Source organism: Natator depressus, chromosome 20 (assembly GCF_965152275.1).
Source record: "Natator depressus isolate rNatDep1 chromosome 20, rNatDep2.hap1, whole genome shotgun sequence".
NCBI classification, from domain to species: domain Eukaryota; kingdom Metazoa; phylum Chordata; order Testudines; family Cheloniidae; genus Natator; species Natator depressus.
Genome location: NC_134253.1, coordinates 1,867,182 through 1,929,163, shown reverse-complemented (window position 1 = coordinate 1,929,163; position 61,982 = coordinate 1,867,182). Strand labels below are relative to the sequence as shown.

Below are 61,982 nucleotides of genomic sequence, written 5' to 3'. Positions count from 1 at the left end.
GACACAGGGGCCCTGCTGGTGCCCCCGGGGGGGGGGGCAGAGGAGGGGCGCTGTTTGGAGCAGCCCAGGTGCTGCCCATAGAGGAGAAGATGCCCAGATCCCTTGGGGGGGTGGGAGGGGGCACGGGCTGGGGACCTTCAGGGGGGCGCAGACATGCTGGTGGGAGAATGTGCTGGGGGGAGGCAGAGCTGAGCTGTGTAATAATCCCCCCCTCCCTGCACTTTACAGTGTCATTATCCCCATTGTGCAGATGGGGAAACTGAGGCACGGGGCAGGGAAAAGGCTTGGGCAAGGTCACCCTGCGGCAGAGGTGGGAGCAGAACCCAGGGCTCCCTGGGCCCAGTGCTGTGCTCTATCCGCTAGGGCCCGCTGAGCTCTGTACAGGTGGCATGGCTGGTGATGCAGGAGCAATGGACAGCGGCCATGTCAGCGCTTTGCGGTCCTCAGCCTGGCAGTGCCCCGCTCTGGCCCTCTCTGCCCGGCCCCACTGGGCTCTCACTGGGTGCAGGGACAGAGCTGCCTGGGGCAAGGGACGCAGGCGGCTCCCAGCTGGGCCAGTGTGTGCCCTGCTGCCGAGGGAGCCTGCGGAGGGTTAAAGGAAGCCCTGATGAATATTAATGAAGCTGTGGGCTCTGCTCAGAATCATTAATGGGCCATTTAGGTGAGGGGCCCAGACTCTGGGAGCTGCCCTGGGCCCAAATCCCCGGGTCCCACCCCCTGTGAATTATTCAGCAGGGATTGGAGCCTGAGCTGGGAGAAGAAATCGATAGCGCTGACCCCGGGCTGGCTGGATCCATGGGGGTGGGAGGCTGAGATTCCCCCTGGGCCTGCCCCACTGCTCCACGGGGGTGGGGATATGGTGCTTCTCTAGCCCCTTTGCAAACTCGCCCTGCTGGGATGGTGCCACCTCTGGGTTGGGGCACATCGAGTGCACAGAGCAACTGCGGAAGGTGGGGCGAGAAGTGAGGGTGAGGCTTGTGGTCTTATAATGCCCCCCAGGGGCTCTTCAGTGCCCTCCCTTGAGACACCTGGGGGGGGGTGAACTGGGGGCTCCTGGCAGCTGCTTGAAGCCGGGTGAGTCATGGCTGGTGGTGATGCAGGGCTGGCGTGGGCACAGCGGCAGCCAGGGGAATGTGCTGTCCTCTATCACGCCTCCGGCCCGATCTTTGTTGGCTCCTGGCCTGTCGTGGTGCCTGCCAACTCTCTCTGGGATTCGGGGGCAGCGGCTGTGGGCTCCGGGAGCAGTGTGAGCTCCTGGGGCTGGGCCCCTGGCAGCGGGAGCCCCACTTGGAGCCCTGGCTGCTGTGAGCGTCCTCAGAGCAGTGCCCTCGCTGGCACCGCGCACTTAGACCCGATCTGTCCCTGGGGGTCTATGGAGGGGAGGTCGCTGCCCAGAGAAGATAAAAACTCCCATAAAACCAAGTCCCTTTGGGCTGAGCTAGTGCGATGCCAGCCCCTCTCCCAGCAGGGCAGGGCGCAGGCCGGTCAGTTGGCTAATGAACAGGTGCTGGGGCAGCTCGGATCTCACGCCCTGGTTGGCGCAGGAAGGGCTCCTACGTGTGACTGTCTTTTTGCTGGGCATGGGGACGGGGGGCTTTGGTCATGTTCCTTGTTCTCCAGGGTGAAGCCCCGTCAAACGTTCCTGGAATTCCTCCCCGCGGGGGGATTTGCTCTCACTCGGAGCCACCCGGGCGTTTGCATGGACAAAGTGCAGGATTAGTGTAAATAGGGGCTGGGCCGTCGCACGCTGCCGAGGGGGGAGGCTCCGCACCAAGGGCTTTGGATTGGGGAGTTGGGTCCATCCCATCCCTGGCACTGGGTATTTCTGGGGTCCACCTGGCTTGTTTCTTCGCCCTTTGGGAACTCGGCGTCAGCTGTGTGTCTGGCCAATTCCCAGTGCCTTGCGCAGTCACTTCCACAGCGCACAGGGAGCACGAAGCGTTGTGTGCTGGTCTGGCAGCAAGGTGCAAGGGGTAGGGCTTATAGGGCCGCAGTGCCCAGGGGCCCCCACCTGGGATCGGGGCCCCGTCGTGCTAGGCGCTGCACCAGCAGAACTGGAGACCATCTGTGCTCTGAGGAGCTCAGTCTAACTAGATAAGACAGCCAAGAGGCAGGAGGGGAAACTGAGTCGCACAGAGAGGCTGGGCTCACCCAAGGTCACTCAGTGGGTCAGTGGCAGAACTGGGAATAGAACCCAGGTGTCCTGCTGCCCAGGCCAGAGGGAGAAGGAAAGATCCTGCCCAGTCCTGGGCCCCGATTCTGCTGCCTGAGGGCATTAGCCGGGCGTGACTCGGGTTCTTTATCTTGACTGACGCCAGCACGAAGCCGGCCTGTGGCACCAGCCCAGGATGATGCGCCTGGCATGCCTCGCATTGGGATCAGCAGTGATGCAAAGGGAAACTAAATCTCCATGGGATGCAGGGGCCCTGGGGGCTTAGCTGGGGAGCTAAGTGGGGATGGCAGCAGGGTGGGGCGCTGGGGAAACCGAGGCAGCATTGGTGCGTTCCCAGTGGGGAGTTGGGGTGGGGGCATAGGGAAGGTGCGGGGTGGCACCGTGCCAAGCCCCTGGGACCCCCGAGGTGGCTGCCATGGTGTCCTGGGCCAGCACAGACGCTCATGGGATCTCTCTGGCCCTGTCCTTTTTTGGGCATGTTGCTGCCGAGTTATTTGGAGTGAATTCCAGTTTATTTTTACCGGCTCCGGCTCTATCTCCTCTCGTGAGCTGCCCTGCTGCTTTGGCTTCTCTTTCCCTGGGGGAGCAGGCAGAAGCACTGGCGGGGGGGGGGGGGCCGGGGCTCCCAGCAGGGGGTGCTGTGGGGGATGGGCAGACGTGCTGGCCGGGGAGGGGGCTCCCAGTGGGGGATGGGACAGGAGCACTGGCTGCGGGGGCTCCCAGCAGGGGGTGCTGTTCAGGGGGCAGGGCTGGGGGCAGCTCCCAGCAGGGGATGCTGTGGGGAGCAGGGCAGGAGCGCTGGCTGGGGGGCGGGTTCCCAGCGGGGGTGCTATGGGGATGGGGCAGATGTGCTGGCCGGGGGAGGGGGCTCCCAGTGGGGGATGGGACAGGAGCGCAGGCTGCGGGGGGGGGGCTCCCAGCAGGGGGTGCTGTGGGGAGCGGGGCAGGAGCGCTGGCTGGGGGCAGCTCCCAGCAGGGGGTGCTGTGGGGGGCGGGGCAGGAGCGCTGGCTGGGGGCAGCTCCCAGCAGGGGGTGCTGTGGGGGGCGGGGCAGGAGCGCTGGCTGGGGGGGCAGGTTCCCAGCGGGGGGTGCTATGGGGGATGGGGCAGATGTGCTGGCCGGGGGAGGGGGCTCCCAGTGGGGGATGGGACAGGAGCGCAGGCTGCGGGGGGGGGGGCTCCCAGCAGGGGGTGCTGTGGGGAGCGGGGCAGGAGCGCTGGCTGGGGGCAGCTCCCAGCGGGGGGTGCTGTGGGGGGCGGGGCAGGAGCGCTGGCTGGGGGCAGCTCCCAGCAGGGGTGCTGTGGGGGGCGGGGCAGGAGCGCTGGCTGGGGGGGGCAGGTTCCCAGCGGGGGTGCTATGGGGGATGGGGCAGATGTGCTGGCCGGGGAGGGGGCTCCCAGTGGGGGATGGGACAGGAGCGCAGGCTGCGGGGGGAGGCTCCCAGCAGGGGGTGCTGTGGGGGGCGGGGCAGGAGCGCTGGCTGGGGGCAGCTCCAGCGGGGGGTGCTGTGGGGGGCGGGGCAGGAGCGCTGGCTGGGGGCAGCTCCCAGCGGGGGGTGCTGTGGGGGCGGGGCAGGAGCGCCGGCTGCGGGGGCTCCATAATCTGCTGTTGCTGGCCTGGTGCTAGTCAGCGAACGGGCCGACTGGCAAGGACAACGGGACTAAGCCAAGCCCCAGGTCCCGGCCCCTGGGGCCCTTTCCCAGCCCAGCTCCCCTGGCAGGGCTGCAGGGCCCCTGGCCCCACTCGCTGCCGGGTCTGGGCTGGGCCAGCGGCTGTGGGGTGCTCCAGACTCGGCCCAGGCCTGGCTGGGGGTCTCCGCCCCGGGAGGTCCCAGGCAGAGCCGGGTCCTGCTGCGGCTTTGGGGCAGGATTCTCCACCTCCCTCCCCTTTGGGGCTGCGGGGGACTCCTCACCGCCTGCTGCCGGGGCCTGCGTCATGGGCTCCTTGGCCTCTCCTGGGCGCCCTGGCCCCTGTCCTGCTGCCCCCGGGGTCCCTGTGCGTGGCAGGGTCTGTGCAGCCCAGCCTGGGGCTGGTGGCCACCCAGAGTTGCTGGCTGCAGGAACCCCCTGCTTTGAAGCTGTGGCCAGTCCTGGCTGCTTGGCCCCAGGCACATCCCTGCCCCCTCTTGTCACCGGGGCCCGGTGTCCCGGCCAGTCGTGGGCCAGAGCGAGTCCATGCGCCAGGGCACAGGGCACAGATCTGGGCGCGTGCCCAGCTGCCAGCATGTCAGGAGGTTGCACGTGCAGTGCCGAGGGGAGGAGCGTGGCTGGGGCCGCCAGGAAACAGGAGTTCGCCCATCGCTGTGCCAGGGCCCGTGCCCGGGGGGTGTGCACGGGGCGGGACAGGCGCGGGGCAGGCTGCCATCCTGGTGCACGAGGGAGCAGTGTGCGTGCGGCGCGATCCAATGCTGCCATCGCCCCAGGCTTGGGCAAACCCTTCCCATGGGGGGCTGGGGGCTCCTCCCCCGGTGCTGGGCGCGTGCCGGTGGGTGTGGGGCCTGATCCCCGCTCCTGGCTCCGGGTCAGTCCGGTGTGGTGGCCCTGAGACTGGGGCGTGACCCCCGCAGCTGAGTCCTGATCCCAGCCAAGAGCAGAGACCCCCCTGCTCCGTCGCACTCTCCCCCAGTCCTGCATCTCTGCCTCTGGGGGCTCCCCGGGTATTAATTACCTGGTGATTAACTCCCTGACTACGCGGCAGCTTCTGGTCCTGGTTATTTATCGCATGTGGTGATTGGCTCCTGGCCGGTGCTCCAGGCTGTTCCCATCAGAATCTGCCCTCCCCTGCCTCCCCCCAACCGCCCAGGATCCAGCCCCCCATCCCCATCCCTCCCGCTCCCAGTCTGCAGAGGTGGGGTGGCCTTGCCCATTTCCCTGGTCAGTTTCACCTTGTCTGTCTCCCTGCTCTGGGTGCAGCCTGGGGTGGGGTGGGGTCACTGCTCCCCCCCATCCCACCAGCCAGCTCTGTGGGTGTGAGAGTCCCCTCTTCTCCCAGCCCTGCCCCCCCCAGGTGTTAGATCACACCTTGGGTTTCACCTCAGTCAAGGGCAAACGCAGTGGTTTGCTCTGGGGGGGAGGGGCAGGCACTGTGTGTGTGTGTGTGTGTGTGCGCGTGTGTAACCGCCTGGGGGTTGTGAGCACCAGGGGAGCGTGGCCCATTCCATTGTGCAGGGCTGTGGGGGTGGTTTTGCGGGGTGTTTTGTGTGTGTGTCAGTGGGTGGTTGTGCGGGGCTGTGTGTGTGTGAGGTTGTGCGGGGCGTTGCGTGGGGCTCTGGGTGTGTGTGTCGGTGGGGGGTTGTGCGGGGCGTTGCGTGGGGCTCTGGGTGTGGGGTCGGTGGGCTGTTGTGCGGGGCTGTGTGTGTGTGAGGTTGTGCGGGGCGTTGCGTGGGGCTCTGGGTGTGTGTGTCGGTGGGGGGTTGTGCGGGGCGTTGCGTGGGGCTCTGGGTGTGTGGGTCGGTGGGCGGTTGTGCGGGGCTGTGTGTGTGTGAGGTTGTGCGGGGCGTTGCGTGGGGCTCTGGGTGTGTGTGTCGGTGGGGGGTTGTGCGGGGCGTTGCGTGGGGCTCTGGGTGTGTGGGTCGGTGGGCGGTTGTGCGGGGCTGTGTGTGTGTGAGGTTGTGCGGGGCGTTGCGTGGGGCTCTGGGTGTGCGTCTCGGTGGGGGGTTGCGCAGGGCTGAGGGTTGTGTACACGCCCATCACCTGCAGTCTCCGCTGTGCCTGGCTCTCTGCCCCACTTGGCTGGCGCCAGCCTGGCCTGGCCCCGTCTCTCTCTGTCTCGGGCAGGCTGCAGTCGCTGGCGCTGGGCGAGTGCCCTGCCCCCCGGCCCCTTGGCTGTGACCCTGCAGCTGGTACCGGGGGCGTGAGGCAGGTGTGCTAGGGACAGGCTAAAATCTGGGGGCGGGGGGATCCAGCTGTTCTTTGCCCCCCTCACAGCGAGCGGCCCGGGCGGTTGAGAACAGCTGGCACCGGGGCTGGCTCCCCTCCGAGGCTGCAGCTGTTGGGCACGGCTGATCCGTGTGGGGCGCCCTGCGGGGAGCCCCTCGTCCTGCGTGGGCAGAGGCCTCGGGAGCCCTCCCCCCGTCCTGAGCCACGGGTCCCCTCCCGACTGTTCAGCCAGGTGCCAGTCACCACCCCAGCCCCATCATGCCCACTTCTCCTCCCCACAGCAGGGCCCCCTGGCCCGGTCCCTGGCTGGGGCTGGGCGCCCCGATCCCAGAGCACTGGACCCTTGTGTCCTGCCCCCGGGAGAGCTGCCTGCCCCGTTCCCCGCCCCAGCCCGCGGCCTTGGCCACCACAATGGAAAAATCCCCATCCAGATTTCGTGATAGTCCTGGGACAGGGATTGGCGGGGGGGGGGGGTTCAAATTGGTGAGAGGGGTGGGGCCTATCCAAGCCCCTCCCCCTGGCTCCTACACCCAGGCGTTTGATTGTTTAGTTGTTTGATTTTGGAAGGCGGGGGGCGGGGGGGAGGAGGCAGGGAATGGGCCGTGGGGCTGCTCCCCTCTAGGGGTGCCAGCTTGGACCCCGCCCCGGGGCAGGAGTGACCCCAAGGTTGCTCCCATCTGCCGACTGGGCACCAGCTCGTGGATTGACTTTGTTGGGCCCATCGCTCTCCCCCAAATCCCCAGCACATCTGGCCATGGGAGCCCGAGACCCACAGGCAGTGGGGAGCTGGAGCCGGTTGTTAAATTTAGAAGCCCTTTTAGAACCGGTTGATCCGCGGGGGAGAGCTGGTTCTAAAAGGGCTTCTAAATTTAACCGGCCAAAAGTGGCACCTTAGGCACCGACTCCACAGGTGCTCCGGGGCTGGAGCCCCCACGGGGGAAATATGATGGGTGCAGAGCCCCCACCGGCAGCTCCCTGCCCCACCCCCAGCCCACCTCCGGCTCCTCCCCTGAACACGCCGAACAGCTGATTGGCGGGAAGCTGGGGGGCGCTGGAGAAGCAGAGCGGGGCGGTGGGTTCAGGGGAGGAGCCGGGGGGCGCGGAGGGTTCATGGGAGGAGCCGGGGGGGGGCGTGGAGAAGCAGAGCGGGGCGGTGGGTTCAGGGGAGGAGCCGGGGGGGGTGTGGAGAAGCAGAGCAGGGCGGTGGGTTCAGGTGAGGGGGCGGGGGGGTGTGTGGAGAAGCAGAGCGGGGCGGTGGGTTGAGGGGAGGGGGCGGGGGGCGCGGAGAAGCAGAGGGGGTGGTGGGTTCAGGGGAGGAGAAGCAGAGGGGGGGTGGGTTCAGGGGAGGGGGCGGAGCAGAGGTGAGCTGGGGCTGGGCATGGGGCGGGCAGCTGCCAGTGGGGGCTCTGCACCGATCAAATTTTCCCCGTGGGGGCTCCAGCCCCGGAGCACGCACGGAGTCGGTGCCTAAGGCGCCACTTTTGATGGGATCAGTGGGGGGAGCGGCCGCTCCCCCTGCTCCCCCCCAGCTACGCTCCCCCGCCCCTTGGAGCCGGAGGGACCTGCCAGATGCTTCCTGGGAGCTGCCCCAGGTAAGCACCGCCGGGACTCCCCACCTCGCCCCCCAGCAGGTCCCTCTGGCTCTTAGGGGTGGGGTGGGCACCCGCTACGGTGGCCCACGAGACCCTCCTGCCCGGTTCTGGGGGGGTGTGTGTCAAGGAAAGTGAGGAGTTGGATGGGGCAGGAGTCCCGGGGGGCGGGGGTGGGCAACGACCCGCTCGTGGGGTAAGGAGGGAACCTGTTGTTAAGATTTTGGCAGCTCATCACTGCCCACAGGCCCCCCCGGGACAGGGCTCTGGCACCACCCCACTCGTGGGGGTCACCGCGGCGTGGCTGTCCCAGGGCTGGCAGCTGCTTTCGGCCACGCATTGACCCTCCCCCACAGCGGGCACTGACCCCGGGGGGCAGGGGGGTGTCACCTGGCAATTGTACATGGGCCCCTTGTGCCCCCCAGGCTCAGAGCCCAGCGTCGCTGCAGCCCCGGACCCTGTCCCGAGGGGCGTCCAGCTGCAGCTGCCCCCGTCTCCCACCTTCCACTGACGCTCGCCCGTCTCTCCCCAGGATGCTGGTGGGTGCCCCGCAGGCACCAGCCCTCCCGGGCCAGAGGGCTAACCGGACGGGCGGCCTCTACGCCTGCCCCCTAACCCACGAGATCGACGACTGCTGGCGCGTGCCCATCGACGAGGGAGGTACGGTCGTTCCGGGGCTGGGGGGTGGGAGCCGGGACCTGCTCTCGGTGGCCCCAGGGTAAATCCCCAGTGTGTGTGTGTGTGTGTTGTGTGTGTGGGGGGGGTGACCCTGCCCTCAGTGACACTGGGGTAAATCCAGAGTGACTCCATTGAAATGGGTGGGGACTTACTCCTGATTTACACCGCTGCAGCCAGACGCAGGATCTGGCCCCGTTTCCTTGCGCGTGGCCCATGGCCGAGCTGTCTCTGGGCTGGTGCCCAGCGCTGCCCATGGCGGAGTGGGTGGAAATCCTGGGCCAAGGGTCTGCTGTAAGGGGAGGGGTGGGGGGCTGGCAGTGGGTCTCCGTCAGGGGCCCCGGGGGGCTGTCTGCATGGCGGCTGATTGCGCCTCCCCGCAGTGGACCTGCACAAGGAGAGCAAGGAGAACCAGTGGCTGGGGGTCAGCGTGAAGAGCCAAGGCGCCGGTGGCAAGATCGCGGTGAGTGGCATTGCTGGGGGGGACGGGGGGGGGGCAACGCGGCACCCTCCGCTCCATTAACTCCTTCAGGGCTGCAGAGCCTCTGGGTGGAGCTGGGGATGCTGGGAGCCTGGACTCCTGGGTTCTGTTCTCAGCTGTGGGTGGGGATGGGGGTCTAGTGGGTTAGAGCCAGGGGGTGGGGCTGGGCCAGGACACCTGGGTTCGCTCCCTGGCTGTGAAGGGAGTGGGGGAGCCAGTGGTTAGGCCAGGGGGGCTGGGCCAGGACACCTGGGTTCCATTCCCAGCCCTGCTGCTGACTCGCTGTGTGGCCTGAGGTGAGTCGCTCCCCAGAGCCAGCAGCTGAGGAGCCGGGTCCCCTGTGTCCTGCCTCCCCAAGCAGCGAGGCCCTCGTGTTTCATGAGTGACGGTGTGAGCAGGGGAGAGGCATCAGGCACGTGGGGAAGGGGGGCGGGACTCTCTCTAACCCACCCCCCCGGCTCGATCCCAGACCTGCGCCCACCTCTACGAGTCGCGGAACCGGGTGAACCAGCCGCTGGAGACGCGGGACGTCATCGGGCGCTGCTACGTGCTCAGCCAGGACCTGACGGTGGGCGAGGAGCTGGACGGGGGCGAGTGGAAGTTCTGCGAGGGGCGCCCCCAGGGCCACGACCGCTTCGGCTTCTGCCAGCAGGGGGTGTCGGCCGGCTTCACCGCAGACAACCACTACATCCTCTTCGGGGCGCCCGGCACCTACAACTGGAAGGGTGAGCCGGGGCAGGGGAACGGGGGTGTTCCCTCCTCTCACCCCATGCCCACAGACAGTGGGGACTGGGCGCCCCCCGGATCAGAGCATGGGCCCAGCTATCCTGGGACTGGTGGTAACTCGTCAGGGTGGGGAACAGTGCATGGCAGGGGAGGGGCAGGGTGGGGGAAGGGGCCCGTGGCCGGGGGGGGGGCGGGCGGGGGAAGGGCTGCACCATTTCTCTCCTTAGGGAGTGTGCCCACCTTCAGTTCAGACCCAACGCTGGAAGCTCCAATCTCTGTGCCCGGGCCCCCCATCTCTGTGCCTGGGCCCCCCCCGCCCACCCCCGTGCCACCCTGCCCCCACTAACCCCTCTCTGGTTTGGCAGGGGACCTGCGCGTGGAGCTCGTTAACCAGAGCTCCCTGGAGCTGGGTACCTACGACGACGGGCCCTACGAAGCCGGGGGGGAGAAGGACCAGGACCCCTCCCTCATCCCCGTGCCCGCCAACAGCTACTTCGGTAGGGAGCGCCGCCAGGCGGCGGGCAGGGCCACGGGCAGGGCCGGGCACCAGGGCTAAACCCGCCCCTGGCCGTTGGCAGCGGCCGTTGGAGTCTGTCACCCCCAGGGCTCGCCGGGAACGAAATCCGCGAGGGAAACGGGGTGATCGGAGAGTCTCTGTCAAGCCACTGCTGCTCGGGGGGCCGACCCCTCGGTGCCCTCGCTTGGGGCTCCCCGCTGCCTGGGTGGGGAGGGGTCTCCATCCTTTAACCCTCTATCTCTCTCTCTCTCTCTCCCCCCCCCCCGGCCTGGCGCGGCCCCACAGGGCTGCTGTTTATGACAAACGTGCATAGCGCAGACCCCGATCAGCTGGTGTATAAAACGGCAGAGCCCGGCGAGCGGCTGCCCGGCACCGTCGGCGACGTGGCCCAGAATAGCAACTTAGGTTTGTAACCGCGGCGGCGTGCGAGGTGCCCGCCTGTCAGCGAGCGGCCGGCTGGGCGCCCGGCTCTGTGCCGCCCCCGGGGGCGCCGGCTGCCTCCCCCCAGCCCCCCGAGCTCGGCGTTCTCCTCTTGGCGTTCGGAGCTGAGGGGAAACGAAAACTCCTTTCTGCTCCTGGGCCAGCGGGGGGCGCCACGCCCGGGTCCTGCCGCCCTATAGCTCGGGGTGGGGGGAGGAAGAGGGGTGACTGATGCCCCTCCCTGAACGCAGCCCCACACGCCCGTTCACACTCACCCCTGCCCCTCCCTAGGCAGGTCCCCATGTGCGTGCACAAACTGTCCTTGCCCAGACACGCGCACACGCACCCCGCACACACCCACACGCACACCCCTGCGTGGTTCTCTCCCTGCTGGTGCACTGGCCGTTCCCCCCGGCTCCGCGGCTCCATGTGCCCGGCTGGAGGCCAGTGCCCAGATATTTACCCATCCTGGTGCTCATTGCCCCGGGAACATGGATTCTGCTGCCCTCTGCTGGCCGTGCAAGTCCTGGCACTGGGGAGGGGGCGTGAACCCTTCCCTGCTCAGAGGGGCGTCCCGCTGTCCCCAGGCCCCGAGCGGGGGGGAGGATCCCCCACCCCGCACATCTCCAGGTGCTTGCACCGTCCCTTGCCCCCCTGGGTGCCGGGGGGAGGCCATGAGTCGGGGCAGTCCCAGCGCCGGGGGAGGCCAGCTCCACTGCCGGGCGTGAGCATCTCGTGCCATCAGGGAACGTTCCAGGCTCCGGGGATGGGCACTTGGTCCCATCCGGGCTGGGGTGTCCTGGGTGGGGGGTCAGCAGCCGTGGGGGGCTGGGGATCCCTGGGGGGAGACGGACGCGGAGCCTGGAAGAGTCCCCGAGGTGCCCTGGGCTGTGTGTTGCATGTGGTGTGTCCTGTGGGGTGCGTGGGGGTGTCGCTCTGCTCGGGGGTGCATGGCTCTCCCCAGCGCATGCCAGCAGGATGTGCCCCCCTTCGCTGAGCCCCAGCTGCTGCCCCCCTTTGCCTCCACTCCTGCCTGCAGGGAGCTCCCACGCGCTGACCCGCTGCCGGCCTGGGCCCCAGAGACGGCCGCCACGGAGCAGTGCTTGGGGGGTTCGGCCGTGGCATGGGCACACCCTGCCTGGCATCATCCCGGGGGGGCCCTCAGCAACCAGCCGGGGGAGCCGCATCCCTGGAGCTGCTGGAATAGAACCCAGGAGTCCTGACTCTCACCCCCACCTCCTTCAGCTCTAACCCTCGGACACCCTCCACCAAGGTTCCCTCTAATTTTTGACAGGCCGGTCCAATGGGCTGGGTGGTCCAATGGGCTATTAGAGAGCACCGCAGGGAAACTGAGGCACGGCGAGGGGCAGCCGGAGGCCCGGGGAGAGCAGAGACATGTTAGTGTCGGGGGGGGGGAAGGAAGGCTCACCCAGCTGCTGTTTTTGTGCAATCCTCCCCCGCACCCATTGAGCATTGTAGGGGAACCCCCCCCTTGCGGAACTGTCACCCCTCCCCCACCCTGCCGGGTGTTCGCCAGCTGGGCCTTGCCCCCGCCCCCCCAAGCTGGGACCTGGGGACCAGGTGGGGACTCTGGTATCTGAAATATGAGGCGTGTCCCGCGGCCCCCGCATCGTCCCGCCCCCATGGCTGTATCCCGGGTCCTCAGGCCAAATGTCTGGGGGGGCCGAGCAGAGAGAGACAGACAGACAGACACATGGAGCAGCAGAGGGGCCGGGCGCTGGGGATCACTGTGATCTGGGCCACCCCGATATGGAGGAGGGGGCAGGGGGCCTGGCTTTAGGCCATGTGGTGGGGTTGAGGATGAGTGGGTGGAGTCCACATCTGGTGCCCCATAGCCACCCCCCGCCCCCGAACTTTGTCCAGCCCCCAGGAGCCTGTGAGCTTGGTATGTGTTAGCCAAACCTCTCATCTCCCCGGGGGGCGGGGGGTGTCAGTGGCCGGAGGAGACTCTATCCAGCCTCAAAGAGCCCCAGGCGTGACCACATGGGGTCCTGCCCCGGCTCATGACCTGGCCTCCTGCGGCCACGTGCGGGCTCAGCGGGGGGCAGGTTAGGTGCCAGGTCCTTCCAGCCTAGCCCGTGCTACTGCAGCTACGGGGAATCCCCACTAGCTCTGCGCAGTACAGAGCCTCTGCCACATGCAGGCGCCCTGCTGCTTCCATCCAGCAGGGGGCAGCGGTCTTGGTGCATCTGGCTGGTACGGGGCCCACGTACGCCCGGGCTGCGCTGGCCGACGGCGCGGCATTGGACAGAGCCCGTGTATCCCCCCCGGGATGCAGCAGCAGGGGGCTCAGCCAGTGTTGGGGGGGCCGATTGGGCTGGCCTCTCCCCACCCGAGCTGAGTAGGGCCAGGGCAGTCCCTGGCCTGCTGCTCCTGAGGAGCCCTGGGGCCTGCAGCTCTGGGGAACCCCCCCCCCAACTCCGCCTGTCTCTCTGCCCCCCTCTGCAGGCTTCTCCGTGGACTCGGGGAAGGGCCTGACCCAGCAGAACCAGCTCAGCTTCGTCACGGGGGCCCCCCGGGCCAACCACACGGGGGCCGTGGTGATCCTGCGACGGGACAACGTCAACCGCCTGGTGCCCGAGGTCATCCTGCCCGGGGAGCAGCTCACCTCCTCCTTCGGCTACGCCGTGGCCGTGGTGGATCTGAACAGCGACGGGTGAGCCGGGGGCGTCTCGGGCTCCCTGGGGCTGGGGGGTCGGGACCTGAGCCCCGCAGCGCCGGGGCGGGCTGGGCTGGTGGGCGCTGGGCATGGGGCGGGAGCTGGCAGGGGCCGGGCCTGACCCTGCTGCCCTCTGCCCCTGCCCAGCTGGATGGACCTGGTGGTGGGGGCGCCCCACTTCTTCGACCGGCAGGAGGAGATCGGCGGGGCGGCCTACGTCTACATCAACCAAGCGGGGCGCTGGGCGGGCACCCGCCCCGTCCGCCTCAACGGCACGTCCCACTCCATGTTCGGCATCAGCCTCACCGCCCTCGGGGACCTCAACCAGGACGGCTTCCAGGGTGAGGGGCTGGGGAGTCGGCGGGAGGGGGTCTGCTCGGGGGGGGGAGAGGGGGGATCGGGGGAGCCGTGTGCCAGCAAAGGCAGCCTGGCTGGGTCTGATCTGGGGTCCTGGGTTCTGGGGAGACAGCGCCGTCCCTTGGGGGGCTCCCCCTGTGGGTGTGGGCTGGGGTCTGGGGAATGGAGCCGCCCCTGCAGGAGGGGAGGGACCCCCCACGTGGCAAGTATCCAGCTCTGGGCAGGGGAACTGCCCTAGCTCTGGCCCAAGTGCCCGGGTGGTGCAGACCCCCCTTTTGGCCTCCTCCAGCCATAACCCTGCCCCCCGTCCCCAGACATCGCCGTGGGAGCCCCATTTGATGGAGCCGGCAAGGTCTATATCTACCACGGCAGCAGCCTGGGCATCGTCACCAAACCGGCCCAGGTGAGAGGGTGCAAGCGGGGCACCGGGGGGAGGGGGGGGGTGTCACTGAACTGCGGGGTCCACGGGCTCCTCCCCAAGCCCCTCCCCCACCGGCCCGCTGGGGTCCAGGGTCCCTCTTCACTTCCTGTCCTAAATGCTGGCGGCTCCGCCCCCAAGAGGCAGCTGCTGCGTCCCCGGCTCTCCGTCCGTCCCTCTGTCCCCCTCCAGGTCCTGGACGGGGAAGGCGTCGGGGTGAGGACCTTCGGCTACTCCCTGTCCGGGGGCCTGGACGTCGACGGGAATCTCTACCCGGACCTGCTCGTCGGCTCGCTCTCGGACAGCGTGGTGCTGTACAGGTGGGCGCCGGCCGCCCCCAGGCCTGCGGGAGGGAGCCGTGTGCTGGGCAGGGCCTGGTGGGACGCCCCCCCCGCCCCGGCCCCGGGCATCGCACTGCGGCCGGCTGGATCAGCACGTGGGCGACGCTGGTGCAGCCGACGGCTCCAACCGTGCCCGGCGGGCGGGAGGGGCTGGGCCGCCCGGTGCACTGGGCAGAGCTGGAGGCCTGGTGCAGACGGGGCGCGGTCCGGCTGGGCACCTTTGTCAGCGGTTTCCCCTCTTGCTTTGCAGAGCCCGGCCCGTCATCCACGTCTCCAAGAACGTCTCCCTCTCCCCCCAGAACATCGACCTGGAGAGCAGGAACTGCCCCCGCCACCTGGGCATCTGGTGAGAGCGGCCCTCCGGTCCTGGGGAGGGAGCTGCCCGTCCTCACCCCCACCCCCAGGCTCCCTGGGATCCAGAGGTGTGCCTGTATCACCCCCGTGCCTAGAAACCCCCCGACCCCTGCCAGCCACGTACACATTCCACACCCGGGGAGAGAGGGAGGTCTAGTGGTTAGAGCCGGTAGGGAGTGGGGGCAGGGACCAAGGAGTCCTGGGTTCTATCCCCAGCTTTGGAAGGGCAGTGGGGTCTGGTGGTTAGCGTAGGGGGGCTGGGAGCCAGGATTCCTGGGTTCTGTGCCCAGCTGTGCTACTGACCTGTTGTTGAGCCTTGGGCCAATCCCTGCCTCAGTTTCCCCAGGGGTACAATGGGGTTAGTGCCGCCTGTCTCAAGGGCAGCGGCACACTCTGACCCCGACGAAAGGGGCAAATTCCTGTTCCCAGAGGCTGCTCAGAGCCGGGTTATGCAGAGAACCAACTGGCCCTGCTCTTCCTCCTCCTCCTCCCCGGAGGATGGGGTGCCGAGTCCCCCTAGCCGGGGATGGGGGGCAAGGGTCTCAGCTCTGCTGTTGGCAGGGGGGACGGCTGGTTTGAGTCCGAGCCTTTCTGTGTTTTCCCTGTGCAGCGTGGAAGTACGAGCCTGCTTCAGCTACACGGCCAGTCCTGCCAGCTACAGCCCCCGCATCAGTGAGTACCGCCGCACTCCCCAGGCCTGGACGTGCTGCGCTGGTGGGGATGGGGGGATACCCCTCGAGAATACCCCCCTCTGCATCGCCCTACTCCCGGACCCGGCACAGGGAGACACCCAGAGCACGCTGCCCCATGGCTGTTCTCTGTGTCCCAGAGCCCAGAGGATGCTAAGGGAAGCAGGACATAACCCAGAGCAACCCTGAGGGTGCTCTAACCTACCTGGGGAGCCCTAACCCAGAGGTGGCTGCATCTCAGCAGTGGGTGACAGATCCCTGTATAAACAACTGCCGTGCCCACCCCAGAGGTGGCTGCATTTGGCTGATGGGTGAGCAATCCCCCCACAGCAGAGCCCATGCCCTCCGTCCCTGCTCCCCCAGTGCTCGCGTACACCTTTGACGCTGACGTGGACCGGCGGAAGCGGGGCCAGGCCCCCAGAGTCGCCTTCCTGGACCGGAAGCCCACGGACCCCGAACACCAGTTCTCGGACGTGGTGGAGCTGCCCCACCAGCGCGCCCCTGCCTGTGTCAAGGCCACCTTCCAGCTCCAGGTGCGTCCTGCTGCCCCCGCCCCGCCCCTCCCTGCCCCTGCCCCCCAGCGTGCCATGGGCTCAGCCCCCTCCTCCCTCTCCTTGCAGGACAGCATCCGGGACAAGCTCCGCCCCATCGTCGTGGTGCTGACGTACAGCATCGAGCACGCCCGGAGCAAGCGCCAGGTCCAGGACACCGCCCTGCCCCCGCTGATACCCGTGCTGAACGCCCAGCTGCCCAGCAGCCAGAGGGAAGAGGTGAGGGGGGTTCCTGGGAGACGGCCCCCGGGGACCTGGGCTCCCGCTCAGCGGGGTCAGGCCTGCTCAGCACTCGGACGGGAGACCTGCAAGGAACAGGCTCCCGCAGGAGGCGCTGTCCCCTCCATCAGCGCTACCCCCGGCCCGTTGCCCTGTGAGCAGCTCGTCCTGTGGGATCAGAGCTCCTGGCAGTGCCGATCCCCTGGTGCCTTCCGCCAGGGTGCCCTGGCCAGCGCCCGGCGCCGGGGACTGTTCTGCCCCTCCTGGCGGTTTCAGCCTTTGCGGGGGTTGCTGTGTCCTGGTGACCAGCTGCCGGGCCCCACCCCAGAGGGGGCTGCATGTCAGTGCTGGATGAGTGAGCCCTGTGCAGAGTTGCTGCTGCCGGGCCCCACCCCAGAGCGGGCGTCGTTTGTCGGGGCTGTGAGCATAGCTGGGCTCCGGGCGGGAATATTCTGGGGCAGGGCTCTGAGCCGGCGGGAGAGCCCTGCAGAGCCCTTGCTGGGGGGCGGGCGCTGTGCAGAGGGGGAGGAGCGCTGCCTGGGGGCCGTCACAGCTCACCCGCCCCCATCGGGGCGTTTGTCCCCAGGTGAACTTTTTGAAGCAGGGCTGCGGGGAGGACAAGATCTGCCAGAGCAACCTCCAGCTGCAATACCAGTTCTGCTCCCGCGTGGGCGACTCCGACTTCCTGCCCCTGCCCAGGTGAGGGGGGCTGGGGCTGAGCCCCGGGGGTCGCAGGATTGGGGGAGGAGTAATAGACATGGACTGGCCCCTCTCAGACCTGCTGGCCCACCCCAGCTGGCCCAGTGGGGCCGGTCACTCCCAGTGGGGGGGGCTGGGGATCTATCCAAGGGGAGGGTCTGGGGGCAGATCCCACCCTCCGGGGCAGTAGCTCCCTGCATGGTGCCCCCCTGCTGTCTCCAGGATGAGGTGGGGAGCCGGGGGAGGTCTCTGGGCTGCTGCCCGCGGGGGCCCCTCACCGTGGCACTGGGCCTGCCTCTCTCCGCCGCAGGGGCGCCGATGGCACCGCCGTCTTTGCCATGAGCGACCAGAAGGACGTGGCCTTGGAGATCCAGGTCACCAACCTGCCCTCGGACCCAGCGGCCCCGCAGCGGGACGGGGACGACGCCCACGAGGCCCTGCTCACGGCCACCTTCCCCGAGGCCCTGCCCTACTCCGGCATCCGGGGCCACGACGCGTGGGCCGGGCCCGGCCTGGTACGGGAGGGGGGCGCGGGTGGGGGGCAGGGGCAGGGGCAGGGGTTGTAGGCCCCGGTCTCTGATTTCTCAACCTTTCCAGGAGAAGCAGCCCTGCCTGCCCAACCCGAACGCCTCGCAAGTGCAATGTGAGCTGGGGAGCCCCATGAAGCGCGGAGCTCAGGTGGGGATCAGCCCCCCAAATTCCTGCCCCCTAGTCCCCGCAGTCCCTCCAGTGCCCCTCTCCAGTGTGCCCAGACCTCGCCCCCCCCCCGCACTGCGCCCAGACCTCGCTCCCCTCCGGTGCCCCCGCGCTGCGCCCAGACCTCGCTCCCCCTCCGGTGCCCCCGCACTGCGCCCAGACCTCGCTCCCCTCCCGCACTGCGCCCAGACCTCGCTCCCCTCCGGTGCCCCCGCACTGCGCCCAGACCTCGCTCCCCCTCCGGTGCCCCCGCACTGCGCCCAGACCTCGCTCCCCCCCCCCGCACTGCGCCCAGACCTCGCTCCCCCTCCGGTGCCCCCGCACTGCGCCCAGACCTCGCTCCCCCCCCCCGCGCTGCGCCCAGAACTCGCTCCCCCCCCGCACTGCGCCCAGACCTCACCACCTCCCTCTTGCTCCCCCTGGCCTCTGCCCCCCCATGGCTCTGATCCCTCTGCCCCCCAGGTGCGGTTCTATCTCATCGTCAGCACCTCGGGCATCACCATCGAGACCCAGGAGCTGGAGCTGGAGCTGGAGCTGAGCACGTGAGCGCCCCCTGCTGGGCTGGGTGGGGGTAGGGGACGCCCCGGGGAGAGTCTAGGGGCGGGGGGTCGGAGGGAGCAAACAGGTGATGGGGGGTACTGGGCAGCAGTGGGGCCAGGTGGGGGCTGGGTGATGTTCAGGGGCTGGGCAGGGGCGGAGGAATTGAAGCTGGTCACTGGGGGGTTTGCTGTGGGGGAAGCCCCCATGACTCCCCCCCCCCATCTCTCCCCCCCCAGGATCAGCGAGCAGCCGGGGCTGCGGCCTGTGACGGCGCGGGCCCGTGTGGTCATTGAGCTGCCCCTGTCGGTCACGGGGTGAGTGCCCCCGATGGGGCGTCTGGGGGTGGGGCCCGGGCGGGGGAAGGGACGAGCCATCGAGGGTGGTTTCAGGGGTGAGGCAGCTTGGGGGCAGGGGGAGCTGTCAGGGGCTGGGGTGGGAGCGGGGCGAGCCGTCTGGGCGGGATGGGGTGGGGACGGGGGCGGGGCTCTGCGTGGCTCTCCCCGGCCCCCCTGACCCTGCCCGCCCCCCCGCAGCGTGGCTGTCCCACGGCAGCTGTTCTTCGGCGGCCGGGTGCTGGGCGAGAGCGCCATGCGCAGCGAGGGCCAGGTGGGCAGCGCCGTGCGCTACGAGGTGACGGTGAGTACCCCTGCTCGGGGGAGGGGCGGCTCCCGGGGCATTCCCCCCCGCCCCATGGTTGCAGAAGGGTTGGGGTCTAGAGCTGCGGATCATGGGGGGGCTGGGATCAGGACGCCGGGGTCCATTCCCAGCTGGGGTGGGGGAGCTGGGTCTAGTGGTTAGAGCAGGGGGGCTGGGGGTCAGGATGTCCAGCTCAATCTCTTCCCCCTTCGGTGCCTCAGTTTCCCCATCTGGGCGGGTGGACGGACATTTGACCCTACCCCACAGACTCAAGCCGGTGAGTGGCTGGAGGGCACTCAGGGGGCAGAGGGGTCCTGGCTCCAGGGTATCCCCTGCTCATCCCAGAGCCAGGGCTCCTGTCTCCCCCGGCGGCGCCTGGCTCAGGGTCCCTGCCCCCCGCAGGTCTCCAACCGGGGCCAGTCGCTCAGCACCCTGGGCTCGGCCTTCCTCAACCTCATGTGGCCCCACGAGATCGCCAACGGCAAGTGGCTGCTCTACCCGCTGCGGCTGGAGCTGGCGGCCTGGCCCGGGCAGCGTGTGGCCTGCAGCCCGGCAGCCAACCCCCTACGGCTGGCACTGGTACGTGGCATGGGGGCGGGGAGCTGCTGCTCATCTCGGGGTGTCTCTGGCTCTGAGGCCACAGGGGGGGAGAGGACTGGGGTCCCCCGGGGGGAGGGGAACGAGGCACTGGAGCCCCCGGCTGCAGGGACGGAGCTATGGGGATTGGGGCCCTGCCCTAAGCGGTGCCCAGCCGTGCAGGGGCACAGGGCCACGGGCGGGGAGAGCCCAGCCTCCCCAGAGGGTCCTGGCATGGGGGGAGGAGGCATTGGGGGGCACAGCTCGTGCTGCAGCATCCCAGAGGGGCTGGGGGGAGCTATGGGGGGCAGGAGCCCCAGACGGAGCCGCCCGGTGACCTCTCCCACTGCCCCCAGGAGGGTCACGGCCAGGGCAGGAGCAGGAGGGAGGCCGAGCCCCCGGAGGTGCCCAGCACGGGGTCCTGGTGGCACCGCGCCCACGCTGAGAGGAAGAACGTCACATTGGTGAGAGCGGCTCTGTGGGGTGGAGATCCTGGCAGGCGGGGGGGGCTGGGGTAATCCCGACTGGGACTGGGGTGGGGGTTTGGGGGTCACTTGTATGTTTGTATGTGTGTGGGGGGGATGGGAATCTCTCCTCCCCGCACACGGTGAAGCGCGCTCCAGCCTGGATACCCAGGGCTCGCCCCCGCAACCCCCTCTGGGGTGGAGCACGCTGGCCCCTGAACGCTGCACCGCACAGCAGCCACGGATGGTCACATCACCCCCACCCCCCGCTGTCCACCTGGGTCAGGCTCCCCCCGCCCCTCACTGCCCGGAGCCCACTGACCCGCTGTCTCCCCGCTCCAGGACTGCGCCCGGGGCACCGCCCGCTGCCTCGTCTTCCGGTGCCCGCTCTCCAGCTTCAACCGCTCGGCCGTGCTCACTGCCTGGGGGCGCCTGTGGAATAGCACCTTCCTGGAGGTGAGCCGGCGCCCGGCGAGGGGATGCAGGCTCCCCGCACGGCTCTGGCCTGCCCTGCCGCGGCGGTGCAGCCAGCTCTGGGGTGGGACGCGGGGGCCGAGTCGCTGCTGCACCGCACGTTACGAGAGGAAATGGTGCAGAATCCTGCATCCGCCTGGAACGGTTCGGGGGGGCGGGGGGCCGGGTGTGGGCGCCAGGCTGAGCCATGTCCCTGCCCCCAGGAGTACCCGGCCGTGACCTCTGTGGAACTGCTCGTCCACGCCAACATCACCGTCAAATCCACCGTCCGGAGCCTGGTGCTGAAGGACGCCGCCACACAGGTACCTAATTGGCCATTCCCCCCCAGCCCTGCCCCGCCTCCCGGTCCTGATCCTGCTGATCCCTTCCCCCGCAGATCCCTGTCACCATCTACTTGGACCCGAGCGCGGTGGTGGCCCGGGGTGTCCCCTGGTGGATCATCCTGATCGCGGTGCTGGCCGGGGTCTTGGTGCTGGGGCTGCTGGTCTCCATCCTGTGGAAGGTGAGAGCGGGAGGGAGGGGGGACCCGGCTACCCTGGCCCCTGCCTGCGGGTCTCTGCTCCAGGGCAGATGTGCCCCCAGGGATTGGGCCCCTGCCCCTTCCCACCTCCAGCAACACCCCCTCCCCATGCACCCCCTGGGACTCCCCTTCCCCAGGGCCCAAGATTCCCAGCCTCCTCCAGCTCCCCTGCCCACTCGCCCCACCCAGAGAAATTCCTGCCCCGGCTTCCCCTGGGTCCGGCGCTCTGGCCTGGGCCTGACGCTCTCCCCTCGGCCTCGCTTCCTCCCCAGTGCGGCTTCTTCCAGCGGAGCAGCCGAGCCGCCCCGTACGCTGCCAACTATTACCGGGCCCGGCTGGCTGTGCAGCCCTCCGAGGTGGAGAAACAAGCCGGGGAGGACTAGCGGTAACAGTCCCCCCCAGCCCCCCCCGTTCACGGGGGGTGAGGGGCGTGCTCGGGTGTGCAAGAGCATCTGAAGCAACAATGCATGAGTGTGCAGGTGTGCCAGGCCCGTTGGGGGTCGTGCCAGGCCAGAGCCTGGGTGTGCCGGGGCGGGTGCCGATGGGGTGTGTGTGTCTGCCAGCGCCTGGGTGTGGCAGGCTGCATGCCCGTGTGCTGGGTGCCCCGGCCTGGGGCCGTCGGGCTGGGAGTTGCCAGGGGCGTTGAAGGAGCTGGGCCCGTCCCTGCCGCGTGGGGATGAGCCTGGCGCAGACCTGCAGGGGAGGTGACGCTGTCTCTTGCCTTGGCCTCCCATCGCCCCCTCTGATGCACGCGGCAGCCATGTGGGGGCGCCCCTGATCCAGCCCAACGCAGCCTCCGCCTGCCGGGGCCCAGCCCTGCCCCAGGCGCCCCCCCCGTGGGGCGGGGGCCTCTGGGCCTCTGCCAGGGGGGCCGGGCGCTGACTCCATCTCTCTGGCTTCTTTCCAGGTGGGCTTCTTCAGGCGCACCCGGTACCAGCAGGCCGCGGTGCCGCAGTACCACGCCATCAAGATCCCCCGGGAGGAGCGCCAGCTGTTCCGCGAGGAGAAGACGGGCACCATCCAGAGGAAGGACTGGGTGACAAACTGGAGCGAGGGCAGCGACGGCCTTGTGCCCGTCTCGGGCTAGGCACCCCCGTCCTGCCTGGGGCAGCGACCCACGCCCCACGCGGGAGCCTGCTGGCCGGCGCCACTTCAAACCTCGGGGCGGCTCCCCAGGACTCGGGGGGCCTGATGGGGGGTGGGGTTCTGTGGGGGGGGAGGGCGGCGTCTCTGGGGAGCACACACAGATGGGGGTGACTCTGCCTCGTTAGCCGGGGGCTGCTCTTTCAGCAGGAGAGGCGGCTGCCGGAGTCGAGACGTGGGACCTCGTCTCCAGTCTGCCCACGAAGCCCATAGGACAAGGGTGTGTAAGGACGGGTGTAGCGCTGCCCCCTGCTGGATGGGGCTGGAGCTGCTCAAGTCTGTCAAACCCCGCTGCTCCAGGGGGATCCCAGCCCTGCGGGGCCCCAGACTGGTTCAGGTGGTAAACCAAAGTACAGGGGAATGACTCCACCCCTTTCTGCAGTGACCCCGCTTTTCTCCTCGCAGACCCTGCCCCCCTACCCCAGGCTTCCCTTCGTGCCTGACTCCATGGTCCAGCTGTGGGGCTGCTGGTCCCTCTGGCTGGGGGTCTCTGATGTTTGAAAAAGGCTTTATTGTTATTAAAGGGACACTGTCAGGAGAACAATCGCTTATTGCCCGGGTCTGCCCCAACAGGGCCTAACAGACCCGAGACACTAACCAGAAACCCAAGAAGGATTTTTCTGTGTCCAGCCCCTGGCGCACGTGTATGTGCGTGCACGCGCACACACACACACGCACACAGAGAGAGAGAGAGAGAGAGAGAGAGAGAGAGAGAGAGAGAGCGCCTAGCAAAGGATTCCCCAGCCCGGCACCACTGTCAGAACTCATTTATTCCACCACACTGCCCTGGGCACAGAAAAGAGGAGATTTCACGTGGTAGAGCTGCGGGGACGGGGAGCCAGGATGTCTGGGTTCTCTCCCTGGCTCTGGGAGGGGAGTGGGGTCTGGTGGGTTAGAGCAGGAGGGCTGGGAGCCGGGAGCCAGGACCTTTGTATTGTGTTCTAGGTGCTGCCACTGGCTTGCTATGTGACCTGGGGGCATTGCAGCCCCTCTCTGTGCCTCAGTTTCTCCGGCAGTGGAATGTCTCTGTCTGGGCTCACCAACCTCCTGGGGAGGGGGGGCCCTAGTTAATTGGGGTCTACAAAGCACAGTGTGAGTCTGGGCAGGGAGGGTTGGTTTCTCTAGGCCCCAGGGCTGACGCTGTGATGGGCTGGATCACAGAGACCCCCTTGGGACTGCCAACTGATCAGAACCCTGCCTGGTTGTGCCAGACACCTTAGCCTGCTACAGACCCAGGTCTGAACCACGTCCCCCAGAAGCTGCAGGCTTAACTGAAAGCAGCTTAAGAAGCGTTCCTTTCTCCAGCACTCGGACGCCCAGCTCCCAATGGGGTCCAAACCCCAAATAAATCCGTTTTACCCTGTATAAAGCTTATAGAGGGTAAACTCCTAAATTGGTCACCCTCTATAACACTGTAGAGAGAGATGCACAGCTGTTTGCTCCCCCAGGTATTAATACATACTCTGGGTTAATTAATAAGTAAAATGATTTTATTAAATACAAAACATAGGACTTAAGTGGTTCCAAGTAACAGACAGAACAAAGTGAATTACCAAGTAAAATAAAATACGCAAGTCTAAGCCTAACACAGTAAGAAAACTGAATACAGATAAAATCTCACCCTCAGAGATGTTTCAATAAGTTTTTCACAGACTGGATGCCTTCCTCATCTGGGCCCAATCCTTTCCCCTTGTTCCAGCTCAGGTGGTAGCTAGGGGATTTCTCATGACGGCAGCCCCCTTTGTTCTGTTCCAGCCCCTTATATAGCTTTGGCACAAGGCGGGAATCCTTTGTCCCTCTCTGGGTTCCCACCCCTCCTTCTCAGTGGAAAAGCACCAGGTTAAAGATGGATTCCAGGTCAGGTGACATGATCACATGTCACTGCAAGACTCGGTACCCGCTTGCCAGCCCACAGGTAAGCAGGCAGACTTACAAGTAAACAGCCATGTACAGTCAATTGTCCTGGTTGATGGGAGCCATCAAAATTCCAAACCACCATTAATGGCCCACACTTTGCATAATTAGAATAGGCCCTCAGGGTTATATTTCATATTTCTAGTTTCAGATACAAGAGTGTCACAAGAAAAGGAGGACTTGGGGCATCTTAGAGACTAACCAATTTATTTAAGCACAAGCTTTTGTGAGCTACAGCTCACTTCATCGGATGCAAAAAGCTTATGCTCAAATAAATTGGTTGGTCTCTAAGGTGCCCCAAGTCCTCCTTTTCTTTTTACGGATACAGGCTAACACGGCTGCTACTCTGATGAGTGTCACAGACTCATAGGTTGTGCCCACTCTTGGCCCCGTGCGGACCATATGGGGTGCCCCTTTCAGTGAGACAGCCCTTCTCCCCGGGGGGCCACACTCTCTCGGGGTTAAGCCCCTCCACCTCCTGGAGCCGCACCTCTCGGAGCCTTAGCACATCTGTTTCTCGCCGTGGGCTCCCTCAGGGAGTCACCTCACTCTGGACCCCAGGGGCCTCCATCCCCCCGAAGGGGATGATGCAACCCTGTTCTCTAGACCAGAGCGACTCTCAGCCAGCGTAAAATAGGAAGGTTTATTGAGCATTGAACCCAGCACAGGAAACTCTCCGGGCCTCAGGCCTGGCCTCCCTCAGCACAGCACATCCCAGTCTCCCCTGCACCCAGGGGGGCTCTGCCTGCTCCCTCCCTCCAGCCCAGAGCCCCCCTGCTTCCCAGCTGGGTATCTGAAGGCACCAGCCCCAAGCCCGCCTCTGTCCATTGTCTTCTCTCCAGGTAAACAGGGTCGTAAACAGGTTCGCCTGGGCCCCCTCTCCTCTCTTTACAGCCCATTGTCCTCCCACTGGCCAGACCCGGCAGGGACTCCTGAGCTGGGCCTCCGGGTCACCAGTCGCTGGGGTCCCAAGTTCCCTCGCAGGTCCTCTGTGACAACGAACTCCCTCTCCCTCACCTCGTTAAACCCGTAGCACCTAGGGAAACTGAGTCCCACCCCCTCTGCATGCAAACCATAGGAAAACCAAGAAAATCCCCCATAGGAAACAAGGAAAAACAAGTTTCAGAGTAACAGCTGTGTTAGTCTGTATTCGCAAAAAGAAAAGGAGGACTTGTGGCACCTTCGAGACTAACCAATTTATTTGAGCATAAGCTTTCGTGAGCTACAGCTCACTTCATCGGATGCATAAAGTGGAAAATGCAGTGAGGATGTTTTTATAGACACAGACCATGAAAAAATGGGTGTTTATCACTACAAAAGGTTTTCTCTCCCCCCACCCTACTCTCCTGCTGGTAATAGCTTATCTAAAGTGATCACTCGCCTTACAATGTGTATGGATTTGTGCTAAGGGCCACCTCGATTATCATACACATTGTAAGGCGAGTGATCACTTTAGATAAGCTATTACCAGCAGGAGAGTAGGGTGGGGGGAGAGAAAACCTTTTGTAGTGATAAACACCCATTTTTTCATGGTCTGTGTCTATAAAAACATCCTCACTGCATTTTCCACTTTATGCATCCGATGAAGTGAGCTGTAGCTCACGAAAGCTTATGCTCAAATAAATTGGTTAGTCTCGAAGTCTTCCTTTTCTTTAAGGAAAAACAAGAAACTCCCCCACTGCGTCACAAAGAGGGATGCATTTATACAAATAGGATGACCACACTCAGTAGATGATAAGCTTTGGGATGATACCTTTCAAGAGACCTTTTGCATGAAGCATATTCCAGTTACATTATATTCACACTCACTGGCATATTTTCATAAAATCATATAGAGTGCAATGACACAGACCCCCCTCCCCCCTCTACTCGGCCTTCTTCTGGACGAAGAATGTGCGGCAGGCCGCGGTCAGCATGGCGACCAGCGTGGCGTATTCCTGGAAGTCGATCTGGAGGTTGCCGTTGGTGTCCAGGTCCCTGAAGAGCCGCTCCAAGGTCTCGGGGTCGCGGATCTCCTGCAGCTCAGGGAAAGGCAGTTTATGGGCCCCAGGCCTTTCCCCTCTAGGGGGTGCTGGCCCAGGGGCCTGGCTGGCTCGGGGGGCAGGGAATGGGGCACACTTCTCCAGCGGAAAGGCCAGCAGGGCTGTTAGGCTGCCTCTGGGACAGTCTCAGCCCAGGGTCCCAGCCTGGGCGCTGGGAAGCCAGCTCCATCAGCTGCCCCCAGCCAATCCCCCCCACCCATTCCTGCAACAGGCTGGGTGCCCCTCGGTGCCACCCCCCGCCGCTGGTGCTCACCTGCACGAACTGCGGCAGCTCCCGGTTGATCAGCGTTTTGAGATCCACTTTCCTCAGCGAGCCCTGGCAGCCGGAGTAGGTGTGGAAAACTGCCATGGTGGAGATCAGTGCCCGCTCCAGGGCTGTCAGGGCCGGCCTGGGGGATGGGCGCAAGGGGGTAAGGACTGGGCGGAGGTTCCCTGCCCCCCCCATACCTGGGGGTGCAATGGGGTGACCGGGGAGGGGGCACCAGGGGTTGGTATCAAGGACACAGCAGGGTCCCTGCGCACAGCACTGCTGGGCCGTGCACACAGGGCTGGGCCCTTAGCTGGCTGAGAGCACTGCCATGGCAACGGGAGCCGGGCCGCCGGGATTGGGTGCCCGGGTGCTATGGCGACGAGCTTCGGCGCATCGCCACGGGCGTCGGGTGTGCGCTGCCATGGCAACGGGACGCCCCGCTCCCATGGTGCCCTGTGGCGGCCTGTCCGCCGACCTGGGGCCAGGAGTGGGGGGGGGCATTCTCTGGTCCAGCCCCCCAGTAGCCAAGTGCCGGGCGCAGGACTGGCCATGGCCGCTCCCGTCACCAAGATGGCGCCGCCCATTCAACCTCCAGAGCGCGATGGCGGCGCCCACGGGCAGGGTCACGCCGTTTGAACCGGAAGCAATCTCTCTCTTCCGCTTAGGCCCCCGGAAGTGACCGAGCTCTTCCGGAAGTGATCCTCCGCTGTGGATGGGGGCTCGTGGTCGACGGACGCCGTCGCGGAGCCGCCACACCGGGGAATGGTGAGGCCGCGGGGCCGCCGCGTCCCGCCTGGGGGGTGGGGAAACCTCCGCGCCTGGCCGGCCGGGCTGATTGCGCGTGCGCGGCCTGTGGAGGGCGCGGGCAGCCAGACTGAGCGGCCCAGCGCGCATGCGCGTGATCAACGTCTGGGGGAGGATGGGGCTGCTGTGGAGACCCCCCAAGGGATAGACCCCTCCCCCCAGGCCCAGCCAGGAGGCCTGGGTCCCACCCCAGCTGTCATGCGCGATCGGGGGAGGGGGGTGAGCGCCTTGTCTCTTCGTGCCTCAGTTTCCCTACCTGTGAAGGGGGTGATGGCTCGCGACTCCCCGGGGCAGCGGCTGGGCCTGGGGGGAGGGGTCTGTCCCTTGGGGGGGTCTCCATTGCAGCCCCGCCCCGCGCGGGGGTCTCTGCGCCCCGCCGGCTCCGTGGGGGCGGCTGGGGCGGCGTGTCGGGGCTCAGGGTGACGCAGCCTCTTGGCCGGTCCCGTCTGCCTTCCCCTCTCTACTCACCGCCCTCCTACGCGCCCCCCGGGCCATCCCGGGAGCCCCTTCCCCCCTTGGTAGTTCCACCCCTCGGCGTCTCCTGCCGTTCCACTGGGGTCTGGCGCGTCCTGTCCTGGTCGCAAGATCGGTCGTTTTTGCTCCGTTTTTCCAGGGCCCAGGCCGGCGGGGCCCTGATTGAAGTCTCTGGGTGCTGCCACAGTGCAGATAATAAACCGCTGTGCAGTGTTCCTGTGAGCTGTTATCCCGCACCACGTTCCTCCGCGGAGTTGGCTGCATTTGAAGTGGAGCGGGACGTGATCTCTGTATCAGATCCATGCGCTGCAGTCCTGATGTGGGGTCTCCCTCTCTGGAGTTGTGGGGAGGTTTGCATTATGGGGTCTCTAGGGCTTTCTGCCATATAACATGTAAGGTTTGCCCACAGCCACCTGCTTCCTGGCATTGGGCAGGCTGGCGCAAGGGAGCGCAGGTTCTCTGTGGCTGAGCCCAGTGTGATGCCTGGCGTCTGATCTCTTTGATGTGGAGGGGTGTGGCTCTGTCTCCTCTGTCCTGGTGCAGACGTGCTGGACTCCGGACTGATGGCGTCAGGTACGGCGAGCCGCTCTGAAGACGAGGAGTCGCTGGCGGGACAGAAAAGGAGCTCGTCACAGGTCTCGGGCTCCATCCCCAAACGGCGGAGCTCCTCCAGGTACCCAGGAAGGGCCAAGGGCAATGAGGAGGGGGTGGGGTTCCCTGCATCGTGGAGGGGCCCTCCCTAGCGGTAAGGATGGATCAGGCCAGTGCAGTCCCAGAGAGGGGGATGGGAAGGTGGGACATGGGGCTTCCTGATGTCCTGTGATGAACCAGGTGCTGCTAACTCAACACCAGCATCGGGCCTGGAGCCCGGCTCACCAGCCGCAACCCTGAGCTGCAGTGATGGTTGGACTCGGAGCCACCAGAGGGCGCCCCACACCCATCTTGCAGCTGTTTGGGGGGTGGAGAGCTGGCTTCAGGTAGCCAGGTGTGCAGCGGGGGCCCGCACGTGGGGGGAGGGGCCTCACCTGGGGCCTGCGTTTGACCCACTAGGTTCATCAAGAGGAAGAAGTTTGATGATGAGCTGGTAGAGAGCAGCCTCGCCAAGTCGTCCAGCCGGGCCAAGGGGCCCAGTGGGGTGGAGCCAGGCCGCTGTTCGGGCAGCGAGCCCTCCTCCAGCGAGAAGAAGAAGGTGAGGGGGAAAAGAGGGTGGGCAGCGCCCTGCGGGGCCTGGTGCCCTGTCTGGTCTGGAGCAGGCCCCTAGTCCCTCTGTCTCTGACCGCGCCTAAGGCTGGGTGTGCTGGGGAGGAGACACTATGCTGTGGGGAGCGGGTTCTTCCTGACCTCCAGCTGGAGATCAGCCCCGAAGCCTGAGCATGGAGAGCTTGGGTGGCTTTATCCCTGAGGGGGAGGGGAACAGAGAGAGCCGTCGGCCAGTAGATCCTGCAGCTCCCTGAGGGAAGAACACACAGGCCTGGCTCAGCGCAGAGATCTCCCCATGCCAGGACTTGAAAGGGCAGAGGGCAGGAGGCTCCCGCAGCCAGCTTGGGACAGAACTTGGGAGCCACAGAGCCCCTCAGCAACCATGCCGAAGGGACACCGTCACTATGGCAGTTAGCAGCCTTCCTGCTGCGCTGTGACTCGCTGGGCAGAGCCTCGGTTGATTCTCTCCTGTGGGGCCTGGTTCCTCGTGCTGGTGGACGGCGAGCCAGAGCCAGGCAGTTTCATTCGCTGCCTGCAGCCAGTTCGCTTCCTGGCTCCGGCCCGGCTGGCTGGGCTTGGACGGGTAAGCGCGAAGTGTCATTGACGCTCGGACATCCACCTTCCCTGGGCGCGTCCTGCCCCCCGGACGAGGGCTGGCTAGGTTGGGTGGGGGGCTGTGAAGGGCAGCCTCCATCCGCCCGTCATGGCCTCCAGCAGTGGGCCCTGCTGGCCAGGCTCAAGGGCTCTCTGAGCTCCTTTCCCGGCTCGTGCAGGTCTCCAAATCCGTCTCTGCACCCGTCACCCCGAGCCCGGTCCCGAACTCCAGCCTCCCCAAGCGGATGAAGAAAAGCAAACAGCCCCTGCAGGTGACGAAGGACTTGGGCCGCTGGAAGCCTGCGGATGACCTGCTGCTCATCAATGCTGTGCTCCAGGTAATGCTGCCATCCTGCTCGGCGGGGCCGGGCCAGGCTGGCACGCGCCTGGGAAACGTCCCAGCAGGGAGTGGGAAGTCAGCAGAGCTCCCTGGGCGGGGCCCGTGGCTCTGGGGGGACTGTTCTGTCAAGGTCTGGCCACCTGCCACGGCACCTTGTACCGAGACCTGGGGGTGCTAGTCCCGGTGTCCTAAACTCCAGCCCTGGCTGATTACACGCTGCGTCCCAAACGCCCTCGGCCTCCCAGAGCCCTCGGCTCTGTCCTCGCGCCGGTTCAGTCGCGTCCCAGGGGCTGGAGGCTGGGAAGCGTTGCCCGTGATGGCTGTTTGAGCGGCGACGGGCATGCCGGTGGCGTGGCTGTCAGGGCCCCTCTGGCCGCGCTGTGGGTGCGGGGACCCAGCCCTAAGTCTGGCCTCTCTTCGGGCCCCTGCAGACCAACGACCTGACCTCGGTCCACCTGGGCGTCAAGTTCAGCTGCCGCTTTACGCTGCGGGAGATCCAGGAGAGGTGGCACGCGCTGCTCTACGACCCGCTCATCTCCAAGTGAGTGCCAGGCCACCGGGCACGGGCTCGGCCAGGGGCAGGCCACCCGTGGGGCCGCTGCTCCAAGCATGGCTGGTTCCCTGCTGCTGGTCACTCGCCCAGAGGGGTGGCTGGGGGTGGTGTGGGGAGTCTCCCGTCCCCCCAGCTGTGGCTCTGGGGAGCAGTGAGTCCGAGGGGCAGAGCCCTGCCCTCTGCTTGGCGTCAGAGCCGTGAAATCTGAGTTGGTAGCTGACGTGGTCACTGTCCCCTCCCCAGGCTGGCCTGTCAGGCCATGCGACAGCTGCACCCCGAAGCCATCACTGCCATCCAGAGCAAGGTGCTGTTCAGCAAAGCCGAGGAGCAGCTGCTGAGCAAGGTGGGATCGGTAAGGCTCGCTCAGGCCCCCTCTGTGCGCAGGGCGCAGTGACACCCGGAGGCTGAGCCAGGTGGGATTGCTACAGCCTGGGCAGCCAACACCCACTCAACCCACCCTCTGTGTGCAGGGCGTGGTGACACCCGGAGGCTGAGCCGGGTGGGATTGGTACAGCCCGGGCAGCCAACACCCACTCAACCCACCCTCTGTGCGCAGGGCATGGTGACACCGGGAGGCTGAGCCGGGTGGGATTGGTACAGCCCAGGCAGCCAACACCCACTCAACCCACCCTCTGTGTGCAGGGCGTGGTGACACCCGGAGGCTGAGCCGGGTGGGATTGGTACAGCCCGGGCAGCCAACACCCACTCAACCCACCCTCTGTGCGTAGGGCACGGTGACACGCAGACTCGTGCTCCTGGGGAAACGGAATTAACAAGGGACCCTGAAGTCCCCTCCCTGCCAGTGGGGGCGAGAGTCTGGACCTGGAAGGTGCTCGGCTCCCTCTGCCCAGGGGAGGAAGGGCCATCTCCACAGAGCGTCCTGCCGGGTGTCCTTCACCAAAGCGCCCTGCAGCCAAACGGTTCCCGTGCCCCCCAGGGAGTCCTGTCGTATGGGAGCTGCACTGGCCTGGCCCGGGGCCCCCGGCGCATGTGCTGTAGTTCCTGGCTCCTTCCCCGTGGCACAGACACCCCAATTGCCCAACGGTGCTGCTGGCACAGAAATCCCAGGGGGCCAATGCCACAGGAAAGCCTGGGAGAGTCGCCAGGCCATGCCCCATGGCCCCTCACGGACTCTGGCCCAGGAGAGCCCAGCAGGTTCCCTCAGCCCTGCCCAGCGGAGCCCCCTGAGTGGTAGCCCTGGGCCGAGCCATGGGAGCTGGCACGAGATCCATGCAGACACATGTCCCCAGGCTCCCACTGCCGGCTTGGTCCAGCCGGAGCCCGGGGCGGTCCTGCCCCCTAGGGGTGGGTTATGGAAGCCGCAGTGACCCGTCTGTCCTTCCGCAGACCAGCCAGCCCACGCTGGACACCTTCCAGGACCTGCTGCACGAGCACCCCGAGGCGCTGCACCCTTCGCGCACGGCCAAGGCCCTGCAGGTCCACTGGCAGCTGATGAAGCAGTACTACCTCCTGGACGACCAGACAGGTACGGCCCGCCCGCCCCACCGCCAGCCCTTCCCCCGCGGCTGGGCCCGGCACGAGAGCCTGGAACCGGGGCCCGAGTCACCAGGCTGGGCCCCGAGAGCGCGGGGGGCTTGTGCTGATGCTGGGACTGTGCTAACCCCTCCCCCCGCCCTGTGCTTCCGTTCAGTGCAGCCGCTTCCCAAGGGGGACCAGGTGCTGAACTTCTCGGACGCGGAGGACATGATTGACGACAGCAAGCTGAAGTGAGCGTCCGCGGGCAATGTGGGGGCTGGGCGGGGGGTCCTTCCCGCCAGTGCACAGGGGCTGGCATCACATGCAGCTCATGCCACAGGCCATATCCCCTGGGCTGCCTGGAGCCCCTCGGTCCGATTACCTTCTTGTTGCTCCCCAGCTCAAGCTGCTGCAGCCGCTAGCTGGAGCTGCCTGCCCCCTGGAGCCCAGCTCTGCAGCACCAAGCACCAGCTCGCTGGCTGGCTGTAGCTTCGCCCGTGCCCCAGTGTGCGAGGGCCCAGTGCCCAGCAGGCCTGGCTGCCCTTGGCGCCCTGCGGGGCAGACATGGTGGCAGGTGGCTGCAGAGGGCCCGCGCTGGGGCTGCGTCAGGCCCCGAGAGCGCGTGTTAGGGATCCAGCCTGCCAGGCATCCTGTGGGCGTGCGTATGAGGGCAGCTACCTGACTCCTCCCCTGTCCCTTCCCTGCAGGGACGTGCGGGACGAAGTGCTGGAGCACGGTGAGTCTGACGGGACCTTCGCTCCGCTCCCCGCCCCTGGGGCGCTGGGTGGGGGAGCTGAGGGGCGCCCCGGCCCCTTGCGGGTTCGGTTAGCGCTGTGCCTCGGACCCGTCGCCACAGCACCATCCAGCCGGCCGCTGCTGCCCCTGGGCCTGACAGCCCTTCTGCCCTGACACTGGGTCAGCACCCCCTAGAGGGGAAAGATCCTGTACCCCATTCTCACCCCCTGAGCCAGCCAGTCCCTGCCCTGGGGCCAGATCAGAGCCGGTGCCCCCTAGAGGGAAAAGACTCCATGCCCCATTCCCTAGAGGGAAAAGGCCCCATTCCTCAGCCCCCTGAGCCAGCCAGACCCCTGCCCTCAGGCCAGATGGGAGCCAGCGCCCCCCGGAGGGGAGAGGCTGCATATCCCCTCCCCCAAGCCAGCCCGTTCTCCCCAGGGCCCTGTCACCCCTGTGCTGGCCCGAGCTGCCCCCTGCACTTCCCTCCTTGCAGAACTGACCGTGGCCGACAGGCGCCAGAAGCGGGAGATCCGGCAGCTGGAGCAGGAGCTCCACAAGTGGCAGGTGCTGGTGGACAGCATCACGGGTGAGAGCCGCGGGGGGCTTTGCTGGTCTGGCTCAGAGCGCTGAGCTGGCCGGGGGGGTCCTCAGCCTCCGGGCCATGGGGGCGGGGCTGGGTGGGACAAAGTCCCAGCGTCCTCCAGGGCAGTGAGCGGACATCCACGCTGCAGGGTTGCCTGGGACTCCTGGGAACCGTGATGCTCAGGATCAGTCTGTGCCTGGCTGAGACCCGGGGTGGGGGGTCTTTCCACCCAAGACCCGTCGGGGAAGGTGGGGGCGGTTCTCCATGTGTCCCGGGGGGGAGGGGGGGCGGTTCTCTGTGTGTCCCGGGGGGGGGGAAGGTGGGGGCGGTTCTCCGGGTGACCCATGGGGGGAGGTCGGGGCGGTTCTCCGGGTGACCCATGGGGGGAGGTCGGGGCGGTTCTCCGGGTGACCCATGGGGGGCGGTGAGTCTGTCTGAACTCTCCCCTCCCTCGCCCAGGAATGAGCTCCCCGGACTTTGACAACCAGACCCTGGCTGTGCTCCGGGGGAGGATGGTGCGTTACCTCATGCGATCCCGAGAGGTGAGTCCTCGTCGGCCAGCTCCCCGGATCAGCGCGGCTAAAGGCCCCGAGATGCAGGAGTCACTGCAGCACGGCCCCGGGGTGGCCGTGGTACAGGCTCCGAGCCTGCTGCTGCTGGGCACACAGGGAGGGGCTGCGCCCTAGTGGGCGGAGCAGAGGGGACTCGCTGCAGGGAAGGGCTGGCTGATGCTTAGAGCCACCTGGTCCCTGCCCACCCTGGTGGAGCATGCAGGTGGAGGGGGCAGCACCTGGCTAACAGCCCTCCCCCCCCAGATCACGCTGGGCAGAGCCACGAAGGACAATCAGATTGACGTGGACTTGGCGCTGGAGGGCCCTGCCTGGAAAATCTCCCGCAAGCAAGGTAGGGGGGCAGGGCCGACACACCCATCAGGGGCGGGGCTAACAGCACCAGGGGGCGGGGCTGACACATCCATCAGGGGGCAGAGCTGTTGTCAGCCAGGGTGGGCCTCATAGATCTGTCCATGGAGGGGCGGGGCTGTGAGCATCGGGGGCGGGGCTCCCACACGGCGGCACTGCTGGGGTGTGGGGCAAGGGGGCACCTGGTATCTGCAGTGGGGCGCTGCCCAAAGCTCCAGTCCCTGGGTGTGGGGCTCAGGCCTGTGCTCTCCCTGTGGGGCGGGACACTGGCGACGCCCTGCCTAGTAGCTGGGCTGTGGGTGGGGTCCCCAAGGCAGGCGGTAGGTCTCTGTGCCCCCTCACCGCCCCCCCACCCCCACCCCGCTGCGCCTTGCAGGCGTCATCAAGCTGAAGAACAACGGGGATTTCTTCATCGCCAACGAGGGCCGGCGGCCCATCTACGTGGACGGGCGCCCCGTGCTGGGGGGCAGCAAGTGGAAGCTCAACAACAACTCGGTGGTGGAGGTGAGCATCCGGGCCCGCTGCGTGGGCAGGGGATTGGCCTTCCTGCCGCTAGCCCCGCGGGGAGGATGGATCCTGCTCCCCCGGGGTCAGACACCCCCTGACTGGGGGCCCCAGGGGAGCCCCTGGTGGTGGTGCTGCGGGGGCTCCCCCAACTCCAGAGCTGCCCAGGCTGCCAGGAGCTCTGCTGGGCCTTGCCCGGGCCCTGCCCGCGCTGACCTCCCTCTCCCCTGCAGATCGCCAGCCTGCGCTTCGTCTTCCTCATCAACCAGGACCTGATTGCCCTCATCAAAGCCGAAGCTGCCAAGATCCCCCAGCAGTGAGGGGCCCTGCTACCGTCAGGTGACTGCTGTCTTCACCCGCTGCAGGCTCCCGGCCTCCTCCTTTCCCCGGAGGCTGGGCCTGGCCCTGGGGCTGCCCGCTCCCCTCTGGCTGGGGGGCAGAGCACAAAGGTGCCAGCAGCTGCACCTCCTGTGTCACGCGGCGGGGGCCCGACTGCACAGTGTTATCTTCCAAATAAATGCATCCAACCTGCTACTGGTCTCTGGGGCCTGCCGGTGTCAGGGAGGGGCTGGCAGCGAGAGGGCACCAGGCTCTGTCCTGCCGCAGTGAGTTCCCCCTGTTAACAGGGCAGCCACTGCCCCTCTCCCTGCCCACGGGGCCTGCCCTGCCTTGGCCATCGAAGGGGGCCTGCGGCTGGGCCCAGCACGACTGCCCTACCCCACGTCGTAGGGGCAGTGAGTGTATGTGAGGCAGAGGCCTAAATAGACACAAGAGCAGAGATCAAAATGCAGCTGTTTTAATGTAAAAAGGGAGGGGGAGGGGAAGCCCTATGGACTGGAAGCCCTGCTGCCCCCAACTGCCTGGAGGAAAGGGGCCCCCCGCTCCCTTCCCCCAGTTCCACAGGCCAGACGGGACTCTGCCCCTTCTCCGCCGGCTGGGGCCAGCTGTGCCCCTGGGGGCGGGTGGAACCAGGCTCCTGCCACAAGCTCTGGAGAGCAGCTCCTGCACTGGACCCCTTGTGGCCTATCCCGCCGCAGTGCTCATGGGGGCAGCCCCCAGAGGCAGCGGTGTGCTGGGAGCGAGGCCCGAGCCCCGTGGCCGGCGGGGGCTCCCCACGGGGGCTGTGCGGCCAGGCCAGGCCCCCTGGCTCTCCGGGGGGGGGCAGAAAAATCCTGCTGTGTGTAGGGGGGGTGCAGCCTTCACATGCCTGTGCCGTCCTCCCGGGGCCAGCAGGGGGCGCCGGGGGCGCCCAGCAGCATCATCTCCAGGCCAGGCGGGTCCCAGGGCCGAGGGAAAGCGGCCGGAGCTGGAGGCCCCTGGGGGTCCGTCTCAGCGGTTGGCAGTCCATGGGGGGCAGGGGAGGCCGGTGCTGCCGTGGGAGCAGTGGGGTCCCTGGGGCCGGCTGCTGGCCACGTGCTGCCGGGCTCCGCCGGGGCAGGGGCTGCGCTAGCCCCGAGCTCCGCGTCTGTGCCCCCTGCCGCGGTCCGGGGGGCGCCGGGCCAGGGCGAGCTGTGGGAGGCGGGCGGGCCCCAGGCCCACGGGGGCGCAGGCCGGGCGCGGGGGCAGGCCGCGTTGAGGCAGGGGCCGGGCGCGGAGCTGTGCAGGAAGAAGGCCGGGATGCCCGTCTCCACACGCAGCGGCTGCAGCAGGGTGGCGCCGGGGAAGGCCGAGGCCGTGTAGGAGGCGGTGCCCTCGGGGCGGGCGAGCGGAGCTGGCGGCTGGGACAGCAGGAAGAGCTGCAGGGCCTGGCGCAGTGACTGCAGCCCCTCACGCATCTGCAGGACCTGCCCCGACAGCTCGGCCACCTGGGGGCAGGGAGAGGAGTGAGTGCAGAGGGGCGGGCCAGTGCCCCCTCCCTGCCCACCCCAGCCGCTGGGTCCCTCAGTGCGGGGGCAGCACCCCATGCCAGGGAGGGGCCCACGAGTTGGGCGGGAGAGCCACGCCCAGGCAGGGCCCTCTGCCCCCTCCCCTGGGCCAGGGCTCCCTGAATCCACAGCATCCCAGTGCATGGGTACCCAGTACCAGTGCTCTCCCCCACGCCCTGGGCCCCACGCGGGGCACGATGCCAGGGGCTGAGCCCCCACCCCCATGCTTACCGCCTGCCGCAGCTTCTCGATGGCGTCTGCGCCCGTCAGCTCCGCTGGGCCCAGGGGGGTGGCGAGCAGCCCGCTGTCTGGGGCAAGGGGAGACAGCAGGCTAGCACCCAGCCCTCCTGGAGCAGAGGAGAGAACCCTGCAGTCCTAGTCCCCAGCCCCACCCAGAGCAGGGGCGAGAACCCAGGAGGACAGGCCCCCCCCACTCCCAGGGAGAGAACCCAGGAGTCCTAGTGCCCAGCTCCCTCCCAGAGCCTCCCCCGCCCCTGCTCCCATGGGGGTGCTGACAGTACCTGGCCCGGGGGAGGGGCTGCTGCAGTCAGGGCCCGAGGGGCCGACCTGGAAGCTGAACATGGACTTATCCGAGCCGCAGGCATCTTCCTCGATGCCGTCTACCACCCTGCAGTGGAGAGCGGCACCGTCATGGGGGGGTACAGGGGCTCCATCCCCCCTCCCCGGCCATCAGCCCTGGGACCCCAGAGCTACCCAGCAGGGGGGCTCCATCCCCCTCCCATTAGCCCAGGGTTACCCAGCTGGGAATCTCCGAAGGGCTCAGGCCCCCACACCTCCCTGGGGAGCGGGAGGGGTTGTCATTGCCTAAAGCCGCCTGGGCAGATCTGAGCTGCGTGCCCAGCCACCGGGGTAACCACCAGGAAACACCCCGACCCAGGGCAGCTGGGCTGAACCCCTGTTTGCCTCACTCCAGGCCCTGGCACAGCAGGACACCCCCCGGCACCCTCTTACCTGGGGCTGAGGTCAGGAGGCCCCATCCAGGGCAGGCCGTGGAGCTGCAGGGCCTGGGGGCCAGCAGCAGGGGGCAGGCGCCGTGTCTGGGGCAGGATGCCCCTCCTGGGTGACAGCAGCTTGGCTCCCACGGCTGAGGGGGGGCATCCAGGGGGCCGCTGGGGGCTGGACGGTGCCTCCAAGGGCTCCTGGGCTGGGCTGGCTGACGAGCGGGGCGGGGGCACCGGGGCATCCTCGGCCGCCTTGTCCTCCAGCAGGGGGTTGGCGCTGTTCAGCGAGCTGGTGTCGGCCTGGGGGGCAGGAGGGGTCAGCGCGGAGGAGGGGCCTCGCTGCCCCACCTCACTCAGCTTGTGTGGCTCCCTGGCCCTGCATCTGCCCCACACGCCAGGGCCAGGTCACCACCCCCTGCCCCAGGGGTTCTCCAGTGATGCCTGTGCCCAGCCCAAGGGGCCTTTGCTCGCTGACATCAGAACGGCCAGACTGGGTCAGACTCAAGGTCCATCTAGCCCAGTGTCCTGTCTGCCGACAGTGGCCAGGGGCCCGCGAGGGAATGAAAAGAACAGGGAATCCTCAAGTGATCCATCCCATCGCCCATTCCCAGCTTTTGGTAAAACCAAGGCTCGGGACACCATCCCTGCCCATTCTGGCTAATAGTCACTGATGGACTAGCCTCCATGAACTTATCTCATTCTCTTTTGAACCTTGTTTGGAGTCTTGGCCTTCACAACATCCTCTGGCAAGGAGTTCCACAGGTTGACTGTGTGTTGTGTGAAGAAATATTTCCTTTGGTTTGTTTTAAATTTTCTATTAATTTCATTTCCTGACCTCTAGTTCTTGAGGAGGAGTAAATACCACTTCCTTATTTACTTTCTCCCCACCAGTCATGATTTATAGACCTCTATCACATCCCCCCTTAGTCATCTCTTTTCCAAGCTGAAAAGTCCCAGTCTGATTAATCGCTCCTCATACGGAAGCCGTTCCAGATCCCGAATCATTTTTGTTGCCTATTTCTGAACATTTTCCAATTCCAGTATATTTTTTTTGAGCTGGGGCGACCACATCTGCACGCGTATTCAAGATGTGGGTGTCCCATGGATTTATAGAAAGGCAACATGATATTTTCTGCCTTATTATCTGTTCCTTTCCTAATGGTTCCCAGCGTTCTGTTCGCTTTTCTGATGGCCGCTGTGCACGGAGTGGATGTTTTCAGAGAACTCTCCACACTGACGCCAAGATCTCCTTCTTGAGTGGTGACAGCTAATTTAGACCCATCATTGTATGTGTAGAGCTGGGATGATGTTTTCCAATGTGCATTACTTTGCATTTATCAACATTGAATTTCATCTGCCATTTTGTGGCCCCATCACCCAGTTCTGAGAGATCCCTTTGTAGCTCTTCGCAGTCTGCCTGGGACTTAGCTGTCTTGAGTAGGTTTGTATCATCTACAAATTTTGCCACCTCATTGTTTACCCCTTTTTCCAGATCGTTTATGAATATGTTGAATTGGCCTGGGCCCAGTGCAGACCCCTGGGGACACCACTATTTACCTCTCTCCATTCTGAAAACGACCATTTATTCCTACCCTTTGTTTCCTATCTTTTAACCAGTTACCAATCCAAGAGAGGACCTTCCCTCTTATCCCATGACAGCTTACTTTGCTTAAGTGCCTTTGGTGAGGGCCCTTGTCAAAGGCTTTCTGAAAATCTAAGTACACTACGTCCACTGGATCCCCTTTGTCCACATGCTTGTTGACCCCCTCAAAGAATTCTAGTAGATGGGTGAGGCATGAGTTCCCTTGACAAAAACCATGTTGACTATTTCCCAACTAATTATGTTCATCTCTGTGTCTGACAATATTGTTCTTTATTATAGTTTCAACCAGTTTCCCCGGTACTGAAGTCAGGATTACTGGCCTGTAATTGCCAGGATCGCCTCTGGAGCCATTTTTTAAAATTGGCATCACATTAGCTCCCCGCCAGTCATCAGGTACCAAAGCTGATTTCAATGACAGGGTACAGACTGCAGTGAGTAGTCCTGCACTTTCACATTTGAGTTCCTTCAGAACTCTTGGGTGGTACCATCTGGTTCTGGTGACTTATTGCTGTTTAGTTTTATCAATTTGTTCCAAAAACCTCCTTTAATGACACCTCAATCTAGAGCAGTTCTACAGATTTGTCACCTAAAAAGAATGGCTCAGGTTTGGGAATCTCCCGCACGTCCTCAGCCGTGAAAACTGATGCAAAGAATTCATTTAGTTTCTCCGCCATGGCCTTATCATCCTTGAGTGCTCCCTTCGCACCTCGATCGGCCAGGGACCCCCCCTGGCTGTTTAGCAGCTTCCTGCTTCTGATGGACTTAAAAAAACATTGCCATTACTTTGAGTCTTTGGCCACCTGTTCTTCACGCTCTTTTTGGGCCAGTCTCGTTATATTTTTACACTTCACTTGCCGGAGTTTAGGCTCCTTTCATTTTCCGCACTAAGATTTCACTTGCACTGTTTAAAGGAGGCCTTCTTGCCTCTCACTGCTTCTTTTACTTTCTTGTTTCGCCACAGTGGCTCTTTTTTGGTTCTCTGACTATGGTGTTTAATTTGGGGTGTACATTTAAGTTGAGCCTCTATTATGGTGTTTTTAAAAAGTCTCCACGCAGCTTGCGGGGATTTCACTTTGGGCACTGTACCTCTTAATTTCTGTTAAACTAACCTCCTGGTTTTTGTGTAGTCCCCCTTTCTGAAATTAAATGCTACCGTGTTGGGCTGCTGTGGTGTTTTCCCTGCCACAGGGATGTTTAAATTTATTATATTATGGTCACTATGACTGTGACGAAGTGGGACTGTGCTTAATGTTTCCTCTGAATATTGTCGGGGTGCCTCAGTTTCCCCTAGGCATTTCTTAAGTCTCTAGGTGGTGGGATAAGGCAGGGGTGTAATTGTTGCAGAGCACAGGGCCAGGGTACATAAATGGTGACACTTTGTCTCCTGGCAACTGATGGCCTGGGCTCTTCCCCCCTGCAAGCTGAGAGCTAAAGAGTTGGAGAACAAAGGAATCCAGTGACCTCCTGGCCCGGGAAAGGGACAAAGCCCAGAGGAGGAGGGGCTGGAGGGGGAGTCAGTTTGGGGCTGGCTGGGGACGAGGAGTGAAGTGCAGACATGGTTGTCTGGCTCACTGCCCCCCAAAATTGACCCGGCTGAGGGGTCCTGTTCTCTGTACAAGCTCTGTTTTAGACCATAGAATCATAGACTATCAGGGTTGGAAGGGACCTCAGGAGGTTCTAGTCCAACCCCCTGCTCAAAGCAGGACGAGTCCCCAACTAAATCATCCCAGCCAGGGCTTTGTCAAGCCTGACCTTAAAAATATCTAAGGAAGGAGATTCCACCACCTCCCTAGGTAACCCATTCCAGTGTTTCACCACCCTCCTAGTGAAAATTTTTTTCCTAATATCCAACCTAAACCTCCCCCACTGCAACTTGAGACCATTACTCCTTGTTCTGTCATCTGCCACCCCTGAGAACAGTCTAGAGCCATCCTCTTTGGAACCCCCGCTCAGGTAGTTGAAAGCAGCTATCAAATCCTCTCTCATTCTTCTCTTCCGCAGACTAAACAATCCCAGTTCCCTCAGCCTCTCCTCATAAGTCATGTGTTTCAGTCCCCTAATCATTTTTATTGCCCTCCACTGGACTCTCTCCAATTTTTCCACATCCTTCTTGTAGTGTGGGGCCCAAAACTGGACACAGTACTCCAGATGAGGCCTCACCAGTGTCGAATAGAGGGGAACGATCACGTCCCTCGATCTACTGAGGGACATGCTGACCATGTTCCTGTCGTCTAATAAACCTCTGTTTTACTGGCTGGCTGAGAGTCACGTCTGACTGCGGAGTTGGGGGGCAGGACCCTCTGGCGGACTCGCTGGGGGAAGCGCACGGAGGGGCAGAGGATGCTGAATGCTCCGAGGTCAGACCCAGGAAGGTGGAGCCGGGTGAGCTGTGTGTCCTGCAGACAGGCTGCTCCCAGAGAGGAGACTTCCCCAGAGTCCTGCCTGGCTTCGTAGGGAGCAGCTCCAGAGCGTCGCCCGGGGACGCCGTGACAATTACCAAGTGGTCCAGCTCTATTCCCCTCTTGGACCAGATCCTGCGCTCCACTTAGGACTAAATCAAGAACTGCCTCTCATGGGTTCCAGGACGCGCTGCTCCCAGAAGCCGTCATTGAAGGTGTCAAGAAACTTTCTGTCTGCATCCTGCCCTGGAGTGACATGGACCTAGCCAATATGGGGATAGTTGAAATCCTCCATTATTATTATTGAGTTTTTTATTTTAATAGCCTCTCTAATCTCCCTGAGCATTTCACAGTCACTCTCACCATCCTGCTCAGGTGGTCGGTAACATCTCCCTACTGTTATATTCAAATTATTCGAGCATGGAATTACTGTCCAGAGAGATTCTGTGGTACAGTTCGGTTCATTTAAGATTTTTACTTCATTTGATTCTACGCTTTCTTTCACATCGCGTGCCACTCCCCCACCAGCACAAGCTGGTCTGTCCTTCTGATAGATTTGTACCCTGGTATTACTGTGTCCCATTGATTATCCTCATTCCACCAGGTTTCTGTGATGCCTGTTAGATCAATCTCCTCGTTCAATATGAGGCCCTCTCGTTCACCCATCTTATTATTTAGACTTCTAGCACTGGGTTTATAAGCAATTAAAAATTTGTCACTTTTTAGCTGTCTGCCATTACACGATGTAATTGAATGGGACTTTCTTCATTTGACTGTTTCTCATCAGACCCTGCCTATATTTTATCATCTTCCATCCTCTCCTCCTCACTAGGACATGGAGAATCTCCATTAATAGACCCTCCCCTAAGGGACGTCTCTGTCCAAACCACGTGCTCCTCCGTGCCTGTCGGCTTTCCCCCAGCCCTTAGTTTAACAACTGCTCTACAACCTTTTTAATATTAAGCCCCAGCAATCTGGTTCCAATCTGGTTTAGGTGGGGCCCATCCTTCCTGTACAGGCTCCCCCTTTCTCAAAAGTTCCCCCAGTTCCTAATAAATCTAAACCCCTCCTCCCTGCACCATCGTCTCATCCACCCATTGAGACCCTGCCGTTCTAACTGGCCCTGTGCGTGGAACTGGGAGCATCTCAGAGAACGTACCATGGAGGTCCTGGACTTCAACCTCTTACCTGGCAACCTAAATTTGGCCGCCAGGGCGTCTCTCCTACCCTTCCCTGTCATTGGTACCTACACGTACCACACCCACGGCCTCCTCCCCAGCACGCCACATACGTCTATCTCGATGTCTTGAGAGAGCCGCAACCTTCGCACCAGGTAGGCAGGTCACCATGCGGGTCTCCCGGTCCTCACAAACCCAGCTGCCTAGGTGTCTAATGATTGAACCCCCCATTACTAACACCTGTCTCTTGCCAATAACTGGAGTGCCCTCCCCCGGAGAGGTGTCCTCAGTGCAAGAGGAGACCACAACGTCATCCGGGAGGAGGGTCCCAACTATGGGATCCTTTCCCTCTGCTCCAGTTGGATGTTCTCCTTCCCTGAGGCTTTCATCCTCCTGAGCAGCACAGAGGCTGTCAGACCGGGGGTGGGACCGCTCTACTGTGTCCCGGAAAGTCTCATCTAGGTCCCGCTCTGTCTCCCTCAGCTCCTCCAGCTCCACCACGTTTGTCTCCGAAGCCCGTACGTGGTCTGAGGGCCAGGAGCTCCTTGTGCCGAACGCACAAACACTCCACCCGCCCATAGGGCAGGTAATCAGACATGCTGCCTTGGGTGCAATAAACGCGGTAGCCCCTGGTCTGTTGCTGGCCTCTGCTTGGGTTCCCTTTTCACTCCTGCCGCTGGGTCCTTTGTTTTTATCGGGGGGTGTTTGACTAAGTTTAAGGAATGTTAAGTGACAGGTTGGGGCAGGAAGGGAGGAGCCCCCCCCCGCATCAGCTCGGGGTGAGGGGGTCATGGAGGCAGCAAGGCCAACCCCTGCCCTGGAGCGGGGCGAGACCAGCACTGCACTGGGGCCTGCACGGCTGGTCGGGGCGAGCACCGCCCACCCCACTGCACTGGGGCACCAGGGGCTGCACAACCCCCCGCCCCAGGTGCCCAGCCAAGCACTAGGGGGCGCTCCCTGCTGGGCGGGTCAGGCCCCGCCCCTGGCCCCGCCCCTCACCTGGGGCCCGGCACTGCCCAGGTTGTAGCTGAGCTCGGTGTGGATCTCCTGGCGGAACTTGCGGGCGAACTCGGGGTACAGCGCCAGGCTCTCGCCCAGCCCCCGCAGGCTCAGGCCCTGCAGGTCGCAGTAGGTCAGGCCCTTGACGTCCGCGTTGGCCTTGATCACGCGCTCCTGGCCCGAGAGGTCGCAGCCCAGCAGGTCCCCCTTCCCTAGGAGCAAAGGGCGGGTCGCTGACGCCCAGCGGATGCAGCAGGTCCAGTGCCCCCCCTCCGGGCGTTACAGGCCATCTGGGGCCCGGCGGGGGGGGAACAGCTTCTGCCTCTGCTCCCGCTGAGGTTGGGGGGGGGCTCAGCCCCATCCCTGTACCTCAAAACCAGCAGAGACCCCCAGGGATGGGGTAGCAGGGGCTGGGGGGGGGAGTGAGGGGCACTGGCAGAGCTGGGAGGGCAGAGCTGGGCTAGCAGGGGGCTGCGGGTCGGGAGTGAGGGGCACCGGCAGTGCTGGGGGGAGCCCAGAGCAGGGGGCTGCGGGTCGGGAGTGAGGGGCACCGGCAGTGCTGGGGGGAGCCCAGAGCAGGGGGCTGCAGGTCGGGAGTGAGGGGCACATCCTCAGTGAAGCATTTGGCTTAGCCGGCACCGTGACCAAGTGATTGGGGGGGGGCCCTTCCCTGCCTGATCCCCCCCCCCCCCCCCGCCCAGGCAGGGCGCAGACCTAGGATGGCCAGGACGGTGTCGTCCCTCAGCACCTCCATGGAGCCCGAGCCCACGAAGTAGAGGGCCTGCAGCGCGTCGCCCTGGCGGATGAGGAACTCGCCCGGGGTGCAGAACGCCGGCCTGATGCTGAGCGAGAGGGCGCGCAGGCAGCCCCGGCTCGCCGCCTCGAACACCGGCAGCTGCAGCAGCTCCTTGTTCAGGTGCATGGCGATGTCGGCCTGCAGCTCGTCCGGCAGGCTCCGCAGCAGCTGGGCGGGGCCGGGGGGGGGGAGCAGAATTAACGACCCCGGCTCCCGCTCGGGTGGCCCAGCCCCTCCCACACACACCAGGCCCCCCCCCCGCAAGCCCCCCCCCCCAGCGGGCCCGGGAGGGGCCCCCAGAGCCGGCAGAGCGAAAACACACCCGCACGGCCCCAACCCCAGTAGAGACAAAACAGGCTGCTCCCTGGTGGCCCGACTTCCCCCCTCGCTCTAGGCCAACCCCCTAGGGAGCCCCCGGCTGGGGCGGGCTCACCTCGTGGGTGTCGATGCCGTTGTGCAGGGCCCAGCTGGTCTGGAAATACTCCAGCATGCGCTGCTTGAGCACCTTGGGGATGCGGTGGATGCGGATGAAATCCCGCAGGTCGCGGGTGCGGCTGTGGTAGAGGAAGCGCCGGGCGTACATGCGCTGGATGATGGCCGTCACGTTCCCGAACACCACGGCGTGCATCAGCGCTGCGGGGAGCGCAGGACCGGGGTCAGGCCTGGCCGGGGGAGGGCAGCCTGGACTCCTGGGGCCGCTTTGGAAGGAGGGGGCCCAGGCAGGCTCCAGGTAACGTGGAGCCAGACTGACCCGATCGCTCCCACCCGAGCGCTTTGTGGAGACCCACTCAGGGGGCCTGCGGGTCGGGAGTGAGGGGCACCGGCAGAGCTGGGGCGGGGGGCAGGGCTGGGCTAGCAGGGGCTGCGGTCGGGAGTGAGGGGCATTAGTTGCGCATGGGGGCAGAGCAGGGGGTGCCGGGAGGGGGAGGGGGCCCCCTGCGGCTAGTGATCCCCCTTGGCAGCTTCTGTGGGCGAAGCCCCCGCCCGCCCGCCCCCTCACCCGACAGGCGCTCACCCGTCTCCATGGCAACTGCCCGTCGCTGTATCCAGCACCCGGGTGAGACTGGGGATGGGGTGGGCACAGGCGGTTGGGGGTGGGGGCTACATCCCCCCGAGCGTCCCCCCCAGGGCTCCCCGAGCCCCACCCCTTGTTAGGAGGCCAGGATGCAAAATGCCCAGGAGACGGGGTCACTGGGGTCCTGGTACAGAGATGCGGGGGGCAGCCTGATCCTCCCCTGCTGGTCACCCCCCCCAGTGACTCCCCCCACCTAACCCCCCCGGGCACCCTCCATGCCCTGGTTCCCCTCCCCGCCAGGCCTCCCTCTGCCCACTCACACCTCTGGCAGCATGCCTCCCTGCATCCTGGTGCCCCTCACCCTGGCCTCAAAGCCCTGCCCCCTGCCCTGTGTCTGCCTCCCCCCCAGAGCTCTGCTCCCCGGTGCCCCTCCTCACCCAATGTCCTGCAACACCCCCCCCAACTCCCCTGGTGCCCCCCCTCACCCCCGATGAGCATGGTGCAGATGGAGAAGATTTTCTCGGTGTCGGTGTTGGCCGAGACGTTGCCGAAGCCGACGCTGGTCAGGCTGCTGAGGGCGAAGTAGAGCGAGGTGAGGTAGGAACTGCGCAGCGAGGGCCCCCCCAGCAGCTCCCAGCTGTTCCCAGTGAGGCTGCAGTTGGCTCCGGGGGGCCCCCCCGGGCCCGTCCTGTTGGCAGGGGACCTGCAGCTCTTCCTCGCCAGGTAGTAGGGGGTCTCGAGGCGCCGAGCCAGCTCCTGGAGCCAACCTGGGGGGCAGAGATGGGTCAAAGCCCCCCCGGGGCGGAGCAAGAGCAGCTGGGACGAGCTGGGGCAGGGCCTGGGGCCGGCTGGGACCCAGCCAGGGCGTCCGGCAGTGCCCAGAGGGAGGCCTGACCCAAGGTGTGAGCGAGCCCGGGGCAGGGGCGGGCTGGCCGGCGGGGGACGGCAGCCTGGGGCAGGGATCGGCTTAGTAGGGGCACCTCAGAGTGTGTGCATTTGTGTACGCGTGTCTGCGGGGGCACACATGTGTGCAAACTGACACCCTCAGGCGGGGGTTGTTTCCAACCGGGACGCCTTGCGTGTGCGCCTGGGGGCTGGTGATACCCCGAGAGCGTGGGGGCACAGACGGAGGCCACGACACGCTTGCCAAACCATACCCGTGTGCGCCCGCGGGCACGGGATGACAGCACGTGGGGCACGTGCGGGCTGGAGGGCCCAGGCACCATGAGACTGTGTGTGCGGCCAAGGCCGCTCCCAGCCCGGGGGGGAGACGTCAGAGACAGCGGGGCGTGCTGGGGGTGTACGTATGGGCACACGTCTGTCTGCATGCTCCCCCGTGTGGCACATGGGTCACAGAGGCAGGTGCACACGTGTTGTGAGTGGGTGTGCGATCACACACGTGTCATGCAGAGCAGCAGGTGTATACCTATTGTGATTGAGTGTGCAATCGCACGTGTGTAGCAAAGAGCAGCAAGTGCACATGTTGTGACTGGGTGTGCAATCGCATGTGTGTGGTGCAGAGTGGCAGGTGCACGTCTTGGGGTGTGCCCTGTGTACACACGTGGTGCAGAGCAGGTGCACTCCTGTTGTGACTGGGTGTGCAATTGCACACATGTGGTGCAGAGCAGCGGGTGCACTACTCTTGTGACTGGGTGTGTGATTGCACGTGTGGTGCAGAGCAGCGAGTGCATGCCTGTTGTGACTGGGCATGCAATTGCACACATGGTGCAGAGTGGCGGGAGCACATCTGTTGTGACTGGGTGTGCAATCACACACACATGGTGCAGAGCAGCAGGTGCACACCTGTTGTGACTGGGCGTGCAATCACACACACGTGGTGCAGAGCAGTGAGTGCACATCTGTTGTGACTGGGCGTCCAATCGCACACACGTGATGCAGAGCGGCAGGTGCACACCTGTTGTGACTGGGCGTGCAATCGCACACACGTGGTGCAGAGCGCCAGGAGCACGCCTGTTGTGACTGGGCGTGCAATCGCACACGTGGTGCAGCGCGGCAGGTGCACGTGCTGGAGCATGCACGGGGTGCCCCGTGCACACGCGCGTGCCCCACCTACCGATCTCCGGCAGCTCCGCGCGGCTGCTCTCGATCTCCAGCTGGCCGATGAAGAACCAGACGCAGGCGACCCAGTGGGCCAGCAGGGCGAAGACGATCATGAGCAGCGTCAGCACCAGGGCGCTGTACTGCGAGTACCGGTCCAGGTTGGGCAGCAGCCGCAGCAGCCGCAGCAGCCGCACCGTCTTCAGCAGGTGAGCCCCGAAATACTGCGGGGAGAGAGCGCGGGGAGTCCCAGCCTGCGCTGCCCTGGTGGTGGGGCAGGGCACTGCAGGGGGCTCCCACAGCCACCCAGCAGGGAAGGGCTGAGGCCGGCAGAGGCCGATATGGGGCCGGAGCTGGGGGGGACCAAGGGGGAGGTTGGTGGGGGCTGGAGGGGGGGCTGACTCAGTCCCAGGGGAGCTAAATTCCTGGCTGTGCCTGCTCCAGACTTTGCTGGCGCTTGGGGGTTCCAGGCTTCCCCTTGGGAGCTCCCCCCGCCCCGGGGACTGTGACGTCAGCCCCGGGGCCCTCCCCTCCCCGGCTGGGTGCCCGCCCCGGGGCTGACTCACCACGTTGACCTTGAAGGCAGAGAGCAGGTCGAAGGGCAGGGCGGCCACCAGGTCGAGCAGGAACCAGCTGGTGAGGTAGTGCAGGAAGATGGCGTGCGGGTCGAACACCACCTGCCCCGACTTGCTGACGAAGGTGGTGCGGAAATTGAGCACGATGTCTGCAGGGAGCACAGCGCCCGCGGGGTTAACGTAGGGGGGCACCGTCACCAGTGAACTGAGCTCAACGGCCTCAGCGCAGCCCCCGTGGGCAGGAGGGGTCCTGGCTGGAGAAAGGGCTGCCCTGCGAGCCGCACCAAGCAAAGAGCCAGGGCTGGGGCGGCAGGGGGCTGCGGGTCGGGAGTGAGGAGCGCGGGCAGAGCAGGCACTGGGGTAGCCAGGCAGGGGGCTGCGGGTCGGGAGTGAGGAGCGCGGGCAGAGCGGGCACTGGGGTAGCCGGGCAGGGGGCTGCGGGTCGGGAGTGAGGAGCGCGGGCAGAGCGGGCACTGGGGTAGCCGGGCAGGGGGCTGCAGGTCGGGAGTGAGGAGCGCGGGCAGAGCGGGCACTGGGGTAGCCGGGCAGGGGGCTGCGGGTCGGGAGTGAGGAGCGCGGGCAGAGCGGGCACTGGGGTAGCCGGGCAGGGGGCTGCGGGTCGGGAGTGAGGAGCGCGGGCAGAGCGGGCACTGGGGTAGCCGGGCAGGGGGCTGCGGGTCGGGAGTGAGGAGCGCGGGCAGAGCGGGCACTGGGGTAGCCGGGCAGGGGGCTGCGGGTCGGGAGTGAGGAGCGCGGGCAGAGCGGGCACTGGGGTAGCCGGGCAGGGGGCTGCGGGTCGGGAGTGAGGAGCGCGGGCAGAGCGGGCACTGGGGTAGCCGGGCAGGGGGCTGCGGGTCGGGAGTGAGGAGCGCGGGCAGAGCGGGCACTGGGGTAGCCGGGCAGGGGGCTGCAGGTCGGGAGTGAGGAGCGCGGGCAGAGCGGGCACTGGGGTAGCCGGGCAGGGGGTGGCACCCAGGGTCCTTACCCAGGATGAAGAGGATCTCCACGCACAGGTCGCAGACGCTGGGGGGGCCGCGGCCGGCCGTGAGCCCCTCGTCGGAGCCGGCCCCGACACAGACGCTGTAGGGCACCGTCACGGCCACGTAGAGCGTGGCCAGCAGGATGAGCCCGTCCCAGCCGGCCTTGAAGGCGCCGTAATGCAGGAGGATGAAGGGCGACTTGCGGATCGCGGCCACCTTGTACTCGGGGAGCGAGGGCTTGTCTCCGAACATGCCCTGGGCGAGGGGGTGGGGTCAGCCCCGGGGTCAGCCCCTCCCCCAGGGAACCCCCCCCACCAGCCTGCCCCCCTGGACCCTCCCGCCCTCCCCAGGCCCTGTTTGACCCAGGCAGCCCCCCCGAACCAGGAAATCCCCATTGCCAGCCCCCTCCCCAGGCTTCCCAACCCAGGCAGCTCCCTCCCTCAGGGAACCCCCTCCGCCAGCCCCAACTCGGGGTCTCCTCCCCAACCCCCCACTCACAGCCCAGCCCCCCCCCCATGCACCTTGTTGAGCTTGTGTTTGCTCCTGCCCTGTTTCTGCAGGTGTCCAGAGAGATGATAGAGCACGGCCCGGCTCCGGCGCCGGTTGGCGTTGAACCCCTTGGCACCGGCCCGGCTGAACCGGCGCTTCCCACCTGCCCGAGAGAGGGGGGGAGCAGCCGGATGTTAGGGGCACCCAGGGGGGCCAATGGGATGGGGGTCGGCATCTAAGTTCCCTCTAAGCTGCGTAGTCACGCAGCCGACTTTTAAGCGCCTCGCAGGTGCTTGGGGCTGCGGTGGGGAGAGAGAGCTGGGGGGGGGTCCTGTCTCCCCGCTGTAGTCCCCTGGCAGCCTGCATCCCAAACCCCACATCCCTGGCCCCACCCCAGAGCCCACACGCCCAACCCTCTGCCCCAGTCCTGAGCCCCGTCCCACACTCCTCATCCCCAGTTCCACCCCAGAGCTCGCACCCCCAGCCAGAGCCCTCACCACCACCCCCCGCACTCCAGCCCTGAGCCCCCTCCCACACTCTGCACCCCTCAGCCCCACCCCCACCACATGAACGTTGTGATGTGTCACACGTCACCTCCACATTGGTGCACACAACAAATTCCTTTCCGCACACGGGTGGGAGAAACGAGCAGGACGCTGGTCAGCATACGTCTGTCCCTCTGCACCCGCCTGCCGTGTCCCGTCACACGCGTGTCGTGTGCGTCTGTGTAACAGGCAACCCCCCGCATCCAACCTGGGCCCCTCTCCACTCACAGGCCAGGCCACTGCAGCTTGAGCTAGAGGAGTCGCTCTGCCAGATGGCAGCAGTAGCAGGCTGTTACCCTGCACGTGACCCACCTTCTGAAGGGCCCATGATTTGCTTGGCCAGCGAGTGTGAGGGTCTGGGGCTGTCTCTAAGGCCCAGTTGCCCTGGAGATTGCCTGCAGACACCCCCCCCACACACACACACGCACCTTCCTTCCAGCTCTCGGCACCCGGCCGGCTCTTGCTGTCGGTGATGTCCTTGTGGGAGACCAGGAAGAGCGCCACCTCGCCCTTCTCATTCTTAATGGGCACCACGTCCAGGAGGCACCAGAAGGGGGTACCTGGGGGACAGCGGGGAGCTGCTAACAGCCCAGAGCACTGTGCACGCCCCCCTCCCCCCACAGGGAGCCAAGGGGATTAGCCCTCCCAACCCCCCTCCCGCCAGAACTGAAGGGGAAACTGAGGCACAGAGCAGGAGAGGGACTTGCCTCTGAGCGTGCACAGCAGGGCAGAGCTGGGGAGAGAACCCAGGAGTCCTGGCTCCCAGCTGCAGCTGCAAAGAGTCTGCTGGTGGTGGGTGGTCCCTGTCCCGTCCCGCTCACTCACCGCTCTTCCTGTACAGGATCAGCTCGGCCTTGAACTCCTGGCGCTCGTCCAGGGCCTTGCGGATCTGCTGGCGGACGAGCTCGCTGGTGTCGGGCCCGTAGAGGAAGCTGCAGGCGCAGCAGTGCTGCATGACCTCGGCCCGCGAGAAGCCCGTCAGGTCGCAGAAGCCGTCGGAGCAGTACACCACCGGGAAGGCGCTGCGCACCTGGGCATTGCCCAGCACAAAGTTACTGTCTGCAAGACACCAGTGTGGGGATGGGCACCCGGGCCTGGCAGCGCGGCCAGCACGGGGGCAAGGCTGGGGGTGGGCACGGAGCAGGGCGGGGGGAGCGCCAGGCCGGTGGGTCCTGCTGGAGGGGGGGGCAGGCGGGACTGGAAGGCGGGGGCAGGGGGAGGGGTCTGTGACCTTGCCGGGGAGGGGGGCTCTGTAATAAACAGCAGCCCAGGGGCCCGTCCACTGCCCCACCCCCCTCTTGCCAGGTGCCCGGGGGCGTCTGCACCCGCAGGCTCCGCTCAGGATATTTTTACCCCGGGCTCCCGGCGCGGTTAGTCATCCCTCTGCCATTTGGACAGAACCTGCCTCGTTCGCACCAGCTGAGAGCTGGAGCCCACTCCCAGCCCGGCCTCATTTGCATACATTTGCATTTGAACAGCAGCGCGGGGGGCACAAGCATGGTGGGGGCTGGGGGGGGAGAGAACTGCTGCTCCCAGCCTACCCTCCCAGGGGAGTTTTCAAACCTGGAGCCCCCCCTGCCCCTGGCCCTGGGGACCTTGCTGCAGGTGAGGGCCTGGCTGGGGGCGGCTTGGGGGGGGGAGGGGGTTTCTGCCCTGCTGTGGAATGTAAAACGGGTTCCCAAAACTCAAGGGGATTTTGGGGGGAGGGGGCACCCCCCGCGTCTGATCAAACCAGCACACGCCGGAGCCCAGCCCCTCCCCAGGGTCCACAAGCTGTCTGTTCCCCAGGCTCTGTTCCTGGGCTGCAGCTGTAAATCACCCCAGGTAACAGGGCCCCCCCGGGGGCGGCTCCACCGGCTAATTGGGCTCATCTGCCGGAGGGGCTCCCCCGAGAGGCAGCGTTGCCGCACCCCAGCCTGGCTGAGCCGCAAAGCGCACCCCTGGGGGGTCCCAGACGGGCCTGGTGCCTAGACAACACAACAGCTGAGAGCGCTCGGCCTGGCTCCTGCCCCAGCCCGCGACACCAGCTGGGCCGCGGCCCCACCGGACCCAGGCGCCGGGATCAGAGACCCGCGCCGGCCCGGGCCAGCTGACGGGGGCTCACAGGGCTCGGGCTGGGGGGCTGTGTCTTTGCGGAGTCCGCGGTTGTTTTCCAGCCCAGGCTGGGCTCGCGGGCTCTGCCCGGGGCTCGGGCTGGTCACAGGAAGAGGATTTTAATGCCCAGCTCGTGCTCTGGCCCCATGGGGGATGGGAAGAGCCAGGGCGGGGGGTTGTCGGTGGCTGGGCACTGGGGCACCTCCCCGGATCAATCTCCTGCCACCACAGGGGCCTTGGCCAGGGCACCTCGCCCTGTCCCTGGGGTCATGGCCGAGGCTCCGGCGCGTCCATGTGCCCGGGGCTCCCCAGGAGCGCAGAGATGATGGGATCCCCTCGGGGAGCCAGGCCAGCCCGCCGGGGTGGAGAGCTACCCACACTCCCCGGCCGGCTGCATCTCCTCCCCCAGCTCCAAGCCAGAGGCCAGTCCCCGAGGGGATACCCCAGCCTGGGGCTCTGGCCTTCAGAGGGCCCGAGCAGACTTCTCCTTGCTAGGCCTTCAAACACCCCCCCCCCGCCCGCGTGGCTCCGAGCCCAGGTGCTGCAGAGAGAGCAGGTGCCCGAACGGGAGCTTTCAGACGAGGCGTAAACCACCCTCACCCGCAGCCTGACCCACAGACCCCTGGGCAAGATGGTTACGTCCCTGGGGTGGGGAGCATTTCAGCACTGAGCAGTCCCTGGGCGGCGTTGCCACGTGCCCCTAAACGGCGGCTGTGCCCCACTTCCGCCGCAGCTGCCTCGGGGCCGAGCACCCCCTCTGCCCCCGGGCTTGGGGCTGAGAAGGGTGCAGGGAAAAGCCCGGAGCGTCTGGCATAAGCCCACGCGGGTCCGGCCTGCGCGAGCCCCGGAGCCACGTGCGCAGTCTGCTGTTTACACCCAGGCCCCTGGGCCTCGCCTGGGGAACCCGCCTCCGGGGATGTGACCCCAGCCCGGGGGCCCCCCGCATTGAAACCCTGGCTCGTCTCGGGGCTCAGCGACCTGCACCCCCTGGCAATTCCCAGGGAATGGGGGCGTGGCCGGCTCCTCGCTACACCCCTGCTTGCCCCAGGCTGACAGCCGAGCTCAGCACTGCGTGTGCCCGAGAGCAGCATGGCTGGGTGCCGCGGGCGCCAGGCCCTGCTCTGTAATTTGCCTGCTGATGTTACTCACTGCAAGCTGGGGGGGGTGGGAAGGGGGCTCGGGTATTTATAGCACACCAGCTCCCTGAGCAACGATCGCCTTCCATCCCCAGCCAGCCGGGAAGGGGGCACGGAGAAGCAGAGTGTCCAGAGCACGGGGAAACTGAGGCAGAGAGGAGCTGGGAATTGTCCAAAGTCACCCGGCAGGTCAGCGCTAGAGCTGGGAACGGACCCCATGTCTCCCGCTCCAAGGGCTCTGAACGCGGCCCCCCAGATCAGGGCCTAGACCCCAAGCATCCTGGCTCCCAGCCCCAGCCAGGCACCCCCCAGCTCAGAGCTTCACCTCAGGGACAAAATCAGCAGACCGGGGCTGGGCCCGGGCCGGGGTTGCTCCCTGTAGCTCGCAGACAAAATCACCCTTCCCCCATCCCCCTTTCCCACCTGGCTCCCCTACATCCCACCCCGAGCAGAGGCCAGGCCTCCCCCAGGCCCCCGTCTTGGGCTGCTCCCAGCCAGGCTCAGATGAACCCGCTCGGCCCCACGGGGCTTGGCCCTGGGGTGGGATGTGATCCCGTGAGAGCAGCACGCATGTGCGTGAGAGCCGGCGTGTGCGGGGGCGCAGGGTGGGGGGACAGTCATGCAGCCTGCCCCGCCCCCCAGCTCCTGCTTCCCCAGGGCCCGGCCCCAGCACAGGGCTATTTATACCCGGGGACACCACGTGCTGCTGTCTATAACCGTATCCTTCCGCCTACTCAGGGAAACTAGTCTGCCTGCAGAACAAACTCGGGGCGAGCACTCGCTCAGGGCTGGGGCCGGGCTGGTCTCCCCATAGTCCTGCGTCCTGCAGCTGAGAGCGGGTGCTGGGGGGGGGACACGCATATGCCCCAGCCTGGGGGAGTAGCTTTGCATGGGGAGGGGGGAACACGCCACAGACTTTCGCTCCCAAACCCAGCCCCGTGGGCACGGGGAACTGCCAGAGCTGGGGGCGGGAGCCTGCCCCTCCGCGAAACACCGTTCATCTGAAAGTTGGCACCCCCTAGCACTGGGGGATGGTGGGGTCAGTCCCCTACTGAGCCCCTCTCTGCCCCCACAACACAGGCCCCCTAGCGCGGCCCTGGGCTCAGAGCTGACTGCCAGGGGAGAGCGCCCCCTACTGAGCCACTCCCCGCTGCACAATGCCCCCTAGCGCCACACTGGGGCACTGATGGAGGGACGAGCGCCCCATAGTGAGTCCCCCCTGCTCCCCGCAAGGCCTGGGGTTTTGCTTAGAGGTCTCCCAACCCCAGAGCGACTCGACTGAAGCCGGCCTCACTTTGAGGCCTGACGCGCTCATGGCACGAGGGGCAGCCAATGGATGCCTCTGCAAGATTCACCCTGGAGAGGGAGGGGGAGACTCTGGGCTGGCAAAGCAGGAGGAGGGAGCCTCAGGCCGGCCCTGCAGCGAGCAGGGGGCCCTGGTCCGGTTCTCTGCACCTACAAGCTCTGTGTTAGACCATGTTCCTGTCGTCTAATAAACCTTCTGTTTTACTGGCTGGCTGAGAGTCCCGTCTGACTGCGGAGTTGGGGGGCAGGACCCTCTGGCTGCCCCAGGAACCCGCCTGGGCGGACTCGCTGGGGGAAGCGCATGGAGGGGCAGAGGAGGCTGAATGCTCCGAGGTCAGACCCAGGAAGGTGGAGCCGGGTGAGCTGTGTGTCCTGCAGACAGGCTGCTCCCAGAGAGGAGACTCCCCCAGAGTCCTGCCTGGCTTCATGAGGAGCAGATCCAGAGCATCGCCCGGGGACTCCGTGACAAGGGGGAACTGAAGTACAGAGCGATGACGCGTCCGTGGCAGAGCTGGGAACCAAACCCAGGAGCCAGTTCCGATTCTGAACCGCGAGTCCAGCTGTCCCGGTGCCGGATGTTTGCCGGCCCCAGGAACTCCAAGCCAGACTCACGTCCGGAGGGCTCCAAGCTCCACAGAGAAGCTCAGAACATAAAAACGGCCAGACTGGGTCAGACCCAAGGTCCATCCAGCCCAGTGTCCTGTCATCCGACGGCGGCCAGTGCCAGGGGCCCCCGAGGGAATGAACAGAGCAGGGACTCATCAAGTGATCCATCCCATCGCCCATTCCCAGCTCCGGCAAACAGAGGCCAGGGACACCATCCCTAGAAGCTCTGTTTCTACTGGGGGTTTGGGGAGCGCCTGACCCCGGCCAAGGCCTCCCACAACACGGATTGGCCCTGCGGGGCTGTAAGGAACCCGGGGAGCTGGCCGAGGTGCTGAACTCATTCGCTGCTCTGCAGAACAACTGGGGTGGGATCTTCGGGGCTGGGTTTGAACCCAGGGAGCCAGGCCAGAGGGCTGGCGGGTGAGCTGCCAATGCCCCGCAGAGATCGGCACGATCAAGGATCCATTGCAGGACTGTAACAGAAGAGGAAGGGCTGACTGCTGTGAGGACAGCGTTAAACTTCCCCCAAAGGACCCACTGGCTGCTGTAAAATGATGCCTGAAACGTTCGCTCAAACCCGGTCATCCACCCACCCCAGCCTGCAGCAAGGACACCGGAGAAACGGGCATCACATGCCCATCAGCCCAGGAATGTTAACACCGAGAGCCCCCCAGCTGTGGGATTATACCACATCCTCAGGCACACAGACCCCTCCAGCAGTGACCCTGGTGCTCACACAGAGCCCAGCGGCCGTGCTGGTGTGACCTCTCTCACACGCCCCCAGTGTGACGGAGCTGGACGCGACCCCTGTGTTCAGCGTGCCTGACCCCTTCCTTTATAAGAACCACCTCCGTTGCTTGCAGCAGGCCAGTGACGGGCAGCAGGGAGAGAGCCCTGGGGCCAGGGAAGTGCCTTTTCTTTGTCCCCGGAAATTCCAGCCCAGTCTGGCTGAGATACCAACTTTTTAAGCCCCAGCTTGTGTCATCAGCAGGGCAAAATCTTCCTGGGACGTGAACACTCCCCCGCACTGGGCCCGCGTCCCGGCTGAAACAGCTGCACGGTGCACGGGAAAGGCCTGGGGAACAGGGAGACCCAAGCTGGGCTCTCTCCTGCCAACCCCCCTGCCCAGCACATGGGCCTGGTAGCCCTGGCCACGTGCAGGGCCCAGGGAACGAGGTCATGGTTCAATATTTGTACCCTGCTCAGGCAGCAGCTCCCGCCATTGTGGCGAGGAACAGAGACGCCTGTTTCCTCCCGGTCTTTCCTCAGGCGCCCTCGCTGTCCCATCAAGAGCCCTGACCCTGACAGCACCGTGGTCCCCCCAGGAGAGCCAGGCAGAGACTTGTCCCCGGCCACCACATGCATCGGGGCAGAATTAGCCCTCAGGACCGCCTGACTCCAAACCCGGGGCTCACTCCTCCAGGCCAGGCCGCGCTCCTTGGCCAACACTCAGCACTCCTGCAACTCGGGCTCCAGCTGGCTAATACGGACACCCAGATCCTGAGACGTCTGCGGAGGGGGGGAGGACCTACCACCATTTATGCTGTCAGTGACATGCCCAGCACCGCCCAGGGACTCGGCGGCAGAGGCCGGGATAGAATCCAGCTCTCCAGGGCAGCATTCAGCTGCCGTACCCATGAGACCCTCCTTTCCTGCAGCTCAAGAGCCAGTGACCTTATAGACAGCCCCACTTACTGCCTAGCCCTGCTTGGCCCCCGGAAACAGGCCAGCCAGCACAGAGAGTGAGCCAGGGCTCGGTGGGGGGTGTGTACACATGCTCTGTATACACGATACAGGCACTCCGGTACGCCTGGAGCAGGAATACTCTGTACATACATTTGTGTGCAAACATGTAACTATTTACACCTCTGTGCACACTTGACGTGGAAACCCGATTGCAGACATAGAGAACCTACGCGCCAGTGTCCCTAAGTGTACGTCTGCCGACTGCACGTCGTTACAAGAGTGGAGCTGCATTGTGTGTGATACGCAGACACACTCACTCGTGTGGCTATGACACCACACACACGCAGCTTTACAGCTTCCCTCTGGGAGGTCTGAGATGGTCCATATTCGCACAGGTGCACAGCAGCAGAGCTGTGGAATGATTCATGAGTGTGAATATCACATACTGTACACCCCCACCCCCAGCAACAGGCACCCAAGAGTGGAGCGGCCGCGGGTGCGTGGGAACTCCACACACACACAGCACAGCGCTGTGGATGCGGTCGGTGTGTAATTGCACAGCACCGTGTGTGTGTGTTTGTGCCTGTGTGTGCATATTCTGTTACGACGGCTCCGTGGGTTTAGATTTCAAGGCCAGAAGGAACCATTGTGGTCTGGTCTGTCCTCCTGCCGAGCACAGGCCGGAGACCTGCCCCAAAGGAATGCCCAGAGCAGATCTAGAAAACCAGCCCGTCTTGATCTAACACCCTCCGGGCTGGAGGATCCCCCAGGGCCCTGGTGGGCCATGCAGATCTGGTTTCTACTTTCTCTCTGACGTTACGAGAGAGGGTCGCTCCTTTCTTCCCAGAGGAGAGGCGCAAACGCTGTTTGAGCACTTCCACCAGCCAGCTCAGCTCACAAAGGCGGAGATCCGGGACACCGGCTGCCTCTGGCCATTGGCCTTTCGGACCCCGGGGGGGGACGGAAGTGACTTCTCCTGTTCAAGAGCCGCTGGTTTGCAAACCCGGATCTCACGTTTCCAAAAAAGAAAAGAAAATAGCAGCTGCTTCTGGTGGAAACTCCACATCTGGGGATTTTTCCTTGAAGGGCGGCAGTGGGCGGGGGCCAAACCAGTTCACAGGAGTTTGTAACTCACGCTGGAAGTTGCTTGCTGCACCTTGAATTGCCCCCAGTATAACAGGAGCTCGCTGTGTGTGTGTGTGTTGCTGTGTGTGTGTGTCACTCTGTGTGTGTCTCGCTGTGTGTCGCTGTGTGTGTGTGTCGCTGTGTGTGTCGCTGTGTGTGTGTGTCGCTGTGTGTGTGTGTATACGAGAGAGATCTCTCTGGGTTGGCTGGGATAATGCTCAAGTTACCGACCAGCCCGGCTGCTGTGATGTTACTAAGTATTACACAAGGGGGCCGTGTATTTATAGATTATCGCAGGGTGGGTTTTTTGCATCTCCAGTTTAAAAGCCCCTTAAAAGACACAGGATCTAAAGACATTGTCACTCTGCTCAGCCGGGGGGGAACTAAATCGCTCCTCTGGGTTTCCCCCTCCTCTCCCACACCTTCAGGACTTGGCTTCTCCAAATCCCTGGGGGACCGACCAGCGGTTGCGGCTGGAGCTCTCAGGCCCAGGAACCCACTTGCCACCCACTGGCAGCCCTGCGGGGCCTGGCTCCCGCACCTTTACGCCTCAGGCCTGACCCTGGCCAGCAGACCTGGCCTCAGGCCAAGGGGGTTTTCGATCCCTCCGAGCAAATGAAATTGGCCTGAAAGTTCCCCTAGCGCCAGCCACCGAGATCTGGGTTCTCTCCCCACAGCCCAGCCAGGGGAAAACCCCCGTGTCCGGGTCCTGCAGAGACAAACCCACCCGAGAGGCGCCGGGTGTCCACACTGGCCGCTACCGCGTGGGTCGCTGTAACTTACGTTGCTCGGGGCGTGAAGAGGAGACACTCCAATAACCAGATGACTCCGGTGGATTTCACCAGACTTTGGATCTGGCGCAAAATGCCTTCCACGCAGCCCCCACCCCTGGGCATAGCCTCCGACAGGCCCAGCCCGGGCAGCGGGGCCCCAGGCTTGCCGGGCCATCACCCTAGTTCCAGCCTCAGGAGCACTTGGGAGTCAGAAGGTCCCACTGAAAACAACCCCCCAGATCAACCCAGCCAGTCCCGTGTCCCAGGGAGACGGTCACAGGGGCTGCGGCGCCGATTCCTCCCCCCAGGGCCAGTGCCCATGAAACCCCCTCGCGCTCGGTTCCCTGCCTGGGCTGGAAGGGGGAGCCCCCGCTCAGGACGCCCCGATGCGCGGGCGATGGGCGCCGGGGGGTGACTCACGTGTCCCATCGAAGCGGGTGGCGATGGTGTCCAGGAAGGTGTTCTGGGGGGCCAGCAGCCCCCGCATGGCCGCGGGCATGTCAGGACGCGGGGAAGGCTCCCTCCATCCCGCAGTGGATCCGAGCCGCGGAGCTCGGATAATCTGCGGATAACCGACCCCCCCGGGCGGTGCTGGGGGGGCAGGGGCGAGTCGCTCGGCCCAGCGGGGGGGCCCGAGCCGAGGGCTCCCCCAGCGCCCCGGAGCAGAGCCGCCGGCCGCACCGTCCAGTGCCCCGGGAAGGGGCCGCCCCAGCGCCCCGCTGCACCGGCCCAGCCCCGGGGCGAGCGGAGAATCCCGGGCTCGCAAGCCCCGGCCCCGGCGAGCTTTTCCCGAGCCCCCGGCCAGGGCACAGCTCAGCGCGTCCCGCCTCCGCCGCGCTTCCGAGCCCGCCCGTCGGCGCCCGCCCGGGGCGCCGCCCCCGGCCAGCCCCGCGCCCCCTCCCCGGCTCCCAGCGCGGCTGCCCCGGGCAGCTCAGTCCCGCCGCGCCGCCCTGGCTCCGGAGCCGCGTGGAAACGCTCCCGGGCGGGGCTCGCCGCCGAAGTTGCTCCGCTCGGCGCCGCCGGGAGCCCGGCTGGGGAGGGGCCGGGGCTACCCCGCAGCCGGGCCGCCCCCAGCTCAGCAGTTACAGGCGTCGGGCCGCCCCGGCCAAGGGCTCCTGGGTTCCAGTCCCAGCTCGGGGGGCTGGAGTCAGGACTCCTGGGTTCTTCCCCTGGCTTTGCCACAGACGGGCATGGGGGGCGTGACCCCAGGGGACCCCTCTTTGCGCCGTGCCCCCCAGCGGCAGGATGCAGGAGGGGCCAGGCTGTTCCCCATCCTTGAGCAGAGACAGGCCAACCCCCCAGCAAACTGGGGAGCATCGGTCTGCCAGGGCCTTGGCCAGCACCCCCTGGTGCAGGCCACCGCACTCCTCCAGGCTGGCCAGGGTAGTGCAGAGCCCCCCCCCATCACCCTCTCCCACACCCCACCGGCGCTTATTGCAAAGGGGGGTGGTCCCACGGGGAGCGGGTGCTGGGGTCGCATCTGGTCGCATTTGGCTCTGCCAGGTTTCAAAAGCAGCAGGGCCGGGAATTATGTAAAGCCCAGGACCCTGCCTTCCCCTGTCTCCGTGCAGCGCCGAGCACACACCGCCGGGCGGTCCTGTGCTACCAACAGACCACGCGCCCCCACCCTGGGGCACTAGCCCCGGTCGGGCTGGCTCCAAGCAGGCTGGGGCTGGGGCGTTTGCCCAGGATGAGCGACACACGGCGTCTGGCTCCACCAAGGCTGCAGGGGGAAGTTAGGGGCAAATCAAATCCAGCCTCCTGGGGCTTTGTACTAGGAGTTCCCAGGCCCAGGGCCGAACAGCGAGGGTCCAGGGCCTGATTCTCTGTTACACTTGGGCCCTGGCGGTGAAGGGGGGGGTGGAAGCCCCATGGCACAGAGAGCTGGTGTAGGGGCCTGGCAGGAGGGCAGTGGCGCTACCTGGGCCCAGGGCGGGAACTGGAAGTGCAGATCCAGGGCTGCTCTAACCCCCTGGGGGGCCAGCCCGACACTACCGGAGGCTTCCCCTCGAGAAGCTCAGAATCAAGCCCAAGGTGGTTTCCTGGCAACAAGTTACCCAGGTGATCCCGGGGAGAAAGGAGCCTCCTGCCCAAACTGGGCTTGGCGCCAGGCTCTGGGCCCCAGGGAGTCCCCCAGAGCTCTAGGGACGCGGCCCACAGAGCCAGGGGCTCGGGGCTGGTATTTCTTCACTTCCATGAGCAACAGCCCAAGAATCACACCATTAGCTGCCCCCACCTGAGCCCCGGGGCTGGGTCCTCACTGCCTCCGAGCCCCACCCGAGGTAGCAGGGAGGCGGTCGGGTCTCTCTGATGCCGGGATGAGAGCAGGGGTCCACCTCGTTGAGTAGCCGGTCTCTCGCACCAGCTGCTTCAGAGGAAGCCATAAGAAACTGGCTGCGGGGTGTTATGGAATAATCTGCCCACAAGTGGCCGGTGGAACTCTCTGCCACAAGAGAGCAAGAGTGTAGCAGGATGCAAAAAACAACCCAGGATGAGACGTGGATCTGGATGAGAACATCCACTGGGACATCAGACAGGACTGAACTGCCCAAGGGTCATGGGGGGAGGGGGAGTCAGGGCCCTGCACCCCCACTTCCTGCTAGTCACCGTGACGCTCAGCCAGCCAGTAGAACAGAAGGTTTATTAGAGATGACAGGAACACAATCCAAACCAGAGCTTGTAGATAAAAACAGGACCCCTCCGTCCAGCCCTTCTGGGGGGCAGGGAGATTAGACCCCGACCTGGGGAGCTCCCTCCTCTTCCCCAGCCAACTCCCAAAACTGGAAACCCCTCCAGCTATCTCGCTGAGCCTCTCCCCTGCTCCTTCCCCAGCCTTTGTCCAGTTCCCAGGGCAGAAGGTGTCACCTGGCCCCAACCCCCCTCCTGGCTCAGGTTACAGGCTCAGGTATCTTCCCTCAAGGGAAGCCTCCCATCCCCAATGAAACTCCCCTTTAACAGTCCCAGGGCAAATCCACCCCCCTCCCTGCTGCATCACACCAAGCGTCTATCCCCTTCACTCCGGGGAAGGGGGAGGAGGGTAGGAAGAACTGCCCCAGGGGTTCCCACTGCAGGGTCTTTTGCACCTCCTTTGGAGCAGCGGGTGCTGATCTGGGGGAGGCAGGACACCGAGCTAGATGGGCCCGGCTGGGAGCTGCCCGGCAATTCCTGCTTTAGCAAAGAGCTGTCTCCAGGCCAAACTGCAGCCTTCACTGTGGCTATCCCTGGAATTGTAAAGGTGGCAGATTAGGGACCCTCACTGCTGTTAACCTGCGAGCCCCCTTCCTCTTCTCCTTCAAACCTGCCCCCCCTTAGCCCTCTCTCCACAGCGTTCCCTTTGAGCCCTACAGGCCAGGGACCGGGTCGTAAACCCTGACCCCAGCAAGCTGATCGCTGCAGACCCATAGGCTGGCGGGGCAACTCGGCCTGCATCTGTTTGCAGGATCAGGGCCTTGCTCTGTTTGCAACATGCGGCAGCCTGGCCCGTGGCTAGAAGCCAAGGGCTCCGTAACGTGGGAGTCCGACCAAGGCAGGACAAAACCCCTGGGAACGGCCCCCATCAGAGCTCACACTGGAGATGGGCCGCCCGCG

The 61,982-nt window shown here is 65.2% G+C and overlaps 3 protein-coding genes across 8 annotated transcripts; 2 read left to right on the top strand and 1 right to left on the bottom strand.

The window, feature by feature from the left end:
- The first annotated feature begins 1,174 nt into the window (after window positions 1-1,174).
- Window positions 1,175-21,832, top strand: ITGA7 (integrin subunit alpha 7). 6 transcript variants are annotated; one of them, XM_074935483.1, is made up of 27 exons: window positions 7,605-7,643; window positions 8,173-8,300; window positions 8,699-8,778; window positions 9,266-9,521; window positions 9,888-10,019; window positions 10,325-10,444; window positions 12,929-13,136; window positions 13,287-13,480; window positions 13,811-13,899; window positions 14,107-14,234; window positions 14,506-14,601; window positions 15,220-15,281; window positions 15,662-15,831; window positions 15,919-16,068; window positions 16,655-16,767; window positions 17,078-17,282; window positions 17,365-17,445; window positions 17,926-18,005; window positions 18,240-18,317; window positions 18,537-18,639; window positions 19,042-19,218; window positions 19,572-19,679; window positions 20,022-20,135; window positions 20,357-20,455; window positions 20,530-20,655; window positions 20,946-21,058; window positions 21,581-21,721. In XM_074935483.1, exons 1-26 carry the CDS (start codon window positions 7,621-7,623, stop codon window positions 21,054-21,056), a joined length of 3,231 nt encoding a protein of 1,076 aa, XP_074791584.1. In that variant the 5' UTR covers window positions 7,605-7,620; the 3' UTR covers window positions 21,057-21,058; window positions 21,581-21,721. The 6 variants fall into 6 exon arrangements, with proteins under 6 accessions (XP_074791583.1, XP_074791584.1, XP_074791582.1 ...); XM_074935482.1 differs by lacking the exons at window positions 7,605-7,643; window positions 20,946-21,058 and adding an exon at window positions 1,175-1,304 and having other exon boundaries at window positions 21,581-21,832; XM_074935481.1 differs by lacking the exon at window positions 20,946-21,058 and having other exon boundaries at window positions 21,581-21,831.
- A 3,709-nt stretch (window positions 21,833-25,541) lies between these two features.
- On the top strand, window positions 25,542-34,752 carry MCRS1 (microspherule protein 1). Its single transcript, XM_074934739.1, has 15 exons — window positions 25,542-25,725; window positions 26,688-26,787; window positions 27,844-27,973; window positions 28,351-28,489; window positions 29,274-29,432; window positions 29,866-29,975; window positions 30,231-30,339; window positions 31,335-31,473; window positions 31,639-31,714; window positions 32,171-32,199; window positions 32,692-32,784; window positions 33,241-33,323; window positions 33,597-33,684; window positions 34,078-34,205; window positions 34,439-34,752. The coding sequence occupies exons 1-15, from the start codon at window positions 25,645-25,647 to the stop codon at window positions 34,523-34,525; spliced, it is 1,551 nt and encodes a 516-aa protein (XP_074790840.1). The 5' UTR covers window positions 25,542-25,644; the 3' UTR covers window positions 34,526-34,752.
- A 652-nt stretch (window positions 34,753-35,404) lies between these two features.
- Window positions 35,405-58,908, bottom strand: KCNH3 (potassium voltage-gated channel subfamily H member 3). Its single transcript, XM_074935537.1, has 15 exons — window positions 58,815-58,908; window positions 50,495-50,728; window positions 50,098-50,229; window positions 49,157-49,287; window positions 48,641-48,890; window positions 47,647-47,804; window positions 47,097-47,304; window positions 45,508-45,789; window positions 44,441-44,640; window positions 43,926-44,175; window positions 43,212-43,423; window positions 37,043-37,332; window positions 36,592-36,698; window positions 36,302-36,378; window positions 35,405-36,010 (listed from the first exon to the last, which is right to left on the bottom strand). Exons 1-15 carry the CDS (start codon window positions 58,891-58,893, stop codon window positions 35,405-35,407), a joined length of 3,216 nt encoding a protein of 1,071 aa, XP_074791638.1. The 5' UTR covers window positions 58,894-58,908.
- Window positions 58,909-61,982: the final 3,074 nt, after the last annotated feature.

What these genes read in the sequence shown, in the direction of transcription:
- KCNH3 (XM_074935537.1), bottom strand. Translation starts at nt 58,893, where the DNA reads ATGCCCGCGGCCATGCGGGGGCTGCTGGCCCCCCAGAACACCTTCCTG. An exon ending in CTGCCTTCAAGGTCAACGTG is followed by an intron (nt 47,305 to 47,646) that starts GTGAGTCAGCCC and finishes CTCTCCCCGCAG; the next exon opens with TATTTCGGGGCTCACCTGCT. An exon ending in TGGGCAGTGCCGGGCCCCAG is followed by an intron (nt 37,333 to 43,211) that starts GTGAGGGGCGGG and finishes CCTGCCCCCCAG; the next exon opens with GCCGACACCAGCTCGCTGAA.
- MCRS1 (XM_074934739.1), top strand. Translation starts at nt 25,645, where the DNA reads ATGGCGACCAGCGTGGCGTATTCCTGGAAGTCGATCTGGAGGTTGCCG. An exon ending in AGCCGCCACACCGGGGAATG is followed by an intron (nt 26,788 to 27,843) that starts GTGAGGCCGCGG and finishes GTCCTGGTGCAG; the next exon opens with ACGTGCTGGACTCCGGACTG. An exon ending in TACGACCCGCTCATCTCCAA is followed by an intron (nt 29,976 to 30,230) that starts GTGAGTGCCAGG and finishes TCCCCTCCCCAG; the next exon opens with GCTGGCCTGTCAGGCCATGC.
- ITGA7 (XM_074935481.1), top strand. Translation starts at nt 7,621, where the DNA reads ATGCTTCCTGGGAGCTGCCCCAG. An exon ending in CCGTGCGCTACGAGGTGACG is followed by an intron (nt 18,640 to 19,041) that starts GTGAGTACCCCT and finishes TGCCCCCCGCAG; the next exon opens with GTCTCCAACCGGGGCCAGTC. An exon ending in GGAATAGCACCTTCCTGGAG is followed by an intron (nt 20,136 to 20,356) that starts GTGAGCCGGCGC and finishes CCCTGCCCCCAG; the next exon opens with GAGTACCCGGCCGTGACCTC.